Here is a 72,089-nt window from a genome sequence, read left to right as displayed (position 1 = left end):
CACATAGGGGAACAATTTTATAACTAGGTGCCTCCATTCAGGCATCCTGAGACAGTACAGTAGGAACCTATTCTCTAAGGACACTTGGACTTACCATTGCTGTTATAGAATATTAGTTTAACCCATTATCAGTGCATCTAATATTCAGTTCACCAGTAAGGGCAGGCACCTAAATACAGCAGGAACATGTGTAACTTACAGTCTTCTGTAAGTTATGCAGGTAAGTGGGAGCCCCTCCCATGTTCCACTTGTGTGTACACCCTGCATGCAAATATGCACTATGGGCTAGATTCAGTAAATGTAAACTCTATAGCAGGGGTACTCAAAGGGGTCCACAGGTCAGTCAGGTTTTCAGGCTATCCCTAAAGAATATGTATGAGAGAGATTTGCATGTCTATCACCGTCATGATATACAGATCTCTCTCATGCATATTCATTAGGGATACCCTGAAAGCTCGATTGGCCTGTGGAACCCTAGAACAGAATTGATTACCCCTGCTCTATAGTATGAATTTCAGACAGACTACATTTTGTAAAAACTATGGCTTTTATTTTTTCTAACAGCTAACCCTTTTACATGGCTAGTTTTTCTATCTCTTTGGCTTCAGATAAAGCTTTCTGCCAATGTAAGTTATTCTATTATCATTTTCAAGGGCTTGTAAGCAATTGTTTTGATAGATAAATATCTATTATTTTCTAGAGTTATTCTTCAGTACATAAAGGTGTGAATGTGAGGACTTGGCTTCCTTCCAGAGCTAATTTTAATCTGTTTTCCACTGTCCATTAATCAGGGGTTATAACCATTCCAGTTATAGTTTTCTAGATCTTGATGTGCCCCGTGTGTGTATGTATGTATGTGGGGGGCACTGGAGCTTGAAGCTATTTTTCACTTGCTAAAAGGATTTTTTTCCCCTTAAACACAGGGCAAATAATGAGCTAGTACATTAACGTAATGATCAATAAGGCTTTAGTTGCTTGGAAATTATTGCTACTTCTGTGATTTTTCTGTAATAGTAAATCATGATTGGGCAACAGCAGCTCTGTGGGGAACTCCAAAGTTCGGGTCCAAGATGCTGGCGCATCAAAGGAAAGCAAAGAGCAGCTTCTGACTAAATACATCGCCTTGCCCTCTCACATCCGTCACCGGAACTGCGGTCAACATTTTGATCTGTCTCTGGCACAGGCACATCTGTTGTAACTTTTATATCCTTTCCACATTTCTATTTTGTGAGCTGGTACTGGAGAGTGGTGGTCTGTGAATGTAACCACTGAGAGGATTCATTGCCTTTGTCGGCGCTAGAGTGAGCCACACTGACCTTGGGTCATAAAAAGCACACAAGTGTATCTTTAATAGCGATGATTTAGCTATTTAGTAAAAATACTACCAATTTCCATAAAGGTCAGATATGCACATTTTTGACTGCTGGTAATGACTAGTTTTAAATATGTTTGATCCCAGTATTTATCTTGAATGCCACACACTTCTATTGTTGTTCACCAAAGAATGTGACTTTAATTGTACCATTTACCCTATTGTACCTTGTATATAGAACAGGTAGTATGATGTTACTTATAGTGTCAACGTACCACACATCCTAAATAATTATTAGGCTAGTACAATGAAGTAACGCAGAGCGATGTAAAACAATTGGATCTAAAAAAGTTGGAAGCAAAATGTTAAATCCTCTTTTGTTTCAAATTGTGCTGTTAATGATGTATCCAAGCAGGATATCAAAACTAAAAGGCTTACATTCAAGGCAGAAAGAATTACGTGGGGATGGAGAATTTTAAAAAGCTTAAAATATTGTCCAATTAAAACTTATTTCACTTTATGTTACAGTCAGATCGCTTTAAAGGAAATTATAACTTGCTGACAAAGAACTAAGACCCTATGATTCATCATGAAAATGATTGTTTGTAGGAAATTGTAGCAAATTATGCTATAACTGAAAAAACCCTTGACATTTATTGTGCTGTTGCATACAATTTGTGGGCCCTATTTTCAAACCTTTTGTATCACAGACAAAGAATGGAAATCCCCTGTGGAAAACAAGGGGTTATGGCATAAAAAATACAGCCTTGCTAACTATATTGTCCATCTTTCAAAGGAATATATTATCTAGCTATTTTACTACAGCGTAAAAGATCACAATTAGTACTAATTTTCAAAAAGGAGCCAGGTCTAAAAATTATACAAACTTGCAAGTGTTGCAGTAGGCAAAATGCTACTTTTGGAAGCACTTATAAAGACAACCAGGATTAAGACGTGAAAATTAACAGTTGTAAAGACTGAGTTTGACTGAACCAGCATACTGGCAGCTTCTATCTCTTTCTGATGGATGCTCGGATTATCAGTCTCGGGGGGGGGGGGGGGGGGGGTGGAATCACACAACAGGATGTGCAGTTGTAAAGACATATCCACTTGTCTTAGACATGCTCTTAAAAATAAGGCTGAAGGCTAGTGATTTTGAAACATAAGACGTTTGCTGTTTTATTTATGAAATGTTATATCATTTTCTATACCTGCATCTATTGTATATCTATAAATCTATTTCATTTTAATTTTCTGTTTTTATTTAAAATGATAAATGATCTTGGCAATTGGAAAAGAATGGATGAACTGAAAACAGGCTATTAAAAGAGATTTTGATTTGCTTTCTTATATTTTGCCTTTCTGGAACAAAATTTGCATACAATGATCCATCAGCATTACAAAGTGGGTCAGGCCGTTTGCTCATAGGGGCCTTTTTACTAAGGCGGACCAAAAAATGGCCTGCGCTGGTGTAGGCACGTGTTTTGGAGGTGCACAGGTCCATTTTTCAGCGTGCCTGGAAAAGAGGCATTTCTTTGTGTGGCCGAATATGGACATGCGGCAAAATTAAAACCAGTGCGCGGCCATTTTGGACCTGAGACCTTGCTGCCACCCATTGACTTGGTGATAAGATCTCACACACTAACTGGGCAGTAAGCGTCAGCGAGCATACCCTGGCGCTTATCGCTGGGTAAGTGCCACGCAGTAGAACATAGAAAATATTTTCTACCGCGTGTTTTATAAGTGCATCACAAATGGAATTACCGTCCAGGGCACAAGGTAGTCGGGCGGTAGTTCCAATTTGACGCACGTTGGATGCGTGTAGGCACCTACACGCCTTAATAAAAGGACACTATTGCTTGCCACAGGGCCCAGTGGCACATGAAGGGGCAATTCTTTAAATGGGTGCCTCCTTTTAGGTGCCCTGATCCATGCAGTGACAGCCTATTCCTTAATAACATAGAGGCACACAGATTCTGTTACACAATACTAGTGTAACCTGACATCAGTAGGCCATGCATTTAGACACCCACAGTTAAACCAGACATAGACCTGGTACAGATGCCTAAATGTGGTACACCATATTCTGTAAAATCTGTGCATAAGTGGCAGCCCCCAAATCATCTATGGAGACGCCGCTGCTTATATGGACACCCTCATTAACTTGCTGCCTAGGAACTCCCACAAGTCAACTCGTTCGTACCTGAATCTTCACTACCCAGCTGTCTCTGGCCTCAAGTACAAGACCACCTATGCATCCTCCTTCTCCTATCTCAGCACTCAGCTGTGGAATGGACTGCCTCAATTGGTCAAACTCACCCCTGATCACCCGACCTTCAAGAAGCGTCTCAAGACCTTCCTTTTTGGTAGAGCTTACGCTACAAACCCACCTGGCATCCCATCCTTTTGAACTCTGGCAAATGAAGCTACACAGTCAGCCTTTACTCTTTCCCTTTACCCTCCTCAGTTATTTCTCTTTCCCTTTCTGACATTGCCTATATGCTTGTTGTATTATTGTACATTTTTGAAACTGCTGTATGCCACATTGAGCCTGTCTGTGGGTGGGAATACTGTGGGATATAAATACTATAAATAAATAAATAAATATATGATTCTATAAAGCGCAACTGAAACTGCGTGCGCAAATCCGGTCATATTCTGGATTTGTGTGTGCAATTTAATTGCTTAACAAGCCAATCAGCATCGATAAATGCAACTTAACAAGTAATTATTGATACTAATTGGCATTAATTAGAATTTGAGAGGCCCTTTTACAAAGATGCAGGGCTAATGCGTGGGTAGCGCACATGCCCAATTGGTGCTACTGCTGGGGTAGCGTGTGTGCCCGGTGGTAATTCTGATTTTGTCGTGTGACAAATCCCACGGTAGAAAATAATTTTCTCTTTTCTACCACAGGGGGCTTTCTGGGTGGTAACCGGCAGCACGCACATGTTGGTGCATGCTGCATAGTTACCACATGGGTAGTGCGTGAGCCCTTATCACTATCAGGCTTATTTTCGAAAGAGAAGGACGCCCATCTTTCGACACAAATCGGAAGATGGGCGTCCTTCTCACAGGGTCACCCAAATCGGCATAATTGATTTTGGGCATCTCCAACTGCTTTCCGTCGCAGGGAAGACCAAAGTTCACGGGGGGGTGTCGGAGGCGTAGCGAAGGAGGGACTTGGGCTTGCCTAACACATAGGCATTCTCGACCCATAATGAAAAAAAAGGGTGTCCCTGACGAGCATTTGGATGACTTTACCTGGTCCGGTTTTTCTTACGACCAAGGCACAAAAGGTTGCCCAAACTGACTAGATGACCACCGGAGAGAATCGGGGATCACCTCCCCTTACTCCCCCAGTGGTCACTAACCCCCTCCCACCCTCAAAAAACAACTTTAAAAATATTTTGTGCCAGCTTCTATGCCAGTGTCAAATGTCATACTCAGGTCCATCGCAGCAGTATGCAGGTCCCTGGAGCAGTTTTAGTGGGTGCAGCGCACTTCAGGCGGGCAGACTCAGGCCCACCCCCCCCTAACTGTTACACTTGTGGTGGTAAATGTGAGCCTTCCAAAACCCACCACAAACCCACTGTACCCACATCTAGGTGCCCCCCTTCACCCATAAGGGCTATGGTAGTGATGTATAGATGTGAGGAGTGGGGTTTTTTTTTGGGGGGGGGGTTGGGGGGTTGGGGGGGCTCAGCAGACAAGGTAAGGGAGCTATGTACCTGGAAGCAATTTCTGAAGTCCACTGCAGTGCCCCTTAGGGTACCCGGTTCGTGTCCTGGCATGTCAGGGGGACCAGTGCACTACGAATGCTGGCTCCTCCCATAACCAAAGGGCTTGCATTTGGTCGTTTCTGAGATGGGCGTCCCTAGTTTCCATTATCGCCGAAAATCAGAAATGACCAAGTCTAGGTACGACCATCTCTAGGGACGACCTAAATGTCAAGATTTGGGCGTCCCAGACCGTATTATCGAAACAAAAGATGGACGTCCATCTTGTTTCAATAATACGGGTTTCCCTGCCCCTTCGCTGGGACGTTTTGCGAGGATGTCCTCAGCAAAACTTGGGCATCCCTTTCGATTATGCCCCTCCATGGGTGGCAGTAAGGGCTCAGGCCTTAAATAGGTGCTTGCTAGTTTTAATATTAGCACTAGACGGTAACCCCCTAATTCCATAAAGTTATATGACCAAATTTACAACTAGTGTGCAAATTTGTGAATGCAATTTATAGTATAGGGTCAGTTGTGTGCATAACTTAATTTAAAGGTAGATGCTAATTGGCCTTCACAACCAATTATTGACTGTTAGTGTTAATTGGCACTAATGGCACTAATTGGCAGCTCTATGCGTAATCATCCTTAATCAGTATTCTATAAGTTATGCAACTGCAAGGGGAGAGTGGACCTGGGAGGGGAATGGGCAATTGTGTGGGGGGGGGGGGGGATGTCAAGCTGTTATGTGCATGGGTTATAGAAGATTAACATAAGTGCTCATGCCTAAAGTTAGGCGTGTAAATGCAGAGTTACACTAGTATCCTGTAATGACAGTTGCATGTGCACCTGTCATTATAGAATCTTTAATAAGGGGTGAATTCTATAAATCGTGCCTAAAAAGTCAGCACCAAAAAAAAGTGCTTAAGTGTAATAAGCCGTGTCTAAACTTAGGTGCAGTTTATAGAATTGCGCATAAGTGCAGGGGTCATGTGTAAATTTACATGCATCTATTTGCACCAACGAAAATGTGGTGCAAATGCCCCGCCTAAATTTATGCACTGAATGTCCTTATTCTATAATTGCTCACGTAACTGGAATGCACACCCATGCTCCACCCTGAAACGCCATGATCCTCCTATTTCTGTGCCCCTCTTTTCCAGGACTACTACTATTTAGCATTTCTATAGCACTACAAGGCGTACGCAGCGCTGCACAAACAAAATTTAGGCACAGATCAAATGTGCAAATTTATACACGTACATGGTAATTGATTTTAATTAGTATCAATAATTGTTAAAAAGCCAATTATTGGCACTGCAAGTAAATGAGGCAATTAGGCAATAACAATCAATTACTGGTGTTAACAAGCACTTAATCGGAAAAAATTAGAACTTGCATGTGAATCTGCCCTATGCCTTATTCTAGAACATGAGTGCCTAAATTTCATAGTGCACAATTCAAAAGTGAGCATGGCAAAGGAAGGGATATTGGGGGGGGGGGGGGGGGGGGGTCAAGGGCATTCCCAGAAACTAGGTGCCACCAATTATCCCTGATTTTGGGGGCAGGCATAAATGTTGTGCCTAAAGTTGGCAAAAAATGCTTGCAAAGCTAGTATTGTATAAGGTACAAAAACGCAAATGAGAAGGAAATGTGTACAGTGTCAGATAAGAAGAAACAAACCCAATGTTCAAGTAAATTTCTGTTGTGAGACTCTAGCAGAACACAAGAAAATTTTTTTTTAAATAATGGGAGCTACCTCAGTGCATTCAAGTAAATACTGAGACCATGGTAGATAACACTCTCAGAATAAAGCTATTTAGCTGGATCCCTAACAGCTTTATTAGCTTCTATGACATACACCATCGTTGGACTCAACCCTATGTGTATATAAACATGTGAACAAAATAATTTTGAGTATGTGCCCATGGCCATGTGCCCAAGGCAGTGACGCTCTTACGTTTAGTCGACAATCAGGTGCTTCAGCAGGAGGCCGAACTCCTAGGCACCCACAAAACTGCCTGGTTGCTGAGCCGGAGTGCTCCCAAAGAGTCCTCTAGTTAAGAAGTCATAGTAACATAGTAACATAGTAACATAGTAGATGACGGCAGAAAAAGACCTGCACGGTCCATCCAGTCTGCCCAACAAGATAACTCATATTTGCTGCTTTTTGTGTATACCCTACTTTGATTTGTACCTGTGCTCTTCAGGGCACAGACCGTATAAAGTCTGCCCAGCACTATCCCCGCCTCCCAACCAGCTGCCCCTCCTCCCAACCACCGGCTCTGGCACAGACCGTATAAGTCTGCCCAGCACTATCCTCACCTCCCAACCACCAGCCCTGCCTCCCAACCACCAGCTCTGGCACAGACCGTACAAGTCTGTCCAGCACTATCCCCGCCTCCCAACCACCAGTCCCGCTGCCCACCACCGGCTCTGGCACAGACTGTATAAGTCTGCCCAGCACTATCCCCGCCTCCCAACCACAGCCCTGCCTCCCGATCTTGACTAAGCTCCTGAAGATCCATTCCTTCGGCACAGGATTCCTTTATGCTTATCCCACGCATGTTTGAATTTCGTTACCGTTTTCATTTCCACCACCTCCTGCGGGAGGGCATTCCAAGCATCCACTACTCTCTCTCCGTGAAAAAAATACTTCCTGACATTTTTCTTGAGTCTGCCCCCCTTCAATCTCATGCTAATAATATAATGGACTACCTTTTCTTAGAAAGCTAGGTCATTTTCCTGAGGAATTATCTTGTTCTGTCAACTGCAGAACATCTATGACCACCATGTTGTCAAATGATGTTACTCTGTCTTTCCACCTACACCCTTTCCTCATTCTGCTGCATGAGAGTGTCACAACAGATCATACGTTCTGCAGTCACACTGGAGTTCAGGTTAGAGTCATGGGCCTGTAAGGTTTTCTCTCATTTTAGATCCTGAAATCAAAGTCAGGCCTTGAATCAAAGCTCTTAGCTATGATGATAATATACAGAAGCCTTTGCATTAAAAATCTTTTGTTAGCTGTCTAACACAAAGTGGGCAAGATCTGCATGACATCAGCCAGTGAGAACAGCTGTGACAGCTAGTGTATGGCTTGGTACCATGCACTAGCTATCACAACTATCAATCGCACATCTGAACTTACTGAGGTGGCAGTAACTGCAGCTGCGCTATCAGCAGTCCAGTATCACTACTGCAGACCTCTTTAAACTGCCACAGCTCAACTCCCTGGCCTTTCAAACCCCTCTACCAAGGTCAGCCCCTCCCTTTCCAATTCCCCCTCACAATCGCAATTTCAACACTGCCAGCAAACTCCAATCTCAACCCTGATGCTCTTCACATACCCCATTGAAAATCCAGGTTCTCTTGACATAACATCGAGCCCCTGCAGGGGCCTACACTCTAACCCACTCCCCTCTCCCAGGACCTACCTGGAGGAGGGGAGTGGGGGGCAGAGAATGGTTTCCAACTTGGGGGAACGGACTCAGGAGCAAATATGCGGGGGTGGAGGTGTGCAGCGCCACCACAGCAGTCTATTTACTGTGGCCCAGCACTGCATTACATGAAGTACCTGATAGCATGGAAACACCTGTCCTATAAGGCACCACATGTAATGTGCTGCCATGCCATGCAGTAACTCTTCCCTGTGCAGTAAATACAGGGCAGATGCAGGGCACACCCCCAGCATTTACCACAAAGGCTTTCCACCTGCCACACATTAATTTTTGTGTTAAAACGTAGTAAGTAGAAAAAATGCCACAGTTTAGTAAAAGGGCCTATAAATTAGCTAAACAGATCAAATGGACAAAAAAAAAAAGTTGACTTCATAAATCGTTACATTAAAATGTTATGAATCACAACCCTTCTGGGTCACACCATCAAACCACCAGGAATGGTTTCTCGGGCAGAGCAAAAACTGGTATCACTATATCCCTTTTCTATACATCAACATATAGCCATACAAGTATATAAAATTAAAAGAAAAATCCCAAGTCAATTTCTTGATTAAGTCCATTTAGAGCAATAATATTAACCTAAAAATACCGTTGCTCCATTTGTAATAGCTTCAAATCAATATCCCCCCCTCCATGATAAATTCAAGTAAAAATGTAATAAAATCAGAAATCTTTCAATGGAGTGTTCTACAAGAGATTTATCCTTCAATTTCCTCTAGGAGGAATTTAATGGCAGTTGGTCCAATTTAATTCTTGCCCCAAATTAAATGTATAAACATGCTTATATGCTTTTCTGGGTCACATCATACAGCATTTCCTCAAGTGTCTTATCCAAAACATAGTAACATAACATAGTAACATAGTAGATGACGGCAGAAAAAGACCTGCACGGTCCATCCAGTCTGCCCAACAAGATAACTCATATTTGCTACTTTTTGTGTATACCCTACTTTGATTTGTGCCTGTGCTCTTCAGGGCACAGACCGTATAAGTCTGCCCAGCACTATCATAAGTACATAAGTACATAAGTAATGCCATACTGGGAAAAGACCAAGGGTCCATCAAGCCCAGCATCCTGTCCACGACAGCGGCCAATCCAGGCCAAGGGCACCTGGCAAGCTTCCCAAACGTACAAACATTCTATACATGTTATTCCTGGAATTTTGGATTTTTCCAAGTCCGTTTAGTAGCGGTTTATGGACTTGTCCTTTAGGAAACCGTCCAACCCCTTTTTAAACTCTGCTAAGCTAACCGCCTTCACCACTTTCTCCGGCAACGAATTCCAGAGTTTAATTACACGTTGGGTGAAGAAAAATTTTCTCCGATTTGTTTTAAATTTACTACACTGTAGTTTCATCGCATGCCCCCTAGTCCTAGTATTTTTGGAAAGCGTGAACAGACGCTTCACATCCACCTGTTCCACTCCACTCATTATTTTATATACCTCTATCATGTCTCCCCTCAGCCGTCTCTTCTCCAAGCTGTATAGCCCTAGCCTCCTTAGTCTTTCTTCATAGGGAAGTCGTCCCATCCCCGCTATCATTTTAGTCGCCCTTCGCTGCACCTTTTCCAATTCTACTATATCTTTCTTGAGATGCGGCGACCAGAATTGAACACAATACTCAAGGTGCGGTCGCACCATGGAGCGATACAACGGCATTATAACATCCTCACACCTGTTTTCCATACCTTTCCTAATAATACCCAACATTCTATTCGCTTTCTTAGCCACAGCAGCACACTGAGCAGAAGGTTTCAGTGTGTTATCGACGACGACACCCAGATCCCTTTCTTGGTCCGTAACACCTAACGTGGAACCTTGCATGACATATCTATAATTCGGGTTCTTTTTTCCCACATGCATCACCTTGCACTTGCTCACATTAAACATCATCTGCCATTTAGCTGCCCAGTCTCCCAGTCTCGTAAGGTCCTCTTGTAATTTTTCACAATCCTGTCGCGATTTAACGACTTTGAATAACTTTGTGTCATCAGCAAATTTAATTACCTCGCTAGTTACTCCCATCTCTAAATCATTTATAAATATATTAAAAAGCAGCGGTCCTAGCACGGACCCCTGAGGAACCCCACTAACTACCCTTCTCCATTGTGAATATTGCCCATTTAACCCCAAACTCTGTTTCCTATCCTTCAACCAGTTTTTAATCCACAATAGGACATTTCCTCCTATCCCATGACCCTCCAATTTCCTCTGTAGCCTTTCATGAGGTACCTTGTCAAACGCCTTTTGAAAATCCAGATACACAATATCAACCAACTCCCCTTTGTCCACATGTTTGTTCACTCCTTCAAAGAATTGAAGTAAATTGGTCAGGCAAGATTTCCCCACACAAAAGCCATGCTGACTCGGTCTCAGTAATCCATGTCCTCGGATGTGCTCTGTAATTTTGTTTTTAATAATAGCCTCTACCATTTTCCCCGGCACCGACGTCAGACTCACCGGTCTATAATTTCCTCGCCTCCCAACCACCAGCCCTGCCTCCCAACCACCGGCTCTGACACAGACCGTACAAGTCTGTCCAGCACTATCCCCGCCTCCCAACCACCAGTCCCGCTTCCCACCACCGGCTCTGGCACAGACCGTATAAGTCTGCCCAGCACTATCCCCGCCTCCCAACCACCAGCCCCGCCTCCCGATCTTGACTAAGCTCATGAGGATCCATTCCTTCGGCACAGGATTCCTTTATGCTTATCCCACGCATGTTTGAATTCCGTTACTGTTTTCATTTCCACCACCTCCCGCGGGAGGGCATTCCAAGCATCCACTACTCTCTCCGTGAAAAAATACTTCCTGACATTTTTCTTGAGTCTGCCCCCCTTCAATCTCATTTCATGTCCTCTCGTTCTACCATCTTCCCATCTCCGGAAAAGGTTCGTTTGCGGATTAATACCTTTCAAATATTTGAACGTCTGTATCATATCACCCCTGTTTCTCCAAAAGGTTCAACACAGCTCTGTTTCTGAGGCTTCTCCTTCATCAGGAACCCCTAAGATAGATAGAGATAGATGCCTTCAAACAGGTCACCGCTGGTTCAAAGATGGCATCTGACTGATACATAGGATTGATTCCAATGATGGTGTATGTCATAGAAGCTTTAAGACTGTGAGGGATCATGCTAAATAGCTTCATTCTGAGAGTGGCATTTACCATAGTCTCAGTATTTATTCCAATGCTATGATAGGGTCTCACAAGAGACATTTTCTTTGAACATTGGGTTAGGTTCTTCTTGTTTGGCAATATTCTATAAAGGTCATTCTGCACAGAGCGCCCTTTACAGAATATTATCTTAGCATAGATCATCCCAGGGCCTACGTTTGGGCACCATTTATTGAATCTACCCCAAAGTGCTTAACACGGTCTACTTAAAGGTCCCCTTAGTGATTTAAACACTTGGATACTATCTAGATAACTTTTAAAATTACCTGGAAGATTTTTGCATTAGCTACCTGGCAGTCAGCATATAACAACCATAGAATATCAGTTGGGGCGTTTACAATTTCCTTTCATGGAAGAAAGAAATCTACTTTTTGGCGCTTCAAAAATAAAATAAAAAGACCTAGCACTTCATGCTGTTTGTTTTGGTATAATTTCTGATCCTCTCATTACCATTTAACTGAAATTCTTTGGTACTGTTTGTCACATGAGCATATGCTTTAAATTGTTTGAAAGATACAGTTTTAGATTTCAAGAGACATACATTATTTGTTTCTGTGACAGATGGTTCTTGAAATATTATGACTTTAAGATGATTTGGTGCAGCAGAAAATGGAAGATCAACCACTTTACTGGTAAAAGTCTTCACACTTCAGTGACTAGAGAAATTTTATTTTTGTTCTCTAACTACATTTAGCTATTTTTTTCATGTGTACCTACACAAACCAGGTATCACTTATTTTGCACGTGTTTGGATTTTGTTATTCACCTTTCCAAACCTGTGCACACAGGAAGGAATTCTATAAATGGTGCCCAAACATGGTTGACAAAAAAAAATCAGTGTTAATCGTTATTCTATAAAGGGTGTGTGCCTTATATAGAATAGTGCTTGGGGGCCATTTTGTATGTGGCACCTAAAAAATCCACATGGAAAACATTTTTGCTTAAGTGCATTCTATAAGTGGTGCCTAGATTTAAGCACAATATATAGAATACGTTTAGTTAATACCCCAGCTCCTAAAACTACGTGCATCCATTTAAACCACCGAAAGCATGGTGTAAATCCCGGCGTGTAGATTTAGGTGCAGAAGGCCATATTTTATAATTATGCACATAAATTTTGGAATGCCCATTTCCCCATCCATAACCACACCCCTATTTGACTGTGCACGCTAGAAGTTAGGCACACTGTGTTATAGAATATGCTTAGTGAGTAATGCATGTAAATTCTAATTATCGCCAATTAGAGACCATTATTGCTTGTTAAGTGCTGTTATCAACGCTGATTGGCTTGCATGTTGTTACAGAATACACTTTGATTGCAGCAAGTTTCTCTATGTGTGCTATGTAGAATCCAAGGGGTTAGCGCAGATCCCATGCCTAAATTTAGGGAATTGGACTTAAACCTGCTGAAAAGTGGTATAAATGCCAAAGCCCAAGTTTGGCATGCTTAGGCATTATTCTGCAACTTTTCAGAATGCACCTGACAGGCTCATGGTCACGCCTGCTTATGAGATACATGCTATAGGATTAGGCACCATGCCTTATACAATAGCAAGCAGCCAGATGCACAGGTACATTTTAATGAGTGCTTATTAACATCAATAATTGATTGATAACATCCAATTATTGATGAATAAGAGCTCATTATCCAATTTATTTGTGTGCATCTCAGAAGCACATCCAAAGTTAAGCATGCAACTTTGAGTACTATACATAGAATCTGAAGGAAAGTGACTGACAAATTCAGGTACAGTTGGTAGCTCTCTGCTCAAAAAGGCTAAACATGAGAGAGGCCTATTTATTAACAATAATAATAAAAATAACAAATTTGTGCACTATTTTACCATAGAAGATTTACTGCAAGATTCACTAAACTTCAGCACTTCAGTGCAACAAGTTAATAAATCCTGCATCAATTTGTTTTGTTTTCCCACAGCTGGAAACCACCTAGAGCTATGGATCAAGCCATCTATAAATGTTTTAAATTCAATTAATTATGCATTCCAGGCTGCAAAAATGCACAGTTTCACCACTATCTTTTAAAGATGTCTTTCAAAATTCAAAGATCTCCTCTCCTTTCATCACTGTACATAAAGCATCTTGTCCTCCTCTGGATTCCCCATGCCCTTTCACAAAACCTGTCTCCCTCTTTCAAGCCACTCCATGTCCAGGCTGTCATCTACCAGGATATGCTTGGTGTCCAGTAGGGAGCAGGACTTATCGACTGGCTCCATTTTCAAAAATGGCACCATGTGACTCTACTGCTAGTCACAGACCCCCAAATTATATGAATGGAGCCTAAAGTGGGGTGTGTAAATGTGCATCCCATTATAGAAAAGGACCATTTCGTGTGTAATATAACTAGGTAATTGGTACTAAACTGACACTTAAATGGAGATAGGTATCAATAATTTGCACTAATTAGCAGTTGTGCTTGTAACTGACGTATGCCCCATTCTGTAAATTGAGGGGTCCTTTTACTAAGCTGCGTAGGTGCCTACACGTGCCAATTCGGAGTTACCACTTGGCTACCGCGTGGCCCGTGCAGTAATTTAATTTTTTATGTGCGTCCGCTACGCGTGCTGGAAAATAATTTTTATTTTCCGGCACATGGTGAAAATTGGGCGGTAAATATGATGACGCACATAGGCGTTAACATGAGAGACCTTACCGCTAGGTCAATGGCTGGCGGCAGGGTTTCAGACTCAAAATAGATGCGTGCCGTACGTCCATTTTTGGAAAAAGACTTTTGTTACAGGTGTGCTGAAAAATGGATCTGCGCACACCCAAAACATGTGCCTAAACTAGCGCAGCCCATTTTTCAGCGCACCTTAGTAAAAAGACCCATGAACACTTCGCTTGTCAAGCACGTAACTCCAAAGGAGGGGGCTACAATTCCATACAGAGCTTTCTTTATAGAATTTACACTTATTGTGCATTATCCCAGTGGCTAACTTTGGGGTCCATTTGCTGAATATTTCCCACAATGCTACCACTAGGGGTCAGGCTGCCAAATTAGAGAACACTCCTTCATATGTCAGAAAATTAGACATATATCAAGACTCCTTAATGTGAAGTCATCATTTTAATAGCAGAAATAGGCAGCTGGTCACAGTATCTGAACAATAATGTATCCAAGCATAAAGGGCCTCTTTTACCAAGCCATGCTAGTGATCCCAGGGCGGCAATGCCAACAAAACCCATTCAGTGCTGATTTTTTATAGAATTTGGTCCCATGTGTATAACTTTAGGCTCCAACCCCAGAACGCTCACACCACCTTCCTTTTGCCAAAAAATTCTTCCCATGGATTTATTTTAGCAAAAGTAATATAGGGAGAGAATGGGAAGAAATGTTTAAATTGAAGATGCTGGCAGAACTTCTTACCTGCTCCAGATTCCTTGCAGCCAATTAAAAAAAAAAAAAAGCTGAAGCTGCTCAACCCTGCCAAGTGAATTGGAAAAATGAATGCTAAGTACTGACAGCCATCAACTATACTAGTATTTAAAGGGCAATTTTATAAACTGGGCATTCACATTTAAGTGTGCACTACACATGTACATATTTAGAATAGTACATGTGGGTGGAGGCGGTTGACCAATGACAACATGTGTGCATAAGACTCAGCGACAAAACATATCCGCTGAGCGGCACTTCTGAGGTTCGCTGTCTTACACAAAGAGTTGTTGAGACAGTATTTATGAGGCTGGGCTCACTGATAAGCAGAACACTGGGTGAATATCAGAACAAGGTTCATATTTAGAATAGTGGCATATAGGCATGTATGTGTGCATATATGCAGATACATGGCAAAATTCTGCTTAAGTGCTATTTTGCATATATTGGCTTAATTTATGTTGTATGTATTTGCAAGGGGAGGTACACAGGGGTAGAATATGGGCAGCCCATAGGTGGGGCTCCCACTTGCATGTGTAACTTACAGAATACTTCTTGGCAGGGAAGTTTCTGATACGTAGGAGCTGAGCTAGAGCTAAGGAATTACTGAGGGGATGGTCCTTGAAACAGCCCTGGGGGGCGAAAAATGATCATGGCCGGAAGCTTTATCCCCCCCGTCTGACTTACGCTCTGCTCAAGATAAGTACAAGTTATAAGAAGTTATATTGCAAAGTTTCTGTTAATTTGACACTATTGATGAAGATGTCCATGGGGAAGTTTAGAAATCAAGAAACAAATCGATTATAAATTAGTCATTGAACCCTTTGAGAAGCGATGATGAGGTAGATGCTGTAAATCCTTGCATTAAAAAGGCTTTCTATATGTAAGGTGCACCACCGAGGTTTTCGGGGCTCTGTAAAATTTTTAGTGGGCTATGTTGGATATTGTCATTGTTGATTAGTCTTTCCCACTTAAGCTGATAGCCTGGTTGTGAGTAACTTACAGAATATGGCATGTTACACGCATCCTTGATGCACTGAGGTGCTCACACATCAGCTCTGCTTAAATGCTAATGGCGCTGATATCAGGTTTCACTAATATTCTATAACGTAACCAAGGCTCCTTGCTTCGGTTGTAGAATAAGCTCCTACCATGTATCCTTGAGGCGACTAAATTGAGTCAACCATTTATAAAATTGCCTCCTTAGTATTCAGGCAAAGAAGAAATCGTAAGACTGTCTTTTCCTGCCACTAGCCTAAGGGAAGGCTTTGGCAGGCCAGGTCAGGAAGTAGGGTCATTTTTTAAAAAAAAATTTCCCTTTCTTTTAAAGAAAATTAGGTTATAGGGAGCTTTGGGGCTGTCTCAGCTATTTCTTTGTAAGGGTTGAAAGGGGAGTGCTGGGATTTTCCAGAAATGGGAAGGTGGTAGAATTACAGTATTTGAATTGAAGTTGAAAGGGGGCAGACCCATGAATAATGTCAGGAAGGATTTTTTTTCACTGAGAGGATGGTAGATACCTGGAATGCCCTCCTGTGGTAGGTGGTGGAGATGCATACAGTAACTGAATTCAAAAATACGAGAGATAACACAAAGGAATCCTATTAGAAGGCATGAGTCCAAAGGAGCTTGGCGGAGATTAGGTAGCAACACCAGTAATTGGGAAACAAAGCTAGTACTGGGCAGAATTCTACAGTCTGTGCTCTGATCATGGCTGGACAGATTCAGCTTCAGACGTTGGAGAACGAGAAGTGCTGGGTAGACTTCTATTGTCTGTGCCCTGATCGTAGCTGAATAGACTTGGATGGGCTGGAGTGGAGCTTTTCAGGGGCTTCGACGACAACTTCAGAAAGTTTAGAATAAGGACAGTGCCGGACAGACTTCTACAGTCTATGCCCTGAAAATGGCAAGGGCAAATCAAGATCAGGTATGCATATGGATGAACCGTACAGGACTTTATCTGCTGTCATTTGCTATATATACTATATATTTGGATTAAAGAGAATGACTCCCTTAATTCCTCATGAAAAACCCTGGCTGAAATGAACACTTTTTAAATATATATATATATATGTTCTTTTGAGCAGATGTAAAAGGTGATAGGGAAACAAACGTTTATTTTAGTCCTGTCCAAGTGGACTTTAAATAAATGCTCTCGTGTACAAATCTCATCATTGCTCCCTTATCTTGCCTACTGAACACCCCAAAACCCATTACCCCAACTGTACACACTATAACAGCCCTTATGGGTGAAGTAATGTTTATAATCACCTTTTTTGTTTGGGGGGGGGGGGGGTTGAAGAGGGTCAGTGACCAATAGGGGAGTAAGGGGAGGTAATCTTTGATTCCTTCCAGAGGTCATCTGGTCATTTATGGCACTTTTTTGTGTTTTATTCGTTTTAAAAATAGGTCCAGTTCAAAACATATTAGTTTTTGTCCTGGACAGTTTTATATTTTTTCCAGTATGGCTGAAAAACATCCAAATCTTAGGAACACCCAAATCCCACTCTTAACATGCTCCTGACATGCCCCCTTGAGATTTGGATGCATTGCAGATGAACAGCCTAGAGAACCTTTGAAAAATGGGTTTCAAAAGTACTGATTTGGACATTTTTGTGAGAAAAACACCCAAATGCTGCTTTATGCCACTTTTTAGATATTTTTCTTTTTAGAAAATTAGTCCCATAGTGGGCATGACATAATTAAATTTGACTTCATAACAGGAGGGAGGACAGTAAATTATGCTTAACTTTTAAAATGAAAGACTATGATAAAATGGAGAAATCAGAGTGAAACTAAAAAGGGGGTTTATAGATCTTAGAGGTATGCATGTGGCAAAAACACTGCTTAAAAATACCATCTTAGAAGAACAAACCAAATGTATTCTATGCATTAGGAAAGGCTGGCAGAATTCCAAAACACTATCAACATTTTAAATGCTCAATTAAAAGAGGCTGTCAAAGCCCAAAAGACATCTTTCTTATAGTTTCTTACCTAGAAATAAAGAAATATTTACACAGCAAAAGTTAAAAAAATAAGGAGGGAAAGGTGCAATAGCTGGTAACATTTGGGAAAACTGAGCAAATAGTCACCAAGATCTTTGAATGGTGACAACCAGTTGGTTTATTCTACTTGCAAGCATTTTATAGAACTACACAGCATGTTGAATAAGGAACTGATTCAGATTTATTAATAGAAAGAACCCCACAATAGGAAAACTGAACCCGTTTTTGCAAAGAAGCAAAACGTCTTGCCTGCCTCTGTATGTCGAATTTGCTCTACTGTCCAGTATGGATGGAGAAAGAAAGGTAGCAGAAAAGAATATCCTATCTATCTCTTCTTGAGAAATGAGACTAATTCATGTTTTGTGGTAAGGCAGCATGACACCATGGGCAGGTTATTATTTGAAGCTAATATTTCTTTCTTTTCTATTTTGGTAATAGACTTGCTGAAGACAAGAAGATTAATGAAAGGATTCGCATGTCCACACAAGAGCTGTCACGCACCATGATTTCTATTTTTAAAAATTAATCAACTAAAACAAGATATCTTTGTTGCTAGTAGGGAATGCAATGTGAGTGCAGTTTTCATTTTGAAATATGTACATATGTTGTAGCTCTTATATTTGGTAATAATAAAAGAAACTAGGTATGTAGCACTATTTCTACAAGTATGTAGAAAAGGTTGACATGCATAGGGTACTTATCCATGGTTGGAATCCTCCAGTCCCATTAAACTGGATTTGACAATTTGTAAAACAACTAGTGTAGTCCATCGACTCAGTGTTTTATTGTAAGAATTTGAGAAGTACATACTGGGCGTAATTCTATAACATGCACCTATATTTAAGTTTGCAGAGGACACCTACTGTATGTGGTATCTACTTTCCTTTAAAGAACAGCAGCATAACAGTTATAATTTAGATACCAGCACTTACGGTCATACAGTTGGTGAAGGTGCTTGTGCCTAAATGCTGGAGATATACAAATAACTAGCAGAATTCTATACCCCCTCCCCCCCCCCCCCCCCGTTTACAAAGCCGTGCTAGCAGCTGCCGTGCAGCAGTGCAGACACAGCCCATTACTGCACCGATAGCAGCTAGTGCGGCTTTGCGAACAGGGAGGTAAGTTAAGTGCACAACACTGTGTCCTCTAAGCTGAGCGGTAGTCCTCCAACTGCATTGCTGCCATCGGGGGGGGGGGGGGGGGGGGGGGTGCTTCATTATTGTGTTTCCCTGAAGTCCTTCAAAGCTTGCCTGTCCCTCACTATTGGAAATGTAATAGTGAAACAGCTCCCCCTACTGGCAGGTAACTTGGTGGTCATGCATTAAGACATAACATGACAGCTAATGACAATGGTGTTACACATTCCTGCCCCCCCCCCCATCACAACCCCGAGCCCTCCAATCAGATCTCAACCTCCCGAACACAAAAGTGACATCAGTGTGATATCATTATTTGCACTAACTTTGAAAATGTTGTTTAATGAAGATGATAGAGTTGTTATCAAGTTTTTGCGACAAATTAAATATTCTGGAGCAAAATGACATTGTTGAATTTCCAACAAAGAAATGGATATTATAAGAACATAAGAATAGTCATACTGGGTCAGACCAATGGTCCATCTAGCTCAGTATCCTGCTTCCAGCAGTGGCCAATCCAGGTCACAAGTACCTGGCAGAAACCTAATTATTAGCAACATTCCATGCTACCAATCTCATGTACATCTCGATAACAGACTATAGACTTTTTCTCCAGGAGCTCGTCCAAACCTTTTTTTTAAGCCAGATAAGCTAACCGCTGTTACCACAACGAGTTCCAAAGCTTAACTATTCACTGAGTGAAAAATTATTTCCTCCTATTTGTTTTAAAAGTATTTCCATGCAATTTCATAGAGTGTCTCCTGGTCTTTGTACTTTTTGAATGAGTGAAAAATCAATTTACCTCCACCTGCTTCACACCACTCAAGATTTTATAGAACTCAATTATATCCCCCTTCAGCTGTCTCTATTCCAAGCTGAAGAGCCCTAACCTCTTTAGCCTTTCCCTATATGGGAGCAGTTCCATTCCCTCTATCATTTTGGTCACTCCTCTTTGAACCTTTTCTAATTCAGCTATATCTTTTTTGAGATACGGGACCAGAATTGAACATAATACTCAAGGTGAGGTCGCACCATGGAGCGAGACCTAGGCATTATACATTTTTTGATCTTATTATGCATTCCTCTCCTACTAATTCCTAGCATCCTGTTTGCTTTTTTGGCCACCACTGCACACTGGGCAGAAGATTTTACTGTATTGTCTACAGTGACACCTAGGTCTTTTTCTTGAGTGCTGACTGCTAAAGTGGACCTTAGCATGAAAGATAACTATGATTTGGATTACTCTTCCCAGTGTACATCACTTTGTATTTTTCTACATTAGATTTTATCTGCTATTTGGATGCCCAGTCTTCCAATTTCCTAGGCCTTCCTGCAACTTTTCAAAATCCACATGATTTTGACAGCGTTGAATATTTTCATGTCATCTACAAATTTAATCACCTTACTCATCGTTACAATTTCCAATCATTTATAAATATGTTAAATAGCACCAGTCCCAGTACAGATCCCTGCATCACTCCACTATTCACCCTCCTCCATTGAGAAAAATGGCAATTTAACCATACCCTTTGTTTTCTGTTCAATAACCAATTCTTAATTCATGGATAGACATTGCCTCCTATCCCATGACTCCTTAATTTTCTCAGGAGTCTCTCATGAGGTACTCTGTCAAAAGCTATGTGAAAATCTAGATACACTACATCAACCGTTATACCTTTATCGACATGTTTATCCACACCTTCAAAGAAATGAAGCAAATTGGTTTGCCTACATGTTCTGTAATTTTATTCTTTATAATAGTTTCCACTATTTTGCCCAGCACTGAAGTCAGGCTAACTGATCTGTAATTTCCATGATCACTTCTGGAACCCTTTTTAAAAATCGGTATCACATTTGCCACCCTCCAGTCTTCAGGTACTACAATTTTAATGACAGGTTACAGATCACAAGCAGCAGATCAGCAATTTCATGTTTGAGTTCTTTCAATACCCTGAGGTATACACCATCTGGTCCAGGTGATTTATCACTCTTTAACTTGTCAATTTGGTTCAGTATATCTTGCAAGTTTGCTGAGATTTCTTTCAGTTCCTCTGTATCATCACCCTTGAAAACTATTTCTGGTACAGGTAGCTCTCTTACATCTTCTATTTGTTTGGTGGGGAGGGTTAGTGGGGTGTGTGTGTATGTGTTATGTGCTGTGGATGAGAGGTCTAGGGATCTACAAAACTGCCAGGTCTTGTGTTTGGTGAGGTGGGGGTGTCGGTGGAGGTTACGTGCTAGGGGGTGAGGGGTCTAGGGGTTCACCTGACCTCTAGGCCCTTGTGCTTGGCAGCTTTGGCTTTAGGTTTGACAGATCCAGGTTTTTTTTTTTTTTTTTGACAGCCCAGACCTGTCACACCTCTTTATCACTCATAGACAATTCTCCTTTCTGGAAGAGGATTAAGTTTCAGACACAGACTCATTCTGTATGGATTGAGTCCTAATCCAGATTAATTGTAGTTATGTGTTCCTTTTGATTTATTAATTTGTCATCAATTATATTAAATGTGAATTTGGATGAAGGATTTGGAGTCTCCCTTATGTGGTGGAAAACATTTTCAGTACAGACATACGTTTACCTATCTGGTTATACTTGGTAAGAAGAGTTGTAGAAGCTTGAACCCTTGCACTTATCTGGGTAGGAGCAACTCCCCTCCTGGATCAGTGCCTTTGAATATTGACCTCAATAACTTTAGGGAATTAAGAGGCCAATGTACTAAGCATGTTAATGATTATGCAAATGTCAAAGCATGTAAAATGAATGCATTATTTATCATAAGCAACTAGTGTTCATTAATATTATTAACATGCATAAACTGGGTAGTGTTAGTATCAATGCAAAATTTAGGCCAACAAGATAATGAGATGCAAATGCACACTGTCATGGACTGTATGTTTCTGGCCTTGTCTAGCTTTTTTTCATCAAATTTGTCTCCAGTAGCAAAGTTTCCCAAAACGGTCTCAGGAACCACTCCTTGTTGCCAATGCTTTATTAGGATCGCTTATATCAAAACTCAGCCATAGCTTCAGCAGCCCATTATCCCTGCAGTATTCCAGATTAGGTTTATAATATTTTGTCCAGGCAGTCTTTCCTTTGGGCTTCCTTACTTTCAAGGGAGCCCTGGGCCCACTACACCTGACCCAACTGGGTTTTGGACCTCTGATCCTCCTCCCTTTCCTTTCTCCTCCTCAGTTCCCATGGAGTAAGTCTGTACTGTCTAACAGTCTTTCTCCAAACTTATTAGAAGTCCAAACAAACCAAACAGTAAAACACAGCCCTGGCTTTTTACTCTCTAGCCATAAGGGCTGGGGCAGCCTCCTCCTTCGCAATGCTTTACTTGACACTGGCCCGTCCATAGCTGCCTTGTGGACAATAACCCACAAACTCCTCGACTTCTGGAAAATAGAAGAAGAAAATGTACATTCAAAAACTTATTTCCATTGCTGGGTTTTCCTCTGTAGTTTCAGGGCTCTACCTTGACCCTTTATACTCCTTGGCTTACTCCAACTCCTTCGTGTTTGGGGTTGGGCTTTCTGTTTCCATGGGCTGGGGCTCTTCCTCTACTCCTCCCAGACTCTACTTTTCCACTTCGTCCTCTCTAAGGCCCTCATGATCAAAAGCCCCGCGCTGTTCCAAACAGCGCCCTAAAAATAGCGCCGGGACAGCACAGGACTTTTCTGAATCGATGATCAAAGATAATGCATGCAAATCTAAGCAGCGCTATTATCTTTGATTATCATGTTTGAGTGCGGGAGAATTGCGCCTGAGCATGTGCTCAGCACAATCCTCCCGCACTTGTTTGACAGGTCTGGGCTGTCAAAAGCCCAAACCTGTCAAACAGCCTGCCGAGGCCTGAACAACCCCCAGAAAATGTTGTGGCCAAACCCTCTCCCACCCTCCCTCCCAGAGATGGGGGGGGGGGCTGGAGGTCTGGTGGACCTCCGGTCCCCCCGACGATCCCACCCCCTCCGTGCTCAGGGCAGGCTGGAGATCCGGTGGGTCTCCAGCCCCCCCAAACCCACAGAAATCAAGAAGTGGCCGCCTATGGCCAAAGGCTCTCCCACCCTTCCACCCAGCGATGGGGGGGGGGGGGGCTGAAGGTCCGGTGGGTCTCCAGCCCCCCAAACCCCCAGAAACCGTTGAGTGGCCCCCTCCGGCCAAAGGTTCTCCCACCCTCCCATCCATCGACTGGGGGGTTGGGGGCTCCTCCCCCCCAGCGTTCTACTTCGAATACCTGGTGGTCTGTGGTGACAACACCCCCTCTTGGCCCCCCTCCAGGCCCCCCTACCTTTCGTTGGAGTAGGGACACAGCATACCTGCCTCCCTCCTCTTCCAGTCCACGCCGATGCAAAATGGTGATGCCCAGCACCGCCCATCGCATCCTGGGATGTGATGGGCGGGACTACAGACCATGTAAGGGAATCGCTCCCTTACATGGTATGTAGCCCCGCCCAGTGCATCCCAGGATGCAATGGGTAGTGCTGGGCGTCGCCATTTTGCATCGGCGTGGACTGGAAGAGGAGGGAGGCAAGCATGCTGCGTCCCTCCTCCAACGAAAGGTAGGGGGGCCTAGAGGGGGGCCAAGAGGGGGTGTTGTCACCACGGACCACCAGGTATTCGAAATAGAACACTGGAGGGGAGGAGTTTGGGTGGGCTGGAGGTCCACCGGACCTCCAGCCCCCAACCTCCTCAGTCGATGGATGGGAGGGTGGGAGAACCTTTGGCCGGAGGCGGCCACTCAATGGTTTCTGGGGGTTTGGGGGGCTGGAGACCCACCGGACCTCCAGCCCCCCCCCTGTTGCTGGGTGGGAGGGTGGGAGAGCCTTTGGCCGGAGGCGGCCACTTCTCGATTTCTGGGGGTTTGGGGGGGGGGGGCTTGAGACCCACCGGATCTCCAGCCCTCTCTGAACATGGAGGGGGTGGGATCATCGGGGGGGGGAGGAGGTCCACCGTACCTCCAGCCCCCTGATCGCGTTTGCTTTCTTTAGGGGGGAACAGGGGCCTGCCAGCATGCAACTGCATGCAGGACAGGACTCACCATTCCTCCCCAATGATCCGCAAAATCTAACGCCAGCTCGGAGCTGGCGCTGATTTTGCCACGGCCAGTGACCCAATCTTTGGCGCGCTGGACGCTGATCATTGGGGATGAATGCGTTAAGCGCTGATTAGCATGCATTTGCAAGCTAATTGCACTAGAAGCCCTGTTTAGCATGCATTTGTGTGCTACTTGCGCTAAGAGCTCTCGAGTGCGTTGTTTCAGGCGCTCGAGGGCTCTGAACATGGATCGGCTGCAAACTCCAGCGCTAGTATGGCGTTAACAGCCTCTAGCACCGGAGTTTGCTTTTGATCATGAGGACCTAACTGTGTAGTTCTCAGACCCCTCCCTTGGGACTCCCCCTTTTGTGGCAGTTAGATGGTCAGGGAATCTGGAAATTTCTCTTTTTGGTTGTCTTCCCTGTTTTCTATGGCCCCCATCTTTACCTTCCTCACAACACTAAATAGATATTTCACTATTAGTACAATGAAAGAGTATTGCACTAAAATATATAAAATGCATTAACATCCAAATGTTATCCGTGCCTTGGGGAGGTATAGTTCTCTTTCTTTTTTTTTAAATTATACTCCATATTTTATGTATGCACTTTACTTTTTGTGCTTTACTGTGTACCTCGTTAACAGCAGCCATTAATACTCATGTAAAACATCATGTTTAAGCACACTAATTGCTAATCTTAAAGCAGTTTTCTGCACCAGTCCCTAAGAGTAATGAAGGTTTAGAAGTGTAGGTTCTGCAATGACTAGATTTCCAAATCTCTACTAGTAAAAGCTGCACATTTCTCTTTAATAATTATTAAAATACTTTGTACCTTGTCAAACACGTTATAAATGAGCTCTAAACTTTTATATAGTGCTAAGGATTCCAGAAACTTCAAAGTTTGTACTTGATACATTAGAAAAACCCATCCTTATCCGCAAGTACCCAAAGCTTGAAAACTGATATTTTGAAGGTGATTGGTTGTTGCTATGAAGAGACTGAAAATGGTTTGATGTTGTTAATAGTTGCAATGTCTTTGAGAGGATTCACTAGCTGGACTTGATAACATCCTTCTCTGTAAAAGCTTATAGGATCAATTTTCAAAAGATTTAGGTTCCAAACTTAGAGGTCAATCTACTAAAATACACAAATTCTTTCTCAAATGTTAACACACACCGAAATCACCATTATTATGAATGCCCTCCAGGACAAGCTTTAAGAGAGAAGGTGGGAACCACCCAGGGTCTCATCATCACCTGGAGTCTTCTTGGCCATCATTTGGTATGGATTGTGACTAAAGAGCATAGTGGCAGATTTTCAAGTTAGAGGCCTTAAGCAAAATATTGGAAAGGGCACGCGAGTGTATACACGGGGAGGGGGGGCTTATATTCTGCACCACTTCTTAGGCATTTGTAGATTATGAAAAGCAGCATAAATAAGAGCAATATATAAGGCGCAGAAATGTAGTTTTTAAATTGATGACCTTTGGTATTCAAAATAGCAGGCCCCATAGCCTCTGAGTAATTGCTGAAGAGGAATACTGCTGCTCTGGAATGTCTGATTTCTTCATATAGTTTTGAAGTCACAGAGACTAATTAACTAGATGTTAGGTTGGTCGTGAGTCCTTGTGCCTAGGCCAAGGCTAGGGTGGACCAAGCTTATGCCACACAGTAACAATGGCCACGAAGCCCAGCACACTCAGGGTGACCAGCGAGCACTACCAGGAAGGGGAATAGACCACTCATACGGACCACAAGGCCGAACTGAAACCCACACATACAGAGACCAAGCGTATGGACTGAACTGGAACCCAAACACACACAAGGGAAGGGAAAAGAGCAGAGAGAAGTCCCGGAAAGGACTATTTCTCGGGCCGTGCACACAGCGCCATACACAGACACCAACAAAAGGAGCACAGCTAGATAAGGAGCAGTCCACAAACAGCAGGTAAAGGGTAAGGCAGACTACAGAGAGAGACTGCTTCCAGGTACACAGCTCAGATGAGGAGCAGTGCTCACAAGAACAAGCAACAGATACAGCAGGTAAAGGATTAAAGCAGACTACAGAGATAGACTGCTTCTAGGTACACAGGTCAGACAAGGAGCAGTACTCACAAGAACCAAGCAACAGATACAGCAGGTAAACATAGTAACATAGTAAATGATGGCAGATAAAGACCTGTACGGTCCATCCAGTCTACCCAACAAGATAAACTCATTATACATGGTATGTGATACTTTATATGTGTTCCCTAGTTTGATTTGTCCTTGCCGTTCTCAGGGCACAGACCTGTAGAAGTCTGCCCAGTACTGTTCTTGTACTAAGTTCTGAAGCTAACATTGAAGCCCCTTAAAATTTACACTTCAGCCCATCCCTATCTATTCAGTCACGATCAGGGCGTAGACCATAGAAGTCTGCCCAGCTCCCATTTTGTTTCCAATTACCGGCGTCACCACCCAATCTCCGCTAAGATTCCACGGAACTATTGCTTCTAAACAGGATTCCTTTGTGTTTATCCCACGCATGTTTGAATTCCATTACCGTTTTCATCTCCACCACCTTCCGCGGGAGGGCATTCCACATAACCACCACCCTCTCCATGAAAAAATACTTCCTGACATTAGTCCTGAGTCTGCTCCCCTTCAACCTCAATTCATGTCCTCTAGTTCTACTGCCTTCCTGTCTCCGGAAAAGGTTTGTTTGCGGATTAATACCTTTCAAATATTTGAACGTCTGTATCATATTACCCCTGTTTCTCCTTTCCTCCAAGGTATACATGTTCAGGGCAGCAAGTCTCTCCTCATACGGTTTGCAACGTAAATCCCATACCATTTTCGTAGCTTTTCTTTACACTGCTTCCAGTCTTTTTACATCTTTAGCAAGATACGGCCTCCAAAACTGAACACAATACTCCAAGTGGGGCCTCACCAATGACTTGTAGAGAGGCATCAACACCTCCTTTCTTCTGCTGGCTATGTCCCTCTCTACACAGCCTAGCATCCTTCTGGCCACGGCCGTCGCCTTGTTGCCTTGTTTCTTCACCTTCAGATCCTCCGACACCAACACCCCAAGTTATCTCTCCTGAGTTGAGTTTACTAATCGCTCCCCTCCTATCTGGTATCTCTCTTTTGGGTTTTCGCACCCCAATTGCATCACTCTACACTTGGCATTAAATTTTAACTATTGATTCACTCAAGCTCGTATATTATTATTAATTTGAAACTCCAAAACACAGCTTCACACTCACTGTGTAACACAATAGATACAAGAAGAAGCTCTTATTTTGATTAGTATCAATTTATGTAAACTTAAGTGGAGAAAAAAGGCTTCAGTATTGCCACTCAGCCAGCCAGAGATTATCCGACTATAAGGCGTGGGCCCGGCGCATCATCATCTCGCCAAAAAAAAGTCCACATTAGTAAATTTCTTCAAAAGTTGCTAATCAGCAAATTCATGTATCCATAAATTACTGGATTTCCATATATACAGTACTTTACAATCTAGTGATGTGTTAATACTGCTGGTTACTTATCTTAATTCCAATAAAGTTGGCTCCGTTGGGTTAAGATTGGTGTGACAGAGCCAACTTTATTGGAATTAAGATAAGTAACCGGCAGTATTAACACATCACTAGATTGTAAAGTACTGCTGTACCCGGGGAGGGGGGGGGGGGGGGGCGCACAGCAGTGATCCACCCCAGGTGGCAGCGGACCTAGGATCGCCACTGCTTACTGTGTTTTAGGGGTCCCTGAGTGAAGAATATTTAATGTCAAACTCAGGGTTAAATCCTCAATAATTAGCCATAATACATCAATATTCCAACATCACTTGGCTAATACAATATTTCTTTACCAAATTCAAAACAAACATTCCCATTCATACATATATTTAAAATTACAATCTTTTTTTATATGGGGTGTTTTATCGGTGTTTTTCAGTTAAAACCTAAAATCTGAAGTCCTATGTATAATACAAATAATACAGTAAAACATATATCCACAATGTTCTTGATCCAAAGACTATATAATTTAAATTTTGAACATGAAATTTAAACAGATAGCTCAAGGTCATAATACGTGGTGAATCGAGGAACTGAAACTAATTAGAAAAACTATAAATGAGATGGCTGTGTCTCAGAAAGAGAACATGAACTACGCTTCAGTCAGCCGAGGCTCCAAAATATAAATAAAACAAGAAAAATGTCATAAGCTAGTTTGTTCCTCCATCTAAAGGGTTAATCACCCGAAGAACCTGGCTGTAATCTAAATATGTATTATAGGCATCAATGGGGTTAAGGACAGATGTTAAGATATGTTTACTCCAGTTGTAGTAAGAAAATTAGGTAAATTCATTGCCCTGATATTTAATTTTCAATTTGATGCTGAAAAAGCATCTCTGTGATACAGAGAAAGAGTTGAATAATTTATTCTTAATGACTTCCTTTTGATAATTATATTTTTATTACTAGCAGTTAATTTGTTAAAGAACCAAGAAGAGAGGAAGAAAATTGGAAATGTCTGTAAGTGAATGATTTAAAGACAACTTTAAGTACTGATGAACTTGATGTGTTTACGTCCAAACAAAAAAAATACCGTAATACATTATTAGCACAACTATAATATTCATAACACTAAGGGGTCCTTTTACTAAGCTGTGGTAAAATATGGCCTTAGCATGCCTTTATACGAGTCTTTCTCGTGCACTAAGGCCATTTTTACTGCAGCTAGAAATGGTTGAGGGACTCTTTTACAAAGCTGTGTAGGTGCCTATATGCATCTTACACACATTAATTTTGAAATACCGCCCAGCTACTGTGTGGCCCGGGTGGTAATTTCATTTTTTACGTTCATCCACTAAGCGTACCAGTGCTAACTGGACGGTAATCGGAATTGTACGCACGTAGACCATTACCACCCGGTAAACGCGTGAGACCTTACTGCTAGGTCAATGGGTGGTGGTAAGGTCTCAGGCCCAAAATAGATGCGTACCAATTTTTACTTTGCCGCCTTTTTTTGCAGGTGCACTGAAAAATGGACCTGCAGGCGTCCAATACTACTACTACTACTACTACTACTACTACTACTACTTGACATTTCTATAGCACTACTAGGTTTACGCAGCGCTGTACAGTTTAACAAAAAGGACAGTCCCTGCTCAAAGGAGCATACAATCTAAAGGACGAAATGACAAGTTGGGGCAGTCTAGATTTCTTGAATAGTGGTTAGGTGCCAAAGGCGACATTGAAGAGATGGGCTTTGAGCAAGGATTTGAAGATGGGCAGGGAGGGGGCCTGGCGTATGGGCTCAGGGAGTTTATTCCAGGCATGGGATGAGGCGAGGCAGAAAGGGCGGAGCCTGGAGTTGGCAGTGGTGGAGAAGGGTACTGAAAGGAGGGATTTGTCTTGAGAGCGGCGGTTAGGGGTAGGAACGTAAGGGGAGATGAGGTAAGGAGGGGCAGCAGATTGAGTGCATTTGTAGGTTAGAAGGAGAAGCTTGCGGTACCTGATTGGAAGCCAGTGAAGTGATTTGAGATACATGCATTTACACCAGTGCAGGCCACTTTTCGGCGCACCTGATTTTCCATTTTCCATTTTTCACAATTAATGGCCATGTGTTAATGGTGCCCTTAGCACACGGCCATTAACAAAAATCAGCTCATGAGGCTTTACTGCTACCCATTTTGTAGGCGGTAAGGGCTCACACACTAATCTGTTATGGGTCAATGATCAAAACTCCGGCACTATTCTGAACAGTACCATAAAATACTCCTGGAACAGCACAGAAGAGCAATGCCCTAATGCTCAGAGCTAATGATATTTTATATCACATTCATTGTTGGTTTAATCATGAATTAATAATGAGTGCAAGAAAACAACAAGGCAAACGTTCCACCAAATCCAACGTGGAAGATAAATTCAAAAGGCAGACATAATAAGAAGATACACAGTCTTTATTTAAAATACAAATGCACCCAGGGGAAGAAGCATTAACTTAGCCCCTGACACAGCTGTTTCAAGGCGAAACATGGCCATGTCAGACACAGATGTGTAAATCTTTGCTTTTATGTTCATTATTGATAATGAGTCTGACTGTTGGGCAGACTGGATGGAACGTTCAGGTCTTTATCTGCTGCCATTTACTATATTTCTATACTGATTCACCTCTTTTCTTTCTGGTCATTCCTTTACTGCGTCTTTCACTTCTGCTGTTTCTGAACAGACTCCCTTACAGTTTAACATTTTTCGAAATCCTTTTGCTAGTCTGATCCAAGACAGTCCAGCTCATTTTCGAAAGTGATCGCCGGCCATCTTCCGACATAAATCGGGAGATGGCCGGCAATCTTTTGAACCGGCCAAATCGGTATAATCGAAAGCCGATTTTGGCCGGGTTCAACTGCTTTCCGTCGCGGAGCTGGTGAAATATCAAGGGGGCGTGTCAGTAGGGTAGTGAAGGCGGGACGGGGGAGGGATGGGGGTGTGGTCACGAGATGGACGGCTTCGCCCAATAATAAAAAAAAAAAGCCAGGCTTGTAGAGCATTTCGCTGGCTGTACTTGGTCCCTTTTCTTTCACAACCAAGCTTCAAAAAGGAGACCCAACTCACCAAATGACCACCAGAGGAAATTGGTTGGCTGGCGGGGGTCCCCAATCCCCGCCAGCTGAAGCACCACTGCTGCAAATACCTTGGCTGGTGGGGGGTCCCCAACCCCCACCAGTTAAAGACATTTTCCAGTGCTGGTCCCTGGCACTGATGCATTGCCAGCCCTGCTCTCTCTTCCCCTCACGTCCGGCACATGCTCCTTTTAGTGAAATTGAGCATACTCAATTTCACTAAAAGGAGCTTGCCCAATGTGAAGGGAAGAGAGAGTAAGGCAGGCAATGTGGCGGTGCCACCACAGACTAGCGCTGGATGAAGTCTTCAGCTGGTAGGGGTTGGGGACCCCCACCAGCCAACCAGGGGCCCAGAGCAAATTTGAGGAGGCCCAGGCCCCTGTGGCCCCACCTAGCTACATCACTGCTATGCAGATACAGCACTGAATATAAAGTGTACTTGCATAACTTATGGGCACTGCCAACAGGACTTAATTTCCAGGGGAACTGCCTGGAACATGTTTCACCACTTCACCTCAGACTCCAGAGCAGCAAGTGTATTATGCTCCAGGCCATCCCTTCCAGACAGCCTACAGGGCATAAGAGGGAAGGGGGTGAACCTGGAGCAGAGCAGAGGACAGTCACTCAGCTCCTTCATCCTACCCCTTTTCTCCTGTTCCTCCTGCCTCTAGCCCATTCCCTCTGCTAGATCCACTTCTTTTTGGCCTACAAATTAAGTCCTAGCCACCAATGACCCGGATATTCAGTTCTGCTGCTGGATATGACCCAGCACTGACTATCTGAGTCTGATCTAGCTATTTGTAAACAACTGAATATTGACCCAATAATTGTTACATTTAAAATTAATCCGTTCAAGTGGCCCAGGATTTTTTTTAAAGCACCTATGCACCAGCCCCTCCACTGATTGTATTTTTTACAGAACATAGTGCCTTGCAACAATGATCCTTTTGATGCAACATGTTATTCTAGCTGTGTATATCATTTATAAAAAAAATTCTCCAGCTGTTTTCCAAGTAGTGGAATATTTAACTTTTAACCTCTGTCTACTTGTGTACTTTATACTATTTCTGCTTTCTATAGTGTAAAAAAAGAACAATAACATCTTTGTATGGTAAGCATGTGCCATTTCAAGAGGTCATCTTGTATTCTCTAGTAATGGAAAAAATGTGATATTCTCTTTCATTTATGAGTCATTTTCTTCACTATTTTTCTGCTTTATTGCAGTTTCTTCTTTGCTTTGGTCTGGTGCTGTGAGGACATATCCTCCTATCGCTGCAAACTATTACAGTGTCATTTTTATCAATTTGCTGCCTTACATTTAACCACAGTAGTGAGTGCTTAGGATAAATGGCAACCGCTACAGTTAAGATGGCTTTCAGTGCCAACCCAGAAGTACTATCCAGTTAGTGGCACTATACAGGCCACTAACTGAGGGTCCCTTTTACTAAATCTTAGTGCACATTAACGGAATTACAGGGGTCCATTTACTAAGGTGCGCTGAGAAATGGCCTGCACTGGTGTAGACGTGTGTATTGGATGTGCTCAGGTCCATTTTACAGTGTACCTGCAAAAAATGCCTTTTTTGGGGCCGAGACCTTACCGCCAACCATTGACTTAGCAGTAAGGTCTTATGTGTTAACCGGGCGGTAATCATCAGCGCACATACACTGCTGGTTACCACCCAGTTAGCACCACATGGTAGAAAAAAAATATTTTTTCTGCCACACATATCGGGTGCACGTAAAAAATTGAATTACCACTCATGGCTCACGGTAGCCAGAGGGTAGTTCGAAATTGACGCACATTGGATGCACCTAGGTGCCTTCGCGCCTTAGTAAAGGGCCCTACAGTGTGCTAATGGTTAGGAAGCCCATAGGTCTAATATGGGCTTCTGTGTTTAAATATTTTATTGGCTTTGTTATAAAGAGAGAATAACAACATTTGACAACGAGAAACAATGTTAAACAATGCAAACTATAGCAAACTGCAAATCTTTAGGTACATTAACAGGGGCACATAGAAGAAAAAGGAAGAAGAAAGGGAGGGAAGAAGAAAAAAAATTTGTGCTGGTCTTGTCAGGCGCGGCAGGGTACCCTTAGACATCTTTTTGACTGTGTGTGTATTCAAAGCTTCTGGAGATCCGTGTGGCGCACTTTGACAGATGCCGTTCACTTTTCTGGTCCAATGTTATATAAGTATTTGCTGTTCAAGGGTCAATGTTTTAGTACTGTATTAAAGTCTAATGAACGTTTGCTTGTCAGCACTATGCTCTCTTTAGCTCTGAAGGTAGTGTTTTCACACTGGAAAGCTCTGCATCTAGCCACTCATCAGGAATGGTGGGATTTGTTGTTTCAAATTTATACATTTCAAATCTATCTTGCTAACAATGCACCTCGCTTTGTCCTGTATAAGGAAAAATGGTTGCCGCTAATGTCATACTTCTCAACGGCAAGATGAGCAGAGTTTCTATTGTAGATTCGTTTGTAAATGTGATATATGCATGAATTGCTATGTGTGCTTAATAAATCCTCCCTAAGATGGGCTTCTTAGCATTTAGCATACACTAATTTCTTTAGTAGGCTAAACTTTAGTTACTGTCCTGATTTTATCTGGTTACCTATCTGGTTAGTAGTCTGAATATTGCTATTGACTAAATTGTTAATGCTAATCTTTAAAATACGAAAAGCAAGGAGAAAACCAAACCTCCCAAACAAAAATGCAAGCCAGCCTCAGTACTGGAAGGAATAAAGCACCAAGATGATCCAAAATGGTGAAGAACAATTCCTTTATGGACAGCTGTATATTCAGTCTTGATCAAAATAAGGTACAAAGACAGTCCCAGACAGACTCACTCAACACAGGCTGTGTTTTGAGTTTTCAGCCTTCATCAGGTGTAAAGTGCACGTGTAGACTGTATCTGAACTTTCAATAGAGCTCTAGTAACAGAGAATAAGTGTGTGTCATCTAAATACAGGCATTCTGTACCTGGAATACAGAGTTAGACGCAATTGTGCAAGGTTAAAAGTCCGAGGTGGAAACTTTGAGGTTAATATCTATGTTGCAGAAATAAAGTAAAAACTCAGCAGCGTCACTGTTGACTTCAATTTACTTCTGATGATGGCTGAAAAACCGAAACACAGCGTGTGTTCAGTGAGTCTGTCTGGGACTGTATCTTTGTACCTCATTTTGATGAAGACTGAGCATACAGCAATCTTTAAAATGCTAAATGTTTTTTGTTCTAATTACCTTATCAGTTTTGTAACTTTGCTCAATCCTTTGAAAGGCTCTTGTTCGTTCTTTGACTTGATACTCACAGTGTCAAGCATTAAATATTGTCGTTTGACAGCAACTAGAAACATGACTAGGCAAAAGCGGCTAGGGCTGTTCAGCTTGGAGAAAAGGCGCCTGAGGGGAGATATGATAGAGGTCTATAAAATAATGAGTGGAGTTGAACGGGTGGATGTGAAGCGTCTGTTTATGCTTTCCAAAAATACTAGGATTAGGGGGCATGCGATGAAGCTACAAAGTAGTAAATTTAAAATGAATCAGAGAAAATGTTTCTTCACTCAACGTGTAATTAAACTCTGGAATTCGTTGCCAGAGAATGTGGTAAAGGTGGTTAGCTTAGTAGAGTTTTAAAAAGGTTTGGACAACTTCCTAAAGGAAAAGTCCATAGACTATTATTAAATTGGACTTCGGGAAAAATCCACTATCTCTGGGATAAGCAGTATAAAATGTTTTGTACTTTTTTGGGATCTTGCCAGGTATTTGTGACCTGGATTGGCCACTGTTGGAAACAGGATGCTGGGCTTGATGGACCTTTGGTCTGTCCCAGTATGGTAATACTTATGTACTTATGACTATTATAGGTAAAAATCCTATAATTTCGAATATATTACCAGTGGAATTAAGAACCCTTCCCAATTATACCATGTTTAGATACGCCTTGAAAACCTGGATTTTTGTAAATGTTTGTGTTACACTGTACTAATTCTAGAAAGTTTATTGCAGTTATGTCATTAATGAAAACTATACTTTCAGTAGCATTCATTGTTAACTGCCTTGAGCTTTTAAAGTGGCTTATAAATGTCTATGTTAAATTAAATCAAATTAAGATAACCTGTGACTCTTCCCAAGTTCTACCCACAGATGGTCATAGCACCATCTGGGTAGTGCTGAGGCAGTCAGACCCCCATGCTCAAAAGCAAACACGGGCATTAGAGGCCATTAGAGCAGTATTAGCGTCCACATTTACCTGTGTAGAATGTTCAGAGGCCCAGTATGGGAAAAAAACAAGCACGTAGATGAACAACGCAAGTAGCATGCTAATGTAGTCAAGCTCATGTTAATGAGGTCATTTTGTACTTCTCCCCAATGCTCAGAGAAGAGCACCCGAAACAAAACTGCCTTACTGCTGCAGTAAATATCGTCAGGTCAGAGCAGGCATTATAGTGTTGGAAAAGAGAATTTTTCATGCTTCTCTCATGATTCTGTCTGCAAAATCTGCCGGTTTAGATTGCTTTTGGAAGCAGAAGGAAGCTCATGCAAACCCTTAAGAGCTGGTCATGAGAAACAGCAGATCCATGTGAAAGCATACATTGGCGTCTGTTTCCTGCATCTAAATTTAAAGCGTTCATGCTAAAAACAAAAATTAAAAATGCACAGACAGAAAACACACATTAATGTTTGTTTCCTGCATCTAAATATAAGCGACCTAGCTTTAAAAAAATGTTTAAATGCTTATATTTAGGTGACAGAAAATAGATGCCAATGTGTGCTTCATATTTAGGTTTTACCAGGCACATGCGCGCAGGAGCCGAGCTTACTGCCAAATTCTTCTGCGCATGTGCCAATCTCAATCCTCCCACGCTAAAGCACAGTCCTCCTGCCGAACTTCCTAATTCTCAATGCTATGATCGCACCTATATTTGCATCTCATAAGCATTGAACATTAGTGTGTCTTCTATGCTGTTCCAGCCATACTTTTAGGGGATTATTCGGAATAGCGCCAGAGTTCTGAGCATCAGGGCCTCAGAGAAAATGTTCAGCAGCACTATCCGATTAGTGCCGCTGAATATTCCCCTCACCAGCACTTATCAGGTTAGCAGCACCTGCAAATGCCTTTAAAAATCTACCCCTTGTTATTTGCTCCATTTGAAATATTGTTTCTCATCTACTTTTCCCTGTACATGAATAACATCTCTATAAAAGATCTCATGCAGCTTCTATCAAACAGGGAACCACTGGCTCTGATCTGCTTGCCAATGGAAGAGAATAATCTGTGCATTGTATTAACACCTCATTTGCATATATATAAGTCTCAATCATAATTTCATGTATTACAGCTTGGACCTGCAATACCGTAATCATTACAATGCCCTGTGGTCATTTTCCAGAATAAAAATTAGGTCAAATGCATTGCATTGTGCAATTAACACCTGCATTGTGATCGAGGACAGGTAGCGTCAGAAGCATAGTGAGCTAGGTACCTCATGAATGCCTTTTTTATGGCAGAACTAAATATTTATTTTTGGCACAAATGGTTGCATTTAGTCCTTCTTCTGTTGACTGTACAAAAAATGTATACACCTTCACAAATTTTAAGGTTGGAGAGCGCACGATAATTAACAATTCCATCGTTACGGAAAATCCATGTTGCTTTTTCCATTGCTGGTTCGTGTCAATGGAATTGCCACTACTTTAAAAAAAACAACAACATCTGAAAGTTTTTACTTATATCAGAATCTGGGATTTGAACAGTACAGTACTTCAAGAAATAGCTGATATTCAATTGTCAAATTCTGCAGATTGGCAATGTGATTATAAATTTATGGTGAGATATGCTAACAATCAATATGGAGGCTTTGGGTAGAGAGATAATCATTGTTCATATGGGAGCCTGAACAGATGATTTTTTGTTGATTATTGTATTTTGGATGTGTTTTTAAATTATAATTTTATATTTAACTATGTTTCAATTGTTACCCACCTTGGTACAGACAGGCTATAAATAAATACAGCTTAAACCATAATATCTGATCCAATTTAAAATATTCAGACCTGTATTCATTTTAAGTTATTGCATTGCAGACCCATCAGAAGAGAGGAAAATATATTAAATCATGCTCCCCCCCCCCATGTTCAAACAAGCATGATAAAAATACACTTTGATATAACAAACAAATGATGAAAAAATATATTATACACAGCAATTCTATAAAGAATGTAATCCCATTTTCCAGCTAATTAACACACAATCTAAGAGGATGCAAGAAACAAAACTGTAGGGAGACTATTTATAAGAAATTGGTAAAAGGAATGAAGACCTTTCCCTGCTAATTCTGCTTAAATGTGGGCTTTAAGCAGAATCAGTAACTTAAAAATAAAACAAAAAACAAACAAACAAACAAACCCTGCATAATCGATACTGTAAGATGCAACTATAGTGTTATATATACCGTGTACTTTTGGAATTTTCCTTGTCTTAAATTTCAAATTCTCTAAAACAGAATATTTTTTTCATAACAAACTCTTTGGTGGAATCAATTCAGAGCCTTGTGAGTGAATGAGTAGCAGTGCATCTTTTCTAGCAAAAAAGGTGCCGGTACTCAAATGCTAGGCCACCCTTCAAGGGTGGGGTGATCACTGAGGGATCCACCCGACAATAGCCAGGCCCCCTGCAACCAGTCACAGAACCTATGACAAGGCAGAATTGATGTGTAGAGCCTGAGCTCTTTCATTAAAACTTGGGGTCCATGGGTCAAATTTAGCAGACAATGGAAAAGGTGCCGGTACTCAGTACCCCCAAGTACCCCCACAAAAAAAAGCCCTGATGAGTAGTATAGTGGCAGGTTTCACTATGAACACTCCCTCATTGGTGCTGAAGTTGAGCCATCTTACAACAGGTGACGCTAACCTGCTGTGTCAGAGGGTGGGGCTCAGACAGGGAGGTGGCTAAATGCCCTGGGGCACAACAGATCATGGAGGCCCTGAGGGAAAAGGTCTCTAGGAAAGAGAACTCAAGTGCAAAGTTCTGGAGGGAGGCTCCAAGTGAAGGAATCCTCCCAACTTGTTGGCTGGGTTGCAGTACCTGTGGAGGAGTCCCAGGGAAGCAAGGGCTAGCCTTAGTTCAGAGGTTTTGCACCCCGTGTTAAGAAGTAGCTACCTAGGGATTGCTTGCATTGCTCACGTCATGCATGGGGAGTCTTGCTCAGCTGTGGGGGAGTGCCTTTCTTTCTGGGCACCGTGGGCTCTGGTGTTGTCTGAGCCTTGTGGCCAGTGTATGTCAGGTGTGGTATGATGGAAGGAAGCAACTGTATCTCTCTTCCTTCAGTGAACCAGCATCTTGCGGCTGGTTAGGTGATTCCTGGTTCTCTATTGTTACGATCCACAGGATCCGCCCTTGCCTGTGGCTTGGAGAGGACTGAGTCGGCAATAGTGCTCAGGAGTGTTTGGTGGCTATGAGTGCTCTTTCTGGTAACAGTGATTTCTCTTCCTCACCCAATCCACAGGCAAATGCTGCCATTGCTTTCCTTTTACCACAAGAACAGCAGGTGAAAGGTCTCAGGAAGTGCAAGTTTTAATCATCGGCCTGCTGTGGATGACAAATGGCAGCCTCCAGTGGTCCAGCAGTTTAGTCTGAACTAGAGTAGAGGCGTAGCGAGGTGGGGTGCAAGGGGAGCGACCGCTCACTCAAACGGATTTTGAATAAAATGGTGCCTATGCAGCTCAGCCCTTCAGTTTCATATTGATGCCTAGTTTACAAAAGGACTGCTCTCCCTGACATTAAAACCTGGCTATGCTTCTGCCTAAAATCACTTCATAGACATACAAAGCTCTCACAAAAACCTTTGGAGCACTTGGCTCCAATGTGCTAAGTTCAGAATATTAAGAAAGGCTCAAAGCAGAGTGGCAAATACCACTGCAATAAGCTGTCACCAGGTAACATTTTTCTCTGGTACCAATGCCAAACTTTTCTTTGGCCTGTGTGGTCCACCATCCTCCTTCTAACTGGGGTCTACTTTCAGCAAATCTATAAAATAACACTGCTCACAACCAAATTTGTAAGATCTCCTTATTACACATGCTGAAACCATGGTGTGCTTCTGTCACCAGGGTGGTTAGGGTGGAGACATTCATCAGTGGGGCAAGTATATGTACTGATGTGCATGCTCTCCCCCTCAGACACATAGATCCCGCTCCTTAGCATGATTTATATGTATATAGATATGTGTGTGTGTGTGTGTGTGTCTATATCTAACTGCAAATGTGTGTATATAAATTTGTTTCCATCTCATTTTTCCCTCTTCAGCTGTATCAAAGCAATGCTTTATAATGCTATACCTCTCTTTAGTATAATCGTGAGAACAAAAGTATAGGTTATGCTAGACATTAGCATACTGTTGTGTAGTACTATATGTAACTTGCCTTTTTCTGCTAGGAAAACAACTCCCATTATTTGATGTTATGACCACCTTTTGAAGAATAATGGGATCTTGTTATTTATGGAAGGGATATCACTGTAGACTGAAATTGCTTTCAATTGTTGACTAGTTGCATATAATGGAAGCATTTCCTTCTTTTTCCTGAAATAAAGTAGTCATCTTCCAAATTCACACATCTACTAATAGACTAAGTAAAATGCCTTCTCAGACCTAGGTGTTATATCTGGTAGAGCTGGATCAAATGACATACTCATCTGAAGCCCCTTGAACTAGAAAGAATTGAATTCCTATCCTCATTTGATGATTGCTAGAACTGTAAACTGATTTCCTTTCTTTACTCTGCTTGCAATTTGGGTATAAAATTCCACAAAAGTATTTTCTGCTTGGTATTTTAGCCTTTCCCCCCCAAAAAAAAAACGTCCTGTGCATGTTTTATTGATTCACCTGTCATTTCAGAACATTTATCAGAAAGAAGGGAGGAGAGACAGAGGGGCCCTTTTACTAAGCCGTGTGGGCGCCTTCGCTTGCCCAATACACGCCAAATTGGAGTTACTGCCCGGTTACCATGTGGCCCTTTGGTAATTTCAATTTTGGCGCGCGTCCGCTACACACGTCTGAAAAATATTTTTAATTTTCTGATGCGTGGCAGCTACGAGCGTCAAGTGGAATTTGATGCGCATAGACCATTACTGCCCGGTTACCGTGTGAGACCTTACAGCTAGGTCAATGGCTGGTGGTAAGGTCTCAGACCCAAAATGGATGCACGGCAATTTTCATTTTGCCGCACACCCATTTTGGGCAAAAATTTTAAAAAGGCCTTTTTTTTACAGGTGCGCTAAAAAATGGACCGGCGCGTGCCCAAAACCCGCCCTTACACTACCGCAATCCATTTTTAGGCAGGCCTTTGTAAAAGGACTCCAGAGGTTGGAACAACTTGATAAAGTGTGATTAACTCAGGAAAAAAAAAGTTTACTGCAAGCATTTAGTGCAAGTGTTTTGTGGTAGTTTGCCTTTGAGCGCGTATTATTTATTTAAAAAAATTGGGGGGGATGATGCATGGGAATGAGTGTGGAAGCATTATTCAGCTGGTGTGTTCTGATTAGTACATACTAACTGGATAACGTGAACTTAGAGGCCCCTTTACTAAGGTGCAGTAGGACTAATACAGTCCTACTGTAAGTAAAAGGGCACTGGCTACTTCCACAGTAAAAAATATATATTTTGTTGCTGTAGGAGGCATGTCTAGGGGTGAACACTAGGCATTCCTGTGTGAATTGGGTAGTGTGGGCACATTACCATGTGCTGCCCAATTAGCACAGGAGTGGCGCAGGAGCCCTTACCACCTTCTAAATAGGTAGCGGTAAGGGCTTCCGGCGGTAATGGCCATGCGCTATTAAACTAATAGAATGTGCTTTCCTTTTGCCCTCCCCCAAAGCTCCTGCCCAGCTTGACCATGTAGTTTTCCCCAGTGCCTGCACAGTGACATTTTAAGGACCTGAAAGCACTTCGTCCCCTGAAGAAGCTCGTTGAAAGAGTGAAACGATGAGCCCCATTGGGTGTAAGAATCAAGCAATCAAGCTAAGTGCTGCTTATTTATTCTATAGATTTATATTTATATCATAGCAACTTAATAAGTTGTTGGACTGGTCAGTGGTGTACCAAGGGGGGGGGGCGGTGGGGGCGGTCCGCCCCGGGTGCACGCCGCTGGGGGGGGGGGGGTGCCGCGGTGCGCGCCTGCTGCAAGAATTCGCTAACTTCTCTCGTTCGCTGCAGCTCCCTCTGCCTCGGAACAGGTTACTTCCTGTTCCGGGGCAGAGGGAGCTGCAGCGAACGAGCAAAGTTAGTAAACTCGCAGCAGGCGCGCGCTGCGGCACCCCCCCCAGTGGCATGCACCTGGGGGGGGCTCCTTCACGGGGGGGGTCTTTCGCCGGGGGGGTCCGCGCTGCATCGGGGGGGCGCTGCACCCGGGGGGTGGAGCACCGCCCCTGGTGTCTGCTCCCCTAGGAACGCCACTGGGACTGGTATGAAATGAGGAATTATATATACAGCCACAGTGTTTTTTCATATTATTGATTATCTCACATAAAAGAAAAAAAGAACCAAAAAATAAGAAGATAAAAATAATCACAGGAGGTTGTTGCCCAATGATATGACCAGCGTCCAACATGAGCTGGCATTGAGTTTTCATACTTGCCGCCTAGCGAGGACATTTGAGGTCTTTTCCTCCTGTCCATTAGAAGAAAAAAATAACAAGGTTTTTGCCATTAAGGGCAGAGGCACGATTATTAAGTTGATTTTCAGCTCATTATTGTGTCATTGAAATTAGCTTGTAGCCATTAACAAAAAACAAAATGACCACAGCCATTTGTCAGCTGTGCTAGAAAGTGGGCAGAGCATACAGCAAACCCACACACTACTCGTAGTGCTGGACAGTTTCTACCGCATTGCTCCCACGTTATTTTTTTCAGGTACCACACACTAATGCAAATATTACCACACAACCTGGAAAAGAAAAGAAAAAGAGTTAAAAATAGGTTGCGATAAATCTGGACTTAGTGCGTGGGATCTCTTAAAATAAACCCTTTAGGACCCTTGGACTTATTCTGTGATTGCCTTCTTAAGGAAGGAAATCCGCCATCTGTATCATAGTTGAAAAACAGGGTCATTTGCTTGGAGGTAAGAACCCTGAGGAGATGCAAGATTTGCTCAACACAGAACTTTATAAAGTATAAAGGCTACATTTCTCCTGAAGCTATCAATTTCCAATTTCTAGTGAAAAGAGGCAACAGCAGAAGACAATTGGGAAATCAACCGTGGACTCCAGAAACAAAAGGGACAACCTTGATATTTCTAAGAAGATTTATTGGTAAAGAGACTCAAATCTTCTTAGAAATATCTAGGTTGTCCCTTTTGTTTCTGGCGTCCACAGTCAATTTCCTACTTGTCTTTGGCTGTTGCTGTATCCTGTGTGATTTCAGGGTTCTCCACCTCAGTGGATTTCTACTAGTGAAAGAAGGCAACCATTACCTAAAAAATAGGCTTACAGAATTATTTTCTACAATTATTTTTGAAAATTTACAGTAGAGATCAAACATGTCAAACAGGAAATGATAAAAAGTAGAGAAGTAGAAAATTATTTTAAAGTGTAATGCATTACTCCATCACATGAAAAGACTACAACACAAGTATATGAAATCCAAGGCAAAAGAATAAATAAAACACTTGGGGTTCCTTTTACTAAGCTGTGGTAAGCAGTAACAGATGCTTACCACAGGTTAAATTCCATTACTACACGGCGTGCTTAGGCCTATGGTAGTTTTCAGATCTGGGTGCGCTTCCTAGATCCTAAAAAATACTTGTTATTTTTTAGTGCTGGGGGACTGTTTGGGGGTAGAGAGTAGGTGTGCCCAGCGCTAATCGGATAGCACAACTACATTGTCGTACGCTAGCCAATTAGCATGTGGTTAACGCTGGAGTCCTTACTGCCTAGAAAATAGGTGTTGGTAAGGGCTCCTGCACTAAGGGGGTCTTTTACTAAGGTGCACTAATGTTTTGAGCTATTAGGCTCATTTTCGAAAGAGAAGAACGCCCATCTTTCGACACAAATCGGAAGATGGGTGTCCTTTTCATAGGGTTGCCCAAATCGGCATAATCAAAAGCCAATTTTGGGCATCCTCAACTGCTTTCCTTAGTGGGGAAGGCCAAAGTTCATGGGGGCGGGTTGGAGGCATAGCGAAGGCGGGACTTGGTTGTGCCTAACACATGGGCATCCTCGACCGATAAAGGAAAAAAAAGGGCGTCCCTTATGAGCACTTGGACGACTTTACCTGGTCCTTTTTTCTTATGACCAAGCCATAAAAAGGTGCCTGAACTGACCAAATGACCACCAGAGAGAATCGGGGATCACTTCCCCTTACTCCCCCAGTGGTCACTAATCCCCTCCCACCCTCAAAAAACATCTTTCAAAATATTTTGTGCCAGCCTCTATGCCAGCCTCAAATGCCATACTAAAGTTCATCACAGCAGTATGCTGGTCCCTGGAGCAGTTTTAGTGGGTGCAGTGCACTTCAGGCAGGTAGACCCAGGCCCATCCCCCCACCTGTTACACTTGTGGTGGTACATGTGAGCCCTCCAAAACACACCACAAACCCACTGTACCCACATGTAGGTGCCCACCTTCAACCCTTATGGCTATGGTAGTGGTGTACAGTTGTGGGTAGTGGGTTTGGGGGGGGCTCAGTACACAAAGTAAGGGAGCTATGTACCTGGGAGCAATTTATGAAGTCCACTGCAGTGCCCCCTAGGATGCCCGGTTGATGTCCTGGCATGTCAGGGGGACCAGTGCACTACGAATGCTGGCTCCTCCCATGACCAAAGGGCTTGTATTTGGTCATTTCTGAGATGGGCGTCCTTGCTTTTCATTATCACTGAAAAATCAGAAACGACCAAGTCTAGGGACGACCATCTCTAAGGACGACTTAATGTCAAGATTTGGGCATCCCCGACCGTATTATCGAAACGAAAGATGGACGTCCATCTTGTTTTGATAATACGGGTTTCCCCATCCCTCCACCGGGACATTTTGTGAGGACATGCTCAGCAAAACTTGGGCATCCCTTTTGATTATGCCTTTCTATGACACCCATAGCATATATAATTGGTGTCCACCCAGGTTCCTTTTGTTTCATGTCATTTGTGTATGTTGATTTATCTACTATTTTCCTTCTCCTACTCATTGTTCTTTTTAGATTATACGCCGCCTAGATGGTTTGCTCTATTAGGCTGGATAGAAAGTTTTTTAATAAACTTGAAATTTGTGTCTTAGCATTTAGCGCACGCTAATTCTTAGCATGAGCTAAAAATGCTAGTGTGGCTTTGTAAAAGACCCCCTAATTTCAATGTGTTAATTGGGAAATTAGTGCTTGGCCATTAATTGAGGAAATGTTTAGTGCAGTTGAAAGGGGCCTACTGTAGGAGGTGCTGAAGGTAATTTTGCAATGTGTGTGTGCAAATCACGTGCACGTGTAAATCACGGGCTAAAAAAGGGCTTAATTTTCACTGAGGAGGCATATCTGGGGGTGGAGAGTGGCTGCTTCTGTGGTAATCAGCGCATCTGCTTTCCTGCATGCTAATTGATTAGCATATGATTAGCACAAAGTAGGTGGTGGTAATGGTTCATATGTGAATCTTTTTTATTGGCCATGCACTAATTGCAAAATTAGTGTAAGGTCATTAATTTGTAAAATGGAAATAAAAAAGCCATTTTATGGCTTTGCTGAAAATCATCTTACCATAAGGGTGTGCTAATGCCACTTTTTTTTAGCGCAGCTTTATCGTAGACATAAAAAAACCTTCCAAATTACTTTATTATACAGAAAATACTTATTTATAAACTGCATTCAGTCGGCAGTCGGCAGTCTTGATCTAAAAGGCACCCTCCGATGATAGCAAGCATCGCCTCATTTTTCTGATTTACATTTACCATAGAGGGAATAAATTGAAAGAAGTCTTGAGTCCTGCAATGTTAAAATCTTTGAATGTAGAAAGAAACAACACAATGGTAGGGCACTTTAAGTGGCTCTTTTACTAAAGCTTAGAGCATGCTAAGCTTTAGTAAAACGGCCCCTTGGGGGGGGGGGGGGGGGGGGGGAGAATCCTCAAGTGGCATTAGGGCTTTAAGTCACATTAATTGGCCCTTAATGTGACTTAAACAGCCCTAATACTGATTTTCTAAAAATATCCTTATATGGAAATATGACCCTAGTGGTAATCGCATGACACTAAGGGCACCATTTGGAGGACGACGCCCGGAGTGTGTAGGAGCAATTGACTATCGCTCCTGCGTGAAGAGTCCCTGGATCTCTGGACCACCCTTTGGATGACATCATTCCGGACTCCTCGAACCCAGCTGGAACACCAATGATCACTAAGGGCCATTTTATAATGCCGCAGTAGAGCTAACATGGCACTGTCATGAACCAGTCCAGCACTACCACCAGCCTTTCTCAGGAGCCTGCGGTAGTGCCACCCTCAGTGTGTGCCTTTTCCGGTGTGACAAAACTTTTGTTTACCGTTGGGTCAGCACTGGAGCCCTTACCACCTCATAAATAGATGACGGTAAGGGCTCCCTCCAGAAATGGTCATGCAGCAAGTGTGCACTTACTGACAGCCATTTTGTTTTGCCTTTTACCCACTGCGGTAAAAGGGGCCTTGGTACGTGGCAAATCCACATGCCGACACTACTGCGAGGCCCCTTTTACTGCAGTTTGGTAAAAGGGAAAGGGAAATGGGACTTGATATACCACCTTTCTGTGGGAATTTGCAACTACATTCAAAGCGGTTTATGTATATACAGGTACTTATTGTTGTACCTGGGGCAATGGAGGGTTAAGTGAATTGCCAGGGTCCCTAAGGTAGGCACTATGGGGGGGGGGGGGCTTGCGGGGGGACCTTAAGTCAGGGTGTTTAAGTCAGAAGGGGGGGATACAGAGCTGCAGGCCAGAAGCATCAGGATGCGTCTTAGCGTGGCTTGATGTTCCAGGCCTACAGGGATAATGCTGTTTGCGAGGTGGCTCACAAGCAGGGTTATTTTCTTGACCTGGGATGCAACCTGTAGTACCGGCAGTGCTTTTTTTGTGCCGGTACGCAACGGTACGGCGTACCGGCACCTTTTTTATTTTGCTCCCCCCGCCCCGTGACGGACGCAGTGCCAGCCCCCATTTCCGGCCGCTGCTGCTTCTCCTGTTGAGCAGCAGCGGCCGCTACACAAAGAAAAAGAAGATTAAAAAAAAAATTTGAAACCTGGCTGAAACGCGGCACCCCGGCACTGTAGACAGTCATTAGGCATTGGCTGTTGTCCCGCAGCTGCTCCTCCTCTTGCCTCTACGTCACTGCGCTCCTCCGGGGTCTTCCTCCAGGGGCAGTGACGTAGAGGCAAGAGGAGGAGCGGCTGTGGGGCAACAGCCAATGCCTAATGACTGTCTACAGTGCCGGGGTGCCGCGTTTCAGCCAGGTTTCAAATTTTTTTTTTAATCTTCTTTTTCTTTGTGTAGCGGCCGCTGCTGCTCAACAGGAGAAGCAGCAGCGGCCGGAAATAGGGGCTGGTGCCGCGTGCGTCGCGACTTCGCGCCGTTCGCGGGAAACTTGGCAGGGAGAGGGAAACCAACAGAGGGAAGGATTGGGGAGAGAGAGAAAGAGGGAAAACAACAGAGGGAAGGATTGGGGAGAGAGAGAAAGAGGGAAACCAACACAGGGAAGGATTGGGGGGGGGGGGGAGAGAGAAAGAGGGAAACCAACAGAGCAAGGATTGGGGGGAGAGAGAGAAAGAGGGAAACCAAAACAGGGAAGGATTGGGGGGAGAGAGAAAGAGGGAAACCAACAGAGGAAGGATTGGGGGGAGAGAGAGAAAGAGGGAAACCAACAGAGGAAGGATTGGGGGGAGAGAGAGAAAGGGAAACCAACAGAGGAAGGATTGGGGAGAGAGAGAAAGAGGGAAAACAACAGAGGGAAGGATTGGGGAGAGAGAGAAAGAGGGAAACCAACAGAGGAAGGATTGGGGGGAGAGAGAGAAAGAGGGAAACCAACAGAGGAAGGATTGGGGAGAGAGAGAGAAAGAGGGAAACCAACAGAGGGAAGGATTGGGGAGAGAGAGAAAGAGGGAAACCAACAGAGGAAGGATTGGGGGGAGAGAGAGAAAGAGGGAAACCAACAGAGGAAGGATTGGGGGGAGAGAGAGAAAGAGGGAAACCAACAGAGGAAGGATTGGGGGGAGAGAGAGAAAGAGGGAAACCAACAGAGGAAGGATTGGGGGGAGAGAGAGAAAGAGGGAAACCAACAGAGGAAGGATTGGGGAGAGAGAGAAAGAGGGAAACCAACAGAGGGAAGGATTGGGGAGAGAGAGAAAGAGGGAAACCAACAGAGGGAAGGATTGGGGAGAGAGAGAGAGAGAGAGGGAAAACAACAGAGGGAAGGATTGGGGAGAGAGAGAGAGGGAAACCAACAGAGGGAAGGGTTGGGGAGAGAGAGAGAGGGAAACCAACAGAGGGAAGGATTGGGGAGAGAGAGAAAGAGGGAAAACAACAGAGGGAAGGATTGGGGAGAGAGAGAAAGAGGAAAACATCAGAGGGAAGGATTGGGGAGAGAGAGAAAGGGAAAACAACAGAGGGAAGGATTGGGGAAAGAGAGAAAGAAGGGAAACAACAGAGGGAAGGATTGGGGAGAGAGGGAAAACAACAGAGGGAAGGATTGGGGAGAGAGAGAGAGGGAAAACAACAGAGGGAAGGATTGGGGAGAGATAGAAAGAGGGAAACCAACAGAGGGAAGGATTGGGGGGAGAGAGAAAGAGGGAAACCAACAGAGGGAAGGATTGGGGAGTTAGAGAAAGAGGGAAAACAACAGAGGGAAGGATTGGGGAGAGAGAGAGAGGGAAAACAACAGAGGGAAGAATTGGGGAGAGATAGAAAGAGGGAAAACAACAGAGGGAAGGATTGGGGAGAGAGAGAGAAAGAGGGAAACCAACAGAGGGAAGGATTGGGGAGAGAGAGAGGGAAACCAACAGAGGGAAGGATTGGGGAGAGAGAGAGGGAAACCAACAGAGGGAAGGATTGGGGAGAGAGAGAAAGAGGGAAAACAACAGAGGGAAGGATTGGGGAGAGAGAGGGAAAACAACAGAGGGAAGGATTGGGGAGAGAGAAAGAGGGAAAACAACAGAGGGAAGGATTGGGGAGAGAGGAGAAAAACAGATGGAAGGATTGGGGAGAGAGGGGAAAACAGATGGGAGGATGGGGAGAGAGAGAAAGAGGGAAAACAACAGAGGGAAGGATTGGGGAGAGAGAGAAAGAGGGAAAACAACAGGGAAGGATTGGGGAGAGAGAGAAAGAGGGAAAACAACAGAGGGAAGGATTGGGGAGAGAGAGAGAGGGAAAACAACAGAGGGAAGGATTGGGGAGAGAGAAAGAGGGAAAACAACAGAGGGAAGGATTGGGGAGAGAGAGGGAAAAACAGATGGAAGGATGGGGAGAGAGAGGGAAAAACAGATGGAAGGATTGGGGAGAGAGGGGAAAAACAGATGGAAGGATTGGGGAGAGAGGTGAAAACAGATGGAAGGATTGGGGAGAGAGAGAAAGAGGGAAAACAACAGAGGGAAGGATTGGGGAGAGAGAAAAAGAGGGAAAAAACAGAGGGAAGGATTGGGGAGAGAGAGGGGAAAACAGATGGAAGGATGGGGAGAGAGAGGGAAAAAGAGATGGGAGTATTGGGGAGAGGGGAAAAACAGATGGAAGGATGGGGAGAGAGAGGGAAAAACACAGATGGAAGGATTGGGGAGAGAGAGAAAAACAGATGGAAGGATGGGGAAAGAGAGAGGGAAAACAGATGGAAGGATGGGGAGAGAGAGGGGGAAAACAGATGGAAGGATGGGGAGAGAGAGAGAGGGAAAAACGGAAGGATGGGGAGAGAGAGAGGGAAAACGGAAGGATAGGGAGAGAAAGAGGGAAGACGCTGGATGGAAGAATGCAGAAAGAAATAGGGGAGACACTGGAAGGATGGGGAGAGAAAGCAGAGCTGCTGGATGGAAAAGGGGAATAGAGAAAGATTGGAGAATAAGAGGAAGGGGCATGGGGAGAACAAGGGTGAGGAAAAGATGAAAAGCCACGGGTAGATGAAGGAAATTAAAGAATGGATAGTAAGAATGAATTAAATCTGGACAGAGAGAGAGCCTGAAAAATATTGAAGAAAGCAAAGAAAAAGGAGACAAAAAATGACAAATGGCACAGAAGAGTTAAGCGAAAACAAAGGAAAGGAGAATCACAGACTGGGACCAATATGGAAAGAAAAACAGTCACCAGACAACAAAGGTAGAAAAAAATCATTTTATTTTCATTTTAGTGTTTGTAATATGTCCAATTTGAGAATTTACATTGGCTGTCTTATTTACTGCTACTACTTAGCAAATCACGTTATTTTTTTCTCCTATAGTACTGTAATATTTTCAATGATGTCTGTTTATATGCGCCATGGCTGGTATAGGGGGTGTGGTTAATGTGGGTGTGGCTATCATAGGGGTGGAGCCATATGTGGTGACCCCGCCCATAATGAGTACCGGCACCTTTTTTTCTACAAAAAAAGCACTGAGTACCGGGATCCTGCAGGTTGCTGAATCCCATGAAATATCATGCTGCGGTAAACAAATTCACACAAACATTTCTGCCTAAGTATATTCTATAATCGGCACCTAGATTTAGACGCAGTATATAGATTATGCTTAGTTGATATCCCAGCACCTAAAAAATGTGCATCCATTTACACCAATGAAAACATGGTGTAAATCCCGGTGTGTAGATTTTGGTGCAGAGGGCCATATTCTACAACTATGCGTGTAAATTTTGGAATGCTCACAAAATGCCCATTTCCCCACCCATAGCCCTGCCCCTTTTTGCCTACGCATGTTAGAAGCTAGGCACAGTGCGTTACAGAACATGCTTAGCGAGTTGTGCACGTAAATTCTAATTATTGCCACATATGGCTCATTATTGCTTGATAAGTGCTGTTATCAATGCTAATTAGCTTATTAAGCCAATTAAGTTAAGCGCATTGTTATAGAAATTGCCTGGATTTGCGCACTGATCTCTAGGCACGCTAAGGACAGTGACCCAGCATTAGGCAGTCACAAGCACAAACGGGCAGTGGTCCAGCACAGCAGGAATAGGAGGTAGGGGGAGGGGGAGGAGGGAGGGTGATAGGAAGTGTAGAAGAGCTGCAAGCACAGGCAAGTTAGGAAAGGGATAAGTAAGGGGGAGGCACTAAAGAATAGAGGACCTATAGGGAGGCAGGTAAAAAGTCAGGAAGTCTGGGAGGTGGGGAAGGAGGTGACCTCTGGAAGCAAGAAGGGCAGCGCCTGCAAGTTGCATTCACCATTTTAGCCTGCTGTACCCACAGCTATCCTACCCCACCCACCCCATATCAAGGAGGTAGGGACTTGTCGCAGCATTCCACAGGATAACTGGTTAAGTGTGAATATATACTGTGCATGGTCTGGACTGAAAGGAGAGTGCTGAAGTGCCACCTTCCCGATTTGTATAGAATCCGGGGGTTGGTGTATAAAAAGTGCAATGTATAAGATCGCTGTCGAATTACAAGATTTTCAAAACCCTGTAAATGATAAGAAGTATAAATTGAAATCTTATGCTACATGTGAGTCAGATTTTGTAAACTATTGACTCCACTGCCCTTATGATAAATTATACATAGGTCAAAAGTTGAGGAAATTATGTTTAAGAATTAATGAGCATCAATGTGTGAAAACAAAGCGCCTTGAAGCCCCTTTTGTTCAACACAGTATAGATGAGAAACATCGATTTGAGGATTTAAAATGTTTTGTGGTGGAACATATTCTGTCTGTTACACATTGTGCAGATCGTAAAAGGAAGCTATAACAACATGAGCAATATTGGATTTTCACGTTGAGAACAATGATGCCAGCTGGCTTAAATACATTATTGATTGCCATGATTTTTTTGTGAAGGGGGTTCTATACTATATATATATATAGTATATATTCTATATATATATATATATATATTCTATTACAGTTGGACTCTAAGCCCCCATGTTATATTTGCTACGTTTTGAGTTTTGTGGAATCCAGCGAGTTTTTAAACTGGTGCACCATTTGATCTCACTTTGAAGTTAGTGCAGCAGTAAAGTGGATTTTTATTTTCATTTATGCTTTTGGATTAGGCTAGATTAACTGATTTTGAGCTGTTCTTTATCCAGATTATACCAGGTCCCTGATGTAGCAGCGTGAGTAATGGCCCAGCAGCATGAGTAATGACCGCAAAATGCTGACCAATCGTCGGAGGGTGCCTTTTGGATCAAGATGTCAATTCGAGCGCCCGGTTACCGCCAGGTTAATGTGGGAGCACTTATCCCCCCCCAAAATGGCCACGAAGCAAGTGCTTTACTTGCCACACGGCCATTTCCAATAGGAAAGCGAGATTTCTCTTTCACCAGCTACGGTAAAAGGGGGTCTCGGCACGCATGTAAAACATGTGCCGATGCCAGCACTGGCCTCCTTTTGCAACAGCTTGGTAAAAGAGGCCCATAATTTAGAAGGGTTTTTTATGCCTATGTTAGGGGCCCTTTTACTAAGCTGCATAAGCTTCTAAGCATGCCTAATGCGTGCCAAAATGGAGTTACCGCCCAGCTACCATGTGGCTCTTGCGGTAATTTCAACTTTGGTGCGCATCCTATACACGTGTCCAAAACATAATTTTTATTTTTGGACGCGCGTATTGGGCGTGCGTCAAGTGGCATTTGATGCAAGAAGGTCATTACCGCCTGATTACCAAGTGAGACTTTACCTCTAGGTCAATGGCTGATGGTAAGGTCTCAGACCCAAAATGGACGCGGGGCAATTTTCATTTTACCGCATGTCCATTTTCAGCAAACATTTTAAAAAGGCATTTTTTACAGGTGCGCTGAAAAATGAATCTGAGCGCACCCAAAATACTCGTCTACACTACCGCAGGCCATTTTCAGTGTGCCTTTGAAAAAGATCCCCTTAATATGCATAACTCCCAAAGTTATTTTATAAGAGCCTTTTACGTATGCAAAAAGGCCTTTATGCATGAAAAATCATTTAGAAAATTACTCCTAAATGCAAAGAATGAGCATGTGATAAATCCTATATGTTTTGCAAAATTTTGTGACCTATACTTTTGCATTTTGCATGTCTGGCTATATTTTTGTTCACAGTTTGCCACTGTTGTCAGTCAAACCGATAACTATTTTTCATAGAAATCAAATGATTGACCGATGTGTATGATTTTTGCAAAGCTGATTAAAAATGTGGAATACAGATGCAAACACAAACAGCATATCATAAACCAACAGTCATTGTAAGGGTTTATCAGTTCTCTTTTTTGGCACCATTCAAAACGATATGTGATATCTGACATACACAGCTATCAGTTGCTATGTAGCTATACAAACTGCCTTAAATATAAAGAAATCATTGTTTATGCCTTGGAAACAGGATCTGCTTCCCATAGAGTTAAAGAGGAGTACTTCTATTCATCAACTAATTAGCTCATTAGGATCATAGGTACATAATTTCAAAACTGACATGTTCATTTGGATTGAAAGCAGAAAAAATACAGTATTATGGATTGTGCATTTTTTAAGGGTGAAATATCTTTGAGGCAACGTGCAGGTACAAGCTTGTAGAATTCTAATATATATGATGTTTTCTTTTCTGCTCTTGCACCCTTTCTTTTGTTAGAAAGCAAAGGAGAAGCATTTGATAATGGCACAGTCATCTATTTTATGAAAATGAAATGAGGTTGTATTGTTAATACTACTATTAAAAAAAAAGGATTTAAACTTTAACCAATGCTCTACTAATCCTGCACAGTTTTATAGGGTTCATCTCATGCAAAATCAGGACCTAGAAAAATTTATGGCCAATTAAGAGGAGGAAATTCTATGATAGAGCACCTGAAATTAGGCACTCAGGGGCCGATATTCAGACTGCGAGAGGTAGCCGGGCTGCCTCCCACAGTCAGTCATTTCCAGTGATCAGCATTGAATATCTGTTTTATTTTTGGCCAGTTCCTTAACCGGGCAAGCCAATATTCAGCACTGGCCGGTTAAGTTGGAAGCAGTCAAAGATATTCCAAGTATTGACGTGGCCATATTTGGCTGCCAAACTTGGGTGGTGACCTGCTGAAAATCGGCAGATAACCGGTTATATCACACCATATAACTGGCTCTCTGCTAGGCGCTAACCAGCAATATTAAGTGGGAGACAGCCAGCTATCTGCTGTTGAATATCGCCAGATAGCCAGCTAAGTACCATTTAACTGGCCAGGTGCCATTCCTAGTGCAACTGGTATGTAAAAAGGAACATAAGTGCCTGCTTTTCTTTAGAGAATACTAGCATAAATGGGTATATATTTGCTTAACATTAGGCTCAAGCAGAAGCCATAGATTTGGTGTATTAGAGCCTAAGTTGCGTAGATACCAGTGTAACTTACAGCATTCTATAACTTACATATTATTATTATTTATGATATTTGTATCCCACAATTATCCCAAACAAGCTCTGGTTCAATGTGGCTCACATTAAAAGTAGAACATTTGATAACAAATCCAAATTACATTAGTTATAAAGACAGAAACTTATGTGAATAACATGTAATAACAATAATAGAATGCAAAAATCAATAGGAATAGTACATCTTAAAGATATACATATGTAAGTTTGAGACCTACCCATGCTCAATCCAAAGGCTGTCCGTGTGTACACAACCTTTGCTACACAAGCACATTTTAGACAAGAAATAATAAAAAAAAAACAGAATTGGCATGTCTAGGTCAGTATATGTGCAAATCCAGTAGTGTTTTAGAACAGAATCTGTCAACATAGACCCTGTTCTAAGATACATGAAGGAATAAATATGTAGGTGATGCACCAAACAAACATTCAGGTCAGGCAGAGATAGTTGTTTGGGGGGGAGGATCCATTTTAGAAAGAACCCCCCCCCCCCCCCCCACAAAAAATGCACATAGAAAGTAGGGTCTGTCCATACCTACATGTGTAGGCTATAAATAAAATCAACAGGTGTAAGTGACACGTATTCACATGAAGGAGTGCCATTTAGCAAACCTACAAGTGTATTCCGAGTATTAGAAAAACAAAGGGAGTTAGGCAGTAAGCTGCAGAAAGAGTTGCCCCTTTATACAACATACTGGTTACCCCCATGCTAATCACACCTACCCCTGATCAGATAAAACTTTGATCACACAATCCCCCTTTTGAACACACAATTCACAATCAGAACCCCCCCCCCCCCGAATTTACAGTTCCTCATCAGTACACCTCCCATCAGACAGCTCCCCCCCAATCTCAACATACCCTCCTTTTGGCACCCATCCTTTGGATCCTCCAAACCCCTGTCCGAACACATCCCCATAGACCAAAAGCCACCAGTTTCCCATCCTGCTAGACCCTCCGAATCCCATATCCACCCCCAGGACCTACGTGAAGGTGGTCGGTGGTGGTCCGGTTTCAATTTCCGGGATCAGTCATCTTCCACTCCCTTCCCATTGGCTCCAAAATACAGCAATGACTCATTTAATTTATGGTCCTGATTTTAGAAGCTCTATTCGCGATATACATATGTTAAAACCACCACTTACACATGTTCAAAAACTGATTTTCCAAAATCATAAGTACATTTAGGTACATTGAGGGTATTTCATGAGCATGTAGTAGGCAGGGCTAGGAAAGGACAGAAATCTACATATTATCTGTATGTCCTGACTGAAAAATGTTGGTATTTACACCTGCCCTTCCCTATGAATAATTTTAGGGCAAGTGCCAGTAAGGTGTGACACAGCAATATTGAAAACCACAAAGTTCTATGTAGATCGTGTGGGCTACACCCCCAGATAACACAGTCCCTAATCAGACACCCGTCTCTCTAATGTACAATCCCTCATAAAACACCCCCTATAGGTCAGCCCCTCTCCTGATCACAACAGTTCCATCTGACAGCCCCTAATCACAAAACTCCTATCATATAGCCCTCTGATCACAATTTGCTTCTATATGGGAGGCTGACCTTACTGGTAGTAACACAAGACTATCACTAGGGATCAGCAGGTGTCATTTTGATCTGGATGGTGTTGAAGCAGAGGGGGGCCATTCCCCATCTTGTCCCACTAGACCACCAGTGATGACCCTTGGATAAGTCCTGAAGGTTCTTGGTGATCAGGGTAGGTTGGGGAAGGGTAGGGATGCTGTTACAGGAAGGGTGCTGTTACAATATGTTCTTCTAAAAACAAATCATCTAAATCCTAAATCTGTTAAAATTATAAAGGTAATAAGGGAGGGGTGAGGAATGGCAGATACCTGAACGTTACTCATCTCCCAGGTAGAAACTACAAGCTTGCCAGGTGCCCTTGGCCTGGATTGGCCGCTGTCTTGGACAGGATGCTGGGCTCAATGGACCCTTGGTCTTTTCCCAGTGTGGCATTACTTATGTACTTTGTGTGACATTTTACTTACGTCTTGATACCAGAAGTCTGATTCTAGAGTGTAGTTCTTTGGTCATTTGGCCATTGCTACAGACTTTCTATTTGAATTGAATGGGATTTATATAATCGCTCTGAAAGTCCACTTTTGAGTTATAGAAGATTAGTGACTCCATCAAAGAATATTTCGAATTTTAATACTCATACTGATAGAGTTGTGTAAGGATGTTTTTATCAATTGCATTAGTTGAGTAAGATAAAACCTATGATTCTATCCTCAGATTTTTTAGTTATGTTGCAAAGTCTTGTTTTGACAAGGTTGGACTATTGAAATAGCTTGTATATGGGACTGTCCTCCACCTGTTTGTTGGCATTTGGTCATGGGAGGAGCCAGCATTCGTAGTGCACTGGTACCCCTGACATGCCAAGACACCAACCGGGCACCCTAGGGGGCACTGCAGTGGACTTCACAAATTGCTCCCAGGTGAATAACTCCCTTACCTTCGGTGCTGAGCCCCACAACTTCCCCCCAAAAAACCCACTACCCACAACTGTAAAACACTACCATAGCCCTAAAGGGTGAAGGGGGGCACCTACATGTGGGTACAGTGGGTTTTGGGTGGGTTTTGAATGTTGGAATGTAATTGTATTTTACATGCATTGCCTGTCACCTATTATTTCTCTGTGATTACTCTGTGACCTCTGATGTGAATTACTTAGAGAGGTCACACAGCTATGCAACTTCCTGTGGGGGTCAGATGCAGCAGATGCAGCACATGGAGCACATGGAGCTCATGATCTCTCCTAACCTGAGAGGATCTATGGTGGTGTGAGCATCCATTACCATCTAAGCACATGGAAGGAGCTGATAATACAAATGTATAGTAATATGTATATATAAGCCTGTCTGATTATAATCTAACTACAAACTGTGAGTAAACAGATGTTTTGTTACTTCAACTTTAAAGTGACTCAGCAGTGAATTATTCAGGGGTGAATGAGAGAGAGATGAAGAAAGAAATTAACATTTCTAAAGCTGAAGCTGTGTGTACTAAAATCTGCTAATTATTTACTACAAATAATCCAAAAAAAGGGTTATGGGCCCAGGGTCCAGGAATTGAAAAAGAAGAGAAATATTACCAGGCAGAAAAAAAGGCCACATTTTTCTCTTAAGTTTTAAAGGAAAGATTCAGTCAGTCTCTCTCTCCCCCCACACAGCAGACAGAAGGCTAAGAAAATGGCTGAGGGAAGAAATTCACCATTGTTCTACTCTCTCAAGGTGCCTAGATTAACTGAGTTTAATTATCAGCAGTGGGAATTAAGATTCATATGTCTCCTTCGAGCAAAAAGATTAAATATATGCTTAGACCAAGACAGAACAGATGAAAATATGGCTGAATGGGACAATGCAAACTATTATGTGAAGTGCATGCTTTTGGAAGCTCTCTCAGAGAAACAAGCCATATTAGTGGAGGGAAAAGATACACCAAAGGACATTTTATATAAACTGAGAACTATGTATGCAACTACATATGCAAAGCAGCAACCAATTTGGTTAGCAGAATTGAATGAAACCAAATTAAGGGATAAAAGTAAATGTAATGATCACATTATGCATCTTATGTCTTCATTTCAAAAGTTAGAACTTTCTGGAATTCCCATGTGTGATGCATTGAAAAGAGCATTTCTTTTTACCTCACTATCAAAGAAGTTTGATGTTTTTAGGTCTGTAAATGAAGCCATTGAAGGGCAATCTTTTGAACAGGCAACATCAAAACTAAGGCAGGAATGCATAATAAATGATTCTGAGGAGATGTGTTCTCAAAGCAAGTCAGAGAGAAATGAAACAAATTTCTTGGCAAAGAACAGAGGAAGGCGGAGCTATGGGAAAACTCCACCCAAGGGCAAGCTGATTTGCTACTCATGTGGAAAGGAGGGACATGTATCTAAATGGTGTAAGGAAACACAAAACACTCCCTCTAGCTCACCTAAGCCAATGGAACTAAAGAATTTTCAAACCAGGAAATGTATGAAGGACAAAGATAAACACAAGGGCTTTCTAATGGCAGAAAAATCTTTGACTATGGTAAATAATAATTCAAATGAAAGTACTTGGATTTTGGATTCAGGGAGCACATGCCATTTAACCAATTGTAAGGATTTCTTTCAGGAAATGTGTCCAGAAGAAGGTATTCTTAAAACTGCAAACGCAGGGACTGCTAAGATCCAAGCAAAAGGTATTGGATTCTTAAAATGCAAAGTGTCTAATGAAGTTAAAGAAATTCCTGTAAGTGATGTCTTGTATATTCCCCAAGCAGTTTGCAATATGCTTAGTGTATCTACATTAGATAAGAAGGGATTTGTGATTCATTTTGAAAACAGTAAGTGCACAATCTCTAAAAATGATGAAGTGTATGCTGAAGCTTTTATGCATAATGATGTTTATAAGCTGAACATTTCAGGTGAAGCCTCACATCTGGCGCAAGTAAGGAAGAATGATGGAAAATGTAGTCTGGAAATCTGGCACCGCCGCCTGGGACATCGTGATTCTAAGGTGATCCAGGATCTTTACAGTAAGCAACTAGCCACTGGCATTCAGATAAGTGCAGATGCTGGTAAAATGGAGAAATGCATAGACTGTGTTACTCAAAAAGGTGTGAGACCCTCATTTCCTGCATACACAGGAAATAGGAGTAATAAAGTACTGGACTTAATACACAGTGACTTATGTGGACCGTTTAATATCCCATCATTGGGAAATAACAGATTTGTGCTAATATTCTTGGATGATTTCTCTAGATACTGTGTGGCCTATTTGCTGAAAGAAAAAAGTCAAGTCACAGACATGCTGAAGAAATACGTAGCCATGGTGAGCAATAAATTTGAAAGAAAACCAAAGGTTCTTCAGACCGACAATGGTGGTGAGTTCATTTCACAAAGCATGCGCACATTTCTAGAACAAGAAGGCATTCAACATATCACAACAGTAGCTTATACACCAGAGCAAAATTCTGTTGCAGAGAGAAAATTTAGGTCACTTGTGGAAATGACCAGATGTATGCTGTCAGATAGCAATCTCCCTAAAAGACTATGGGGGGAAGCCATTCTCACAGCAGTGTACCTACAAAACAGAATGCCAACTAAAGGCGCTGAGCGCACACCACATGAGACATGGCATGGTAGGAAGCCAAACCTGTCACACATAAGAACATTTGGAAGTACAGCATATGCTCATGTACCAAAGCAAAGAAGGCATAAGCTGGATTCCACAACAGAAAGGGGCATTTTAGTTGGCTATACTCCAGGACACAAAGGATATAGAATTTTGAATCTGAAAACTGGCATTGTTGGCATAAGACATGTTACATATTTTGATGAAAACAAAAGGGTTGATAAAGGCTGGATTATCCCAGATGAGCCTTATCATCCAGAATATGAAACTAGAACCATAATAGACATGCCAGTGTATATAAATGCCATACCAAGGCAGATGTCTGAAAGCAACTCATCTGTATCTAACGAGGAACAGGCAGAGGAAGCAGACACAGAAAGGATCATTGAAGAAGACAGTACAGTTGGAGAAGGGGAATCAATTGGAGAAGTACTCTCAGATTTAGAGGATGCGGAAAGGTCAGACCAACCTGTTGTCAGACGCTCATCCAGGGAAAACAAAGGTGTTCCACCCCCAAGACTGTCTTACCTAACAAAGTCAGCAGAAGCTCAAGAGCCCTTAACATGGGATGAGATTGAGAAAATGCCAGCAGAAGAAGCTGCTGAATGGCATAAAGCTGCACAAGAAGAAATTGATGCATTGGATAAAAATAATACTTGGATTCTTACAAAATTACCTCCTGGCAAGAAAGCTATAGGATGCAAATGGGTATTCAAGTTAAAAAGGAATGCACAAGGAAAAGTGGAAAGGTATAAAGCCAGATTAGTGGCAAAGGGATATCTTCAAAAATATGGAGAAGATTTTGATGAAGTGTTTGCACCTGTAGTGAAACACACGACAATCAGAACACTTCTGAGCATTGCAGTCTCAAAAGGCATGCAAGTCAAACACATTGATGTGAAAACAGCGTTTCTTCACGGAGATATAACTGAAGACTTGTACATGGAACAGCCAACAGGTTTCATAAATACAAAACAAAGACAGCTAGTGTGTAAATTAAACAAAGGTCTTTATGGATTAAAGCAAAGTGCAAAATGTTGGAATGATAAATTGCATGAAATATTGACAAATTTAGGATTTAAGCAAGGTGAAGCAGATAAATGTTTGTACACTAGGTGCACAAATGGACAATATGCATACATTTTAGCTTTTGTTGATGATCTGCTCATTGCAAGCAAAAGTGAGCAAGAGTACAAGGACATTGTAAAGTGTTTAAACCTCAATGTTGAGATAAAAGAACTGGGTAATGTGTCATACTATCTTGGTATAGAAATTGAGAAACAAAATGATGGTTCTTATCTTCTAAGCCAGAAGCAGAAAATAAACGAGCTTATTGAAAGTTTAGGTATGCAAGATGCCCAAGTTGTAAGCACTCCCATGATCACTGATTTTCTGAAGGATGAAACAGTAAGAGAACCTTTACCAGATAACATCCAATATAGATCAGCCATAGGTAAGCTTTTATATCTAGCTACCACATACAGGGCTGATATAGCAAATGCAGTAGGAATTTTGAGCAGAAGGGTCAGCTCACCTACCAAATCAGATTGGACTGCAGTTAAAAGGATGGTAAGGTATTTAAAGGGTACCATTGATTGTAAATTAAAGATTTCAGCCAATAGTAATCCAAAACTAATATGTTACTGTGATTCAGATTGGGCAGGGGATCATTCTGATTATAAATCCACAAGTGGATATGTGTTTATGTATGGAAATGTACAAATTTCATGGGCCAGTCATAAACAAAGTATTGTGAGTTTGTCTTCTACAGAAGCTGAATACGTGGCCGTATCGGAAGCGTGCAGAGAACTGATGTGGATTGAAAAACTTTTGCTGGATTTCGGAATAGCTGAAAAGAGACCAATCCAGATAATGGAAGATAATCAGAGCTGCATCCGACTGTCACAGAATGACAAGGTTCAGTCACGCACCAAGCACATCGCAACGAAATACCACAACGTGCGAGAGTTGGCGAAAGAAGGGGTCATCAGTCTACACTATTGTCACACCAGTGAGATGACAGCTGACATCATGACCAAACCGTTACCCAGAGAACATTTTGTGAATCTGCGTATAAAGCTTGGACTTTGTATGAATAAATAATTGCATGACAGTTATGCATGAGAAGGGGTTTGTTGGAATGTAATTGTATTTTACATGCATTGCCTGTCACCTATTATTTCTCTGTGATTACTCTGTGACCTCTGATGTGAATTACTTAGAGAGGTCACACAGCTATGCAACTTCCTGTGGGGGTTAGATACAGCAGACACAGCACATGCAGCACATGGAGCACATGGAGCTCATGATCTCTCCTAACCTGAGAGGATCTATGGTGGTGTGAGCATCCATTACCATCTAAGCACATGGAAGGAGCTGATAATACAAATGTATAGTAATATGTATATATAAGCCTGTCTGATTATAATCTAACTACAAACTGTGAGTAAACAGATGTTTTGTTACTTCAACTTTAAAGTGACTCAGCAGTGAATTATTCAGGGGTGAATGAGAGAGAGATGAAGAAAGAAATTAACATTTCTAAAGCTGAAGCTGTGTGTACTAAAATCTGCTAATTATTTACTACAAATAATCCAAAATTGAAGGGCTCACATTTACCAACACAAGTGTAACAGGTAGGGGGGATGGGCCTGGGTCCGCCTGCCTGAAGTGCACTGCACCCACTAAAACTGCTCCAGGGACCTGCATACTGCTGTGATGGAGCTGGGTATGACATTTGAGGCTGATATAGAGGCTGGCAGAAAATTAAAAAAAATTTAGGGTGGGTTGGGGTTGGTGACCACTGGGGGAGTAAGGGGAGGTCATCCCTGATTCCCTCTGGTGGTCATATGGTCAGTTTGGGCACCTTTTTGAGGCTTGGTTGTGAAAAAAAAATGGACCAAGTAAAGTCAACCCAATGCTCGTCAGGGACGCCATTCTTTTTTCCATTATCGGCCGAGGACACCCATCTCACGATGGACTGCAGTTTAGGACGCCCAAAATCGGCTTTCGATTATGCTGATTTGGGCGACCCTGAGAGGACGCCCATCTCCCGATTTGTGTCGGAAGATGGGCGTCCTTCTCTTTCGAAAATGCCCCTGATAGTTCCAACTGCAATTCTCACAGCATTGTTTATATCATCATGTGTTTGTGTCCTCTTGTTTATGTTGGGAAAACCAAAAGACCAATAAAGACATGTATTATTGAACATCATAGTAGCCTCAGAAGAAATGTGGAATCTGCACCTTTAGTCATGCATTGGAAAACAGAAGGACACTCCATTCAAGACCTGAAATTCTTTGCCTTTAAGGTTTTAAAAGACAATTGGTGTAGGAAGACGACTGACAATATGCTATTACGAGAGGAACAAAAATTAATCTTTCAGCTACAGACTTTGATACCACAAGATCTTAATGCGGACATTGATTATAGTCCTTTCCTGTGACTTCTCACGTATAGAGAACACACAAGTATACCTTTAAAACTTAAAGGGTGCCATGCTTTATGTATATCAGCTGATTGTCCCCACTCATGCATAGAGCATATATAAGTTTTTTATGTATTAAATAATCTTAAAGAAGATTTAATATGTTACATTCCTTTTTATGATATCAGGCAGAAAATACACATGTGCAATTTAAGAAACGCTTGCTGTACATAGGTTTTGTCATACATGTATACTAATATCATTGCATTTTCAGTTGCATTTCTAACATATAATTTCTCTTCATGAAGTATTTTAAGAATACCCTAATTTAATTCAGCTAATTATAATATATCATTATATTGTGGGATATATAGACCTGTTTTAATTTATATCAGCTCATTGTCTCCCATTACATATGGAGCACATAGAAGTTTTTTTTATAAAAAAGACAGAAAATACATTACGTTTCTATCTTATCATATTAAATAAAAGAAAATGTTTGCATTACACCATGTATTTAAATATGTCTGGTATTATGATCAACGTTTTCATTACATTTTATTTATGTCACAATGGTTTTTAATGATTCCTTTATATATTTTTGCATCGTAGGGTATAAGTATTTTAATTTTATTTTTTGTAATGTATTTATTTAACTCATTAGTCATAGTGCTTATAACCACGTGGTATACACTTTTAGATTCTCTCTTGCATATTAGGTTATATTAGGATTCTTATTTAATTATTTTTGTTTTTACACTGTATTTACATACTTAATATTTCTAATGTTTATAACTACATAGTACATATCTACACATTCTTCCAAGGTTTGTGTAAATCCATATTGCACTATATGACAGAATTTCTCCTTTAAGTCTATTGTGCACGTTATCTAGTTTTTCATTCTGTCAAATGGGCACATTTTTCTGCGCATGCTTAGCATTGTCGTTTTTTGGCGCGAGTTTGATCTATTTAAATAACGGACAGTTGAATCCAAACCCCTCTTTTGAACTCACTTAGACTGCTGTTGTAGACTTTGGAAGTATCATTTTCGTATTATTTGTTATCAATAGAAATCAAACAAAATAAAACATGGAAAAGAAAATAAGATGATACCTTTTTTATTTCAAGAAATGTATTAAGTATTAAGAAATGTATAAGTATTAAGAAATGTATTAATACATTTCAAGGAATGTATTAAGTTACGTCCAATAAAAAAGGTATCACCTTATTTTCTTTTCCATGTTTTATTTTGTTTGATTTCTATTGATAACCTTTAAGAGTGGACTAACACGGCTACCACACCTCTCTACTCATATTATTTGGTAAGTAATAATGTTCTCGTTGATACCTGATGCCTGGTTTTGATGGTCATCAGTATATTTCACATCCGTATGGAATTTTCTTTTGTGGACACTGTATTTTTACTCTTTGCCTCGGCGTAGTGCACTGTTTACTCTGTATAAACGGCATCTGAAAAAACTACTATAATGCGGATCATACTCGTTTAGTGTGTTCATTAGATGTTGACTGTGACTGTTTGCACCTCTACATATTTTCTGTTGTGCTTTTGAAGCCTTAAACATGAGCCTTTTAATGGCGTGCTATAAAGTTTTTCACTGGCAATAGAGGCGCTTAATCATATAATGTGCTTAGACCAGTAAGGTTCCATATAGACAATGCACAGCTAATTCTTTACACAATGCATATTAGGTGATCATTTATGATTACATTTAAAGAGCTTCCTTGCCATAAGGAGTGGATTGCTTGGTTGCGGCACCTTTGGGTTTTATCTTTTGCTTGTTTAAAGTTTTAGCCCAGACCTGTCATCTTTTAATTCTGATATTTTACCATTAGTAGGACTGTTTTGTTTAACTTCTTATGCGTCTTAACGTTCTCTCTCCCCTCTCTTTTAATATTAGTATTCCTTTTGTTAGTATTCCTCTGTCTTTCTATCTCATTTGCATAACAGAATACTCTGTACATATAATTCTTTTGGGTAACTCTTAAGGCATTATACTTTCTCCCTCTTCTCACTATATTTTTATGCTGTTCCCTATAATTCTACATTCTTCTTTTTATAGGATTGTGACATCCAATAACTTAACCACATAAGAAAATTTGTTTTCTTTCTAAACCTTTGGAGCATCTTAAGGTCAGTTTGTCTAGAATACACACATACACAATTTTACATGTGATCTTAAATGCATTTCTATATGTAATGTGTAATTTTTAATTTTCTAGAGTTTCTGTTTTATATGTAATAAGCTTTTAAATGCATGAATCAATTCATTTAAATTTTAAATTGTATGTGTATTTTTAATTCCTTGTTTTTCCTCATATGTAGGTGGTTGGTTATGATTCAGAGTTTTATATGATTTGTATATGATTTTTGTATGTTCTTTTATGCTCCTGAAGCAGGCACATAGGCGCCGAAACACAGCTGCTGTGTCGAGTCACTTGATGCTCTTTAATAAAGACTTTGTAGTGTTATATGTCTCCCTGGTTTATTGAAAGGGCCAGATCATTCTACTCCTTTTTTTGCTGTACTACTTTGACGTAGGAATTGAGGGTTCCTCCACCTTCTGTGGCTGCTCCTCACAGTCAAATAAAGCTGACCATTCAATGTGATAGCTCACTAGATACTACTCAGAAAGAGAAAGCTATAGCACATTTGCTCTCAATATGGCAAACCAACCAACAACCAAACAAATAAAAAGATCTGGAACATCCAGACCAATGTTTCAGCCTGCCTATCTGATATCGCTGCCTGGATGTCTCAGCGTCATCTAAAACTTAACATGGCCAAAACCGAGCTTCTCATCTTTCTTCCTAAACCTACTTCTCCTCTCCCCCCTTTCTCTATTTCTGTGGATGGCACTCTCATTCTCCCTGTCTCATCAGCTCGTAACCTTGGGGTCATCTTTGACTCCTCTCTCTCCTTCTCCGTTCATATTCAACAGATTGCCAAAACCTGTTGTTTCTTTCTCTGTAACATTAGCAAAATCCGTCCCTTCATCTCTGAGCACTCTGCCAGAACCCTTATGCACACTCTTATCACCTCTCGTCTTGATTATTGTAACCTGCTTTTCACCGGCCTTCCTCTTAGCCATCTCTCTCCTCTTCAATCAGTCCAAAACTCTGCTGCACGACTCATTTTCCACCAAAGTCGCTATGCTCACATTAGCCCTCTCCTTGAGTCACTTCACTGGCTCCCTATCCGTTTCTGCATTCAATTTAAACTTCTCTTATTGACCTATAAGTGCATTCACTCTGCCGCTCCCCAGTACCTCTCCACTCTTGTCTCTCCCTACGTCCCCCCTCGGGTACTCTGTTCTGTTGATAAATCTCTCTTATCTGTTCCCTTCTCCTCTACTGCTAATTCCAGACTCCGTTCCTTTTATCTTGCTGCACCTCATGCCTGGAATAGACTTCTTGAGCCTGTACGTCTAGCCCTGTCTTTGGCCGTTTTCAAGTCCAAACTTAAAGCCCACCTCTTTACCACTGCTTTTGACTCCTAACCACTACTCACTTGCCCTGTCCTTTTATCCTCACCTCTTTATTCCCTTACCCTTAATTGTTCTGTCTGTCTGCCTGTTTTATCTAGATTGTAAGCTCTTTGAACAGGGACTGTCTTTTTTGTGTATGGTGTACAGCGCTGCGTATGCCTTGTAGCGCTATAGAAATGATAAGTAATAGTAGTAGTAACTTGCTAATGGCATTGGCTTTAAGATTAATTTTCAATTTGAATCATAGTTGAGACTGTTAGGTATAACTCTAAGATATTAGGCAATTTGTGATGAAACGACTGCTGGGATGCTGGTATTTGCTAAAAGTTTGCACCCTATTTACTTATGTAACATTCAAACATGAAGGACTGTGGTTAAAAACCATATGCTATTGTTATTGTTTTATTTTATTTATCTTGTTATATTTTCTTTTCTTCTCCTTCAGTAAGAAGTTAAATGAAATGGCTGAATTTAAAAAAAAAATCCAATTTCACCAGACAAACCACCTTCATAATTATTTCATAAAATCCAGTAATTCAATCAAAAAAGCCATTCAGTTGAGATAAACCCCAAACCTAGCTTCACTGATAACATATCAGATCCAGAAATATGGGAACATTTCCCCCTTTAGGTAACAAAGAACCCAGATCAAAACAAATGGCCTTAGACCTCAGTCAGTTCAGACAGGTAAGAAGGTGAATATCATTTCAACCCAACCCAACCACCATCTAATCATCTAGGTTTTCAATTTCTTTCTAAAGGCCGCATCCTAATATCCAAAGGCAAGCTATGTTAGGGGGTGGAAACTGGGCAGGTTATGGGTAGTGGATGGTGGGATATTTGAGTATGGAGCCACAAATAGGAGCAGCTAATGTTTAGATTGATCCATCAAATCAAACCTTTTTAAGAAACCAGACATTTACATGTTATTGTCCAAGTGATTATTTTATCTCAATTGGACTATTGTAATGCAGTATTACAGGGACTCCAAGAATGAAAGTTATACAGACTGCAGTTGTTGCCCAGTGTGGCTGCCAAGTTTATTTGGGGGAGAAGAAGAGCTCATTGGGTGACTCCTTATCTCATACAACTTCATTGTATGAGCACACATTTTGTTTGAACTATTGTTTTTGAAATTTTACATGGCTTGACACTAACATTTTCAATTCTTACTTATCAGTTACGTATGTCTCTAAATGGCAACTGCACTCCTCAGGTGAAATTAAGCTTCACATTGCATCTGTTAAGCAAATCTGACTGAGGGAGATGAGTGCAAGATTTTTTTTTTGAGGGGGGGGGGGGGGTGAGGTTGATTCCTGGATTTCACTGCCTGTTTCAAATCCTATAGGGATTTCTGCTGCTCATTAAAGACTTGGTTGTTTCACAAATTTCTTTTAAATACACCTTAGAATTGATTTTATATATATAATCTTAAATCGATGTGTTATTGTTTTGAATTTTGCTAACATGCCTTCAACTATTGGGGGTAAAGTGGTACACACATGCCCAAATCGAATTACATTAAACCCAAAATTCCTTCACCTTCCCTTCTTGGCTTTAAGTGTGGCAGAGAAATAATGATTGTCCTATACATTTATGTGTTTAACCAAACAGACTCTAGCATACAGTGAGAATTACGATGCAAATTCTTAATACAAGATTACACTTCTTATGGAGAAGACTTAAAAATGAAGTCCTATAACAAAGATCAATTGAAAAGATAATGCTTTCACGTTAATCTCCTAGGCTAAGCTGCAATGTTGGAAGGATTGCTATACTTACAAACAAAGAAACATATATCTTAAATAAAGGAAAATAGTCTACTATGAAAACATACTGGGCAGCACTCAATTTACTACTGTTATACTATCATATTTTTTAATGCTTGAAAACAGTTTGATGCTGTATATTGATTACAGCTTCATAAGCATCTGTGTTTAAACATAATATTGTTTCTATACTCCTGGAGAAAATAAAACCACATTCTTGCCATTGTCCACAATACTGTGCTTACTTTTTCATCCAACCATAAAAAGGAAGCACCCTCTGCTGGCATATGCGGGAAATTATTTATATTTTTTCCCTTAATCTAAGAGTCCAATATGTCAAAAGCACAAAGGACATATAATTTTAGGACAGGATGAAAATGAATCTTGTTATGATGTACAAATTAACTGATGTTAGGTTTTAGATTTCAAAGGTGTTGCACCACGCATTTGCTTAGTAAATGATAATCAAGCTTGATCAGGTTTTGCAAAACTTTCTTACCACCTTTAAACCTATAGACAATTTGAATGTTTCTGTGTAGTGAAATATGTGACAGAATTCATATTAGTTCAGGAAACCAAAAGAAAACTAGTGTTTTGCAGTTTCTAAAAAGAATAAACTAAACTGACACTAATGCATTAGAAAAACCAAAGTGAGTGAGATCCCCAAAACAAAATTGAATTTATTTATTTGTTGCATTTGTATCTCACATTTTCCCACCTATTTGCAGGCTCAATGTGGCTTACATAGTACTGTGAGGCGTTAACACCTCCGGTGATGAAACAAATACAGAGTAATGTTAAAGAGAATGAGATATATGCGTTACAGACACATTAGAGGAACGAGAAAGAACGAGTTATATAATGTTCGCTGCAAGTTTTGGTTTCATTGTGTTGCTGAATTCAGATACTTAAGTTGGGTCAGTAGGGTATGCCTTTTTGAACAGATCGGTCTTTAGTGATTTCCGGAAGTTGAGATGACCGAGCGTTGTCTTTATGGCTTTTGGTAATGCGTTCCATAGTTACGTGCTTATATAGGAGAAGCTGGATCCGTAAATTGATTTGTACTTGAGTCCTTTGCGACTAGGGTGGTGAAGGTTTAGGTATGTTCGTGATGTTCTGATTGTATTTCTGGTTGGCAGGTCTATGAGGTCAGTCATATAACCTGGGGCTTCGCCATAGATAATCTTGTGGACTAGGGTGCAGACCCCGAAAGCAATATGCTCTGTGACTGGGAGCCAGTGCAGCTCCCCCCACAGGGGCCCGGCGCCGTCGAATTGCAACCCCCCAAACACAAGCCCGGCCGCCGTGCTTCATTGTTTGGTGAATTTTTCCTTACATCAGCATAACCCTGGTAAGAACTGGGCAGTAAAATCTTCAAGTGCAAATGTTTTCTAAAGCTCTTATTCCCATAAGAGGGTAAAAAGACCCTGCACGATAAAGTGGAGGGTATAACATTAGCTGAGCAGCAGAGAACTTCTATAATGGGGGGAGGGGATGGGGGGATGGGTTAATTGTAAAATGATGTTTAGGGAAATTTGTTTATTTTTCTGGGAGGGATATTTAAACAAATAATTTAACGTTAATGCATTAAGGGTTTGAAAGTTAGGAAGGACATTATGAGAAAAAGGAAGGAAATTGGTGAAATGAAAATGGGAAGCAGGGATTGGATGAATGTGCATCGAGGTGGGGTTTGTGTTAGCGGGACAGAAGTTAGGACACTGAGCAGGAAGAAAATAGTTGTGTGAGGAGAGGAAAGGGAGGTCTATCTGTGCAGGTGAAATTCGCCCACCTGGCCTGCCCTGGTGAAAATGGGTTTTGGGATGATTAGAATAGGGGAGGGTTTGGGTTCACAGCTTGGTTGCAGGGTATTAAGTTTATTTCTGTAAATTTGGGCAGAATTTCAAATCATAGGGCCTAAGTTAGGCCTAGCAATGTTGGTCTCGTGTGCATCACTGCTACAGGATGGGGCACGACCCTGTGGTACCACAGGGTTGTGGGGTGTGTAATGGGGAAGGTATGATGAGAGGAGGTTAAAAGGTTGAAGCTAGTATGTTAACGTTTAGCTACATGGATGGTGAAAAAGTTTTATGGTAATATGTTTGAAAAAGGTGAACACCTCCGTTTAATAAGTCACGCTAGCGACTGCTGTATGCTAATACTGACACAGCCCAATGAAACTTAAATAACTTAGGGGTCCATTTACGAAGCTGTGGCAAAATTGGCATTGGCACATGTTTTTGATGCGCACTGAGGCCTCCATGTTACTGCAGTGGGTAAAAGGCAGGTCTTTGTTTTTTTTTTCAAGAAGTGGCTGTGTGGCAAGTGAAGCACTTGTCACGTGGCCATTTCAGAGGAAGCACTTACCACTCATTGAGGTGGCGATAAGGGTTCCCTCATTAACCTGGTGGTAACCGGGCAGTGCACGGTACACACCAGGACTACAAAAATTGAAATATTTTTGCAACACTGGAAATAGCAAACGCTGGGGTAGGGAACTACTGCCGGGATGCTGCGGTAGCCCTGCAGTACTTCCCTTTTAGGGAGTAGTAGGCCCGCGTTGGGCTTACTGCCGCTTTGTAAAAGGGCCTTATAGTCACTATACATCAGGCTGATCCATTACCCGAAACTCAAAATGACATATTAAAAAAAATAGGCTTTTAGCTACGTCAAACTCTTGAAATGACAACTCTGACCGAATAGTTACCATCCCAAACACAAATTCTGTTAATGTGTGAATTTGTGTGCACTAACTGCTAAACAAATGTGGTAACAGTTTACTGCATGTGTGCGATAGCTGTTAACATTGTAAAGTTAAGGGCTAGATTCTATATATGGTGCCTGAAAATTCTGTGTGGAAAAAAACACGCCAAGGCATATTCTTTGAAGCAAGTCAATATTTTATAAAATAGGCTTAAATTTCTGCACAGTACCTATATGTGGGTACAGTGAGTTTTTAGTGACTTTTGGAGGGTTCACAGTTTCTACCACAAGTGTAACATGTATGGGGAGGTACGGGCCTGAGTCCACCTGTCTACAGTGCACTGCACTGACTATTACACTACTCCAGGGACCTACATGCTGCACTACTGAACCTGGCTATAACAGCTGAGGCTATCATAGAGGTTGGTGAGTTCTAATTTTATTCACATTTTTAGGGTGTGAGAGGGGTCAGTGACCACTAAGGGAGTAAAGTGGGGGTCGTCCCTGATTCCCACAGTAGTCAACTGGTCATTTAGGGCACCTTTTTGTGCCTTATTCATAATAAAAACAGTTCTGGACCAAAACGTTGAAGTTTTCACCCAAGACGTTTTTGTTTTGTTCCAATATGGCTATAAACCGTCCAAGTGTTAGACAAGTCCTAAGCCCACCCTAATTCTGCCTTTGAAATACCCTTGACATGCCCCCTTGTGATTTGGATACATTGCAGACAAAATGCATAGATAAACATCTGCAAAATAGGTTTCAAAAATAGAGATTTGGACATTTTGAGAAGAAATCTGTCCAAATGGCGCTTTATGACACTTTTAGATGTTTTTCTCTTATGAAAACGAGCCCCGTAAAACACAGTTAAACATTTTGTATAAAAATATGATACGTCTGCAGAATGCAAATGATATACCATAATAGGCAGCATGCAAGAGCAGTCATATAAAAAAGATGCTTATAATGTCAGCACAATACAATGAAGCTCATTAATATGCACATGTTAGAATATAATCAGGCTTATTTTCGAAAGAGAATAACACCTATCTTTCGACAAATCGAAAGATGGGTGTCCTTCTCACAGGGTCGCCCAAATCAGCATAATTGAAAGCCGATTTTGGGCGTCCCCAACTGCTTTAAGTCGCGAGAATGACCAAAGTTCATGGGGGCATGCCGGAAATGTAGCCAAGGCGGGACTGGGGCATGCTTAACACATGGGCATCCTTGACTGATAGTGGAAAAAAGAAGGGCATCCCTGAAGAACACTTGGACGACTTTACTTGGTCCTATTTTTATGACCAAGCCACAGAAATGTGCCCTAAATGACCAGATGACCACCAGAGGGAATCGAGGATCACCTCCCCTTACTCCCCCAGTGGTCACTAACCCCCTCCCACCCTAAAAAAAAAATTAAAAAAATATTTTTCCAGCCTCTATGCCAGCCTCAAATATCATACCCAGCTCCATGACAGCAGTATGCAGGTCCCTGGAGCAGTTTTAGTGGGTGCAGTGCACTTCAGGCAGGTGGACCCAGGCCTATCCCCCCAACCTGTTACACTTGTGGTGGTAAATGTGAGCCCTCCAAAACCAACCAGAAACCCACTGTACCCCCATGTAGGTGCCCCCCTTCACCCCTAATGGCTATGGTAGTGGTGTAGAGTTGTGGGGAGAGGGTTTGGGGGGGGGGTTGGGGGGCTCAGCACACAAGGTAAGGGAGCTATGCACCTGGGAACAATTTGTAAAGTCCACTGCAGTGCCCCCTAGGGTGCCCGGTTGGTGTCCTGGCATGTCAGGGGGACCAGTGCATTATGAATGCTAGCTCCTCCCACGACTAAATGGCTTGGATTTGGTCGTTTCTGAGATGGGCATCCTCGGTTTCCATTATCGCCGAAAATCGGGGACAGCCATCTCTAAGGACACCCTAAATGTTAAGATTTGGGCGTCCCCAACTGTATTATCGAAATGAAAGATGGACGCCCATCTTGTTTCGATAATACGGGTTTCCCCGCCCCTTCGCCGAGACGTCCCTTTCGATTATGCCCCTCCACATAGATATGATGCCCACAATGTCAATATTGTGCAATGAAACATATTAATAAGCAGCCAGGGAAGAGAAGCAGAGCCAATGGGCAATGGTAGGTTAGACATAAAAACAGAAGAGAAGGGTAGGATAAAGCTATTGA

Source organism: Microcaecilia unicolor, chromosome 10 (genome assembly GCF_901765095.1).
Source record: "Microcaecilia unicolor chromosome 10, aMicUni1.1, whole genome shotgun sequence".
Classification (NCBI taxonomy): domain Eukaryota; kingdom Metazoa; phylum Chordata; class Amphibia; order Gymnophiona; family Siphonopidae; genus Microcaecilia; species Microcaecilia unicolor.
This window is presented reverse-complemented; position numbering follows the sequence as displayed.